A 72,089-nucleotide genomic window follows, 5' to 3' on the forward strand; every position below is an offset into this window, starting at 1 on the left:
CTCACTCCGGCTCGAGCGTGTCGGACTTGATATCTCAAGTCGTCCCTTAGCTGTCTGTAATGTCTATCTCGTCCAAGCACCTGAAACACAAGCGAAGAGGTGTGAACTACAAAGGGGAAACAGAGGGGTTGCCTCTGTTTACCTCTCCGACGCTCAACATTAGTAGGATTGAGGTGGTTGATAGAGGGTTTAGTGTTTAGGGGTCGAGAGTTGAGAGAAACGAGCGAGTTATGAGTTCGGCAGCGTTTCAGTACTCAAATTTCGGATTACCTGGGTCGAGGGAGAGACCCTCATATTTATAGGCGGCCAAGAGGTGTTTTGAGGAACCCCTTGGCCGAGGGCCGGCCTTGGAAGGCTGGCCTTGGAGCGCCGGCCGTGAAGGGCCGGTCCTGGAGCGCCGGCCGGGGAGGGCCGGTCCTGGAGCGCCGGCCGAGGAGGGCCGGCCTTGGAGCGCCGGCCGAGGAAGGCCGGCCTTGGAGCGCCGGCCGAGGAGGGCCGGCCTTGGAGCGCCGGCCGAGGAGGGCCGGCCTTGGAGCGCCGGCCGAGGAGGGCCGGCCTTGGAGCGCCGGCCGAGGGGGGCCGGTCTTGGAGCGCCGGCCGAGGAGGGCCGGCCTTGGAGCGCCGGCCACGGCGAGTGCCGGCCCCGGACAAGTGCCGGGCTCAGGACGGCCGCCAGCGTGGCCGTCGTCGATCTACCGGACCGAGACGGACCGGTAACACTTATTTAATGGAGAGAGAATATATCAACCATTATTATTCTCTCTCTTATTTAATTAGTTACCAGATTTCTTTTCCACAAATCTAGTAACTAATTAAGGAGAGAATATTGGGTAATTAATACCCATAGTAGACGCCCAACTTAGCTGCTATTAGGCCTAGGAATTTCGAATTTTATAGTGTGCACAGAGCCCAACTAAAAATTCAATTAATTATTTACTTGATCCAACAATAAATAATTAATTCGACAAATAGACATTTCCAAATGAATGCTGCTATACAATTTACAGCTGTGAGATTGTAATAATAATAAATAATCTTTATCTTTATTATTACTAGAGAGTTCTTGTCCGCCGTAGTCAGAGCCGAATCGGGGACTATGGACCTAGTAACAAAAGCTCCTACAAATTCTATTAAAAGATGATATAGTCATTTCTCTTTTCAATCAATTCGTTTGATCTTGTTCAGTACTCCATAAAGTAATTCAAGACTGCACGCTCATTATTAATATAATTATATTTACTCATCGTGACAAGTATCCACTGATCTAGTCAGTTCGTGATCAAGATCCTCCAAGTTACACACGTATCTAGTAAATTCAATTATTTCGTTATACGTTTCTCGATACATATATTTCCTAAGCACCGTTGCTTCCCCAACGAAAGATTCTTCCGTACGTTACTTACTACGCAAGTGCTAGCAATCTATCTATTTTGGAATCAACCCTTAAGTGATGAATTGACCTTCTTTCATGAAAGCTGGATTCCATATCTGTCAACCACTTTCTTCTCTGAACACTTTCCAGATTCCCAGCACATAAGTATCCCAGCATCTCAGTAAGCTTTAACGAATGAGTCAAAGAACCCGACGATATGACCTAGAAGTCCATGATCACTTCAGGATTTAGATCAAGTCTGACTGTGACCATCTTAGAGACCCTAGTTAATGTGTCGTAATGGTACTTCAATTACACATCAACAACCAAAGTCTGTCAAGGCCGTACACTAACCACAAGTGCCGAAGGCTCACAAAAAGTCATTAATCATCACTTGTGTTCCACATATATGATTTTAGATACAGCTATCCAGACATGTATCAATCATCGACCATGATTTAGCTCACCACCCGAACTTAGATGCCCAACATGTGATTCAATTTAATGCGGAGGATATGGATGATAGTTGTTATTGATACTGATTCAAAAAGCGATCTACTAATCATATGATGCTAATAAAGTAAACTTCTTATCCAATTTAGTAATTATTCATGTTTAATTATTATCTTCAGTGGGCAATATTCCTAACATCGTTGACTTGATTGAGCACTGCTGGTCTTCTTGGGCTCACTCTGGCAGCGGAGACTCACTTGTTGCGTGCTTGGCTAACTGTGGCAAGGCTCTCCGACGATGTAGAAACAAAAAATTCAACAATCTCCCGAGGAATGTCCGAAACACCCAAAACTTGCTCTCGGCTCTCTAGAACAACAACAGGTCTTCGGAAAATGTATCGTGTAATAGAGACACCAAAAGATCATTTTCCCAACTACCTTATTCTCTAGGAACAGCATTGGAAGCAACGAGCAAAAGTCGATTCACTTCGCGAGGGCGACACAAACACTAAGTTTATTTACTCCAAAGCCCGGACCAGAAACTAGAAAAATCTCATCCGAGGCCTCGAAGACACGAACGGTGTTTGGTACGAGGATTACGACAATATTGTGCGTATCACTGAGAATTATTTCTCCAATATTTTGTGCTCCTTCCATCTTCGATCGAGAGCCTTATGGCAATCGAAAATTTCCCGGTCGGTGTACTCGACATTAACAACAAGATAGCTCTCGAGTCTCCCTTCACTTCGAGAGATGTCAAGCAGGGTGTCTTCGACATGAGGTCGGAGAAATCACCCGGCCCCGATGGCTTTCATCCTACATTCTACCGTCTGTCGGCAATCATCTCTTGACAGTCTGCCTTGCTACCCTCAAGTTGATGCCCCGATCCTTACATTCGACCAACCACCATCACAGTTATTTTAAAAATCAAAAAATCAAAGAGGATAAGCGACGATTGGCCAATTAGCCTCTATAACATGATCTATAAGATTATCATGAAGTGTCTAGCTAATCGCCTCAAGCTCTTCCTCAACCCTATTATCTCACCCTCCCAGAGTGCTTTTGTCATGGGCTAGCTCATCACCGACAACGTCATTGTAGCCTTCGAGACCACACACTCCATCTCAAGACGGACAAAAGGTAATAGAGGATGGGCAAGCCTAAAATTTGACATGAGTAAAGCTTTCGATAGGGCCAAAAGGTCTTTCTTGGAGATCATGCTCTGTATAATGGGTTTCAGTGACCAATGGTGCCGCATCATCTATGATTGCGTCTCATCTCAAAATTATGCTTTCAACATCAACGACAATACAATCGGCAATTGTTTAAAATTCTTGCCCACGAGAGATAGTGAATAAATCATAAATGATTACTAAATGAATAATGGTTTACTTTATTAGCATCATATGATTAGTGGGTTGAGCTCTGAATATCAGAATCAATAGCAACTATCATCCGTAGCCTTCATATTAAACTGAATCACGTGCTAGACATCAGAGTTCCGACGGTGAGCTAAAACATGATCGACGACTGATACATGCATGGATAGATGTATCTAAAGTCATATATGTGGAACACTAGTGAAGGATTATCACGACATGCGAGCATTCTGCACTTGTGGTAAGTGCACAACCCAGACAGAATTTGGGTGTAGATATGTCGTTTAAGTACCGTTACGACACACTAACCGGGGTCGCTATGATGGTCTCAGTGAGACTTGATCTAAATCCTGAAGTGATCATGGACATTGGATCTTGTTACCGCGCTCTTTGACTCAGTCGCGGCTACTATCATATTAATCACAGCTTATGTCTTGGGAGTTTCGGAGCATGACTCGAGTAGGAAATGGTTGACAGATACGTAATCCAGCCTTCTTGAAAGAAGGTCAATGTTCACTCACCTGAAGGTTGATTCCACAACCGATAGATTGCCGGCACTTCCGAAGTATGTACGTTCGGAAGAATATTTCGCTGGGGAAGCAATAGTGCTTAGGATTTATATGTATCAAGAAAGGTATAACAGATTGATTGACCTTTCTCGAAACGGGTTGAACTTGGAGGATCTTGATCAACTAGTGACTAGATTAGTGGACACACGTAACGATGAGTAAATATAATTCTAGCATAAAAGAGAGTTCAGTCTTGACATATCTAGGTGGAGTCTGACTAGGATTAGACAAATCGATGTGGAAAAGAGAAAGGACATTTTCGTCTTTTAATGAGATTTATTAAGCTTCTATTACTAAGTCCATAGTCCCCGATTCAGCTTCGATAAGACGAATAAAGAACCTCTAATAATAATGTGTTTCATTATTATAGATCTCACAAGCTGTAATAGTGATTGACAGCATTAAATTCAGAAAATGGGTATTTGCAGAATTAATAAAGTATTTATAGTTAAATTGTTTATTTATTGTTTGATCAAGTAAATAATCAATTGATCCATTAATTATTTATTTTTTTGATCAACTAAATAATCAATCAATTACTTATTAGTTTATTGTTGGACCAAGTAAATAAATAACTAATTGGGCTTTAAACAAATGGGCCTTGCAGTAAATGAGGTGGACGAATTTTTTAGAGTATTGGGCACATGGATTGCATCACTCCCTCCCCCTTGGCCGTTAGTCAATTTCTTTCATGCTATATTCGTAGTTACCAATATTTTCTCTTTAGTTGTTTAAATAAAATGAGAGAGACAAAATATTTAAAAGGAAATAAGATATTATCCTTTATTCTCTCTCATGAATATTTAGAGAGAATAATATTTAAAAGAAAATAAGTTATTGTCATTCATTATCTCTCATGAATATTATGAGAGAATAATATTTAAAAGGAAATAAGATATTGTTCTTTATTCTCTCTCATGAATATTATGATAGAATAGTCACTACTACAAATGTTGGATTATACAACCCACTTTCTACAACGCTTAACATAAGCGTTGTAGAAACTAGGGATTCTACAACGCTTAAGATAAGCGTTGTAGAAACTTAGTGTTTCTACAATAAGCGTTGTAGAATCCAGGTGTTTCTACAACGCTTTTGGATAAGCGTTGTAGAATCTGGGTGATTCTACAACGCTTTTGTAAAGCGTTGTAGAAGAACTTAAATTTCAGATTTCCCACAACGGTAACACTGTCCGTTGTAGAACCGTCGCCGCGGCACCATGTGATTTTCGCCGCGGCGAAAACTTTCTACAACGCAAGTTAAAAGCGTTGTAGAAGGATGGACCTCGCCGCGGCGAAGCATTCTACAACGCTTTTTATAAGCGTTGTAGAATACAGTCGCCGCGGCGATGGTCATCTCTCGCCGCGGCAAGATTATGTCGCCGCGGCTTGAAATATACTCCGCCGCGGCGAGAAGGATACCGTGGCCTAGCAGTTTTTTATGAAACTGCCTCGCCGCGGCGATGAAGGACTCCCGCCGCGGCGAGAGGATCCTACAACGGTTATAAAATCCGTTGTAGGACCTTCTCGCCGCGGCGAAGACATATTCCCGCCGCGGCGAGGTTTTTAGGTTTTCACTATATAAACCCATTTTCAGTTTTTTTTCTCATTCTCCTCAAAATACAAACGCGAGACAAACTATTTCAGCCGAGTCTGTCTTCATTTTCTCTTCCAAATTCCCTCGCCACGTCCTCGCCGCCCCGATTTCTCGCCGTCGCCTTGTCCTCGCCGCCATTCTCGCTTGCCACATCCTCGCCATCATTCTCGCTCGCTAAGTCCTCGCCGCCCAATTTTCTCGCGCCTCTCTCTCTCTCGCCACCTCTCACTCTCTCTTTAAAGGTATGATTTTCTAAGTTTTTAAGGTGGTTATTGATTTAATTTTGTGTTGTTGATATGGATTTCGTGTTTTTGAATATGGATTTCATGTTATTTCCCCGAGTTGCATGTTGTTGTTATTGATTTAACAAAATTAGGGTTATTGATTTAAGGTTGTTATTGATTTAACAAAATTAGGGTTTTTTATTTTATTATGAATGAATTTGAGTTAGAATTTGTGTTAGAATGAATTTGAGTTAAATTTTGTGTTAGAATGAATTTGTGTTAGAATGAATTTGAGTTAAAATTTGTGTTAGAATGAATTTGAGTTAGAATTTGTGTTAGAATGAATTTGAGTTCGAATTTGTGTTAGAATGAATTTTAGTTAGAATTTGTGTTAGAATGGAATTGTTTATGAATTTGATATTGTTATGTTTAAATGAAGTTGGAATTGGTATAGAATTTGTGATTGTTGTGACATTGTTAGTATTTAAAATGGTTATGTTGATTGTAGATGTCGAGATTGAATTTTTTATGATTATGCTTTGTGAAGGTGCAAAATGGTTCGAACAACAAATCCGGCGGGCGCCACGGCTCCGGGCCCTTCCAAAGGTCCCAGTAAAAGTAAAGGTAAGCGAGCTCGTCAATCATCCCCTGAAGCAGATTATAACACAAGTATCTTCACTAGCAAGGCCGCGGAGGATCGTTACGACAAAATCTTGTCGCACAGTGTGATCCCTGAGCGGGGATTCAATGTGAGCTCTAACACCGATATAGGAGTGTCAATCCGCAACAGTATTCAAGGTCATGACTGGGTGAAGTATTGTGCCATTCCCGAGCTCGAGGCGAACTTAAACTTCGTGTACGAATTCTACGCAAACTTACCAGATCACAATGGAGATGTTGTGACGGTCCGAGGTAGACCGGTCGATGTAAGCGTCGAAGCGATCAACGATTTGCTTGGGACCCCAGATGTGCCTTTTGAGAATGAAGGCTATCGGGAATGGTTGAGAACTTGCAGCCACGAGGAGATCGCGAGGTTGCTGTGCATTCCAGGAGAGGATTGGGTCCTTGAAAAAGGGAAAAGGGTACTCAAGCGTGATCAACTCACCAGGATTGCTAAAGCTTGGATTTACTTTGTTTGCGCTCGCCTCTATCCGATCAAGCACTTCACCACTCTTGACGAGGGTCGTATCCAGGTGTTGTTCTGCATCATAAAAGGTCATTCTATCAACGTCGGTCGATTCATCTACAATTGGATGAAGAGTCTAGACTATACTAATGAACGACACGGTTTGCCATATCCGTCGATCATTACCGGCCTTTGTACAAATCCGGGGGTAGGACGCTCGAAAAGGGATACGATCAAGGGTCCTATGGGGCCTATTACGAATAACATCATCGATCGCTACAAGATTAGGGAGGAGCCACAAGCGGATGAAGTGGATGAACATGAGGAGGAAGGGGAAGAGGGACCACCAGTCAACGAGCCTCGATTGTTCTTACCAGCACCTCCGGTAGTCGACCCCGCCACCATCGACTACATAGCTCAATGCTCCAACTATCTCGTCGGCGGGTTCCAACACACGCAACAGTACATGCACCAACAAGCAGAGTATGGCGCCTCTCCCATCAACCAACTGAACGATCTCTACTCTCGGTGGGACATCAACCAAGAGAACCAGGTGTTATTTCCTCTATATCCTCAATACTCCGATTATCCGTACCCACCACCACAGTGGCCACCGCATATGGAACCTCCTCAATATCCGGCGCACTCACCACCACCGTATGACGACTAAACCAACAACACCAACTTTAAATTTTAAATTTAAGAGTCACTTGGTTTGTTTAAGCTTCATTTTAAATTTAAATTAAGACTCGCATGGTTTGTTTATGTTTATGGTTATGTTTAAGACTTGTGTTTTAGTTAATGTGTGTTTCAGACTTGATTAATATTTAAAGATTATGAAATCTGAATGTGTGATGGTTTTTTAATTTGAATGATAATTTTTCTGTTGAAAACCAGGTTTAAAATGGGAAAGAAAGTGAAAATATGTAGGCTGAGGTGATTATATTCTAATCTCGCCGCGGCGACTTAGAACTTTCGCCGCGGCGTATAACGTTCGCCGCGGCGTGTTTTCTACCTCGCCGCGGCGAGGCATTCTACAACACTTTTCAAAGCGTTGTAGAAACTCTTCGCCGCGGTGAAAAGTACACATCGCCGCGGCGAGAAACATACCGAGAGCATGCATATTTGAAAACATAACCTCGCCGCGGCGACATGATTTTCTCGCCGTGGCATGTTTTTCTCGCCGCGGCGAAAAGTAAACATCGCCGCGGCGAGAAACTTACCGAGAGCATGCATTTTTTAAAACATAACCTCGCCGTGGCGGCATATTTTTCTCGCTGCGGCGACAGCATGTCGCCGCGGTGCAAATACAACATCGCCGCGGCGAGAAACTTACCGAGAGCCTTCATATTTGAGAACATATCCTCGCCGCGGCGACATAATTTCTCGCCGTGGCAAGTTTCTCTCGCCGCGGCGAAATTACATAATCGCCGCGGCGAAATGTCCTACAACGCTTATTAAGCGTTGTAGAAACCTTTCGCCGCGGCGGACAACATACATAGCCGCGGCGGACAACATACATAGCCGTGGCGAGAGTCTAGAAATGATATTGTAAATTTAAACACTATAGAAATGTTGTCCATAAGAGAATAACATAAAATCCAAAATGAAAATACATTGTTAATTGTTCTAAATCAAACAAAAATAGGATCTATATCCTTACGAAGTAGATGAGAAACATCGTCATCATCAAAATCATCCATCTCTTGATCAATAGGAGGTAATCCCGATGTGAACGGTGGAATGCTAGACATGTCTTCATCTTCTTCATCATTACCATTTCTCGCTTTCATATGAACTACTAACGATAACTCTGGATTGGCTGGATCCGAAACATAAAACACTTGAATTGCTTGCGAAGCCAAAATAAATGAATAATTCTCGTAGCCAATCCGTCTAAAGTCGACAACTGTTACTCCGTCATTATCAACTTTAACATGATTATTATCTGCCCATTTGCACTTGAATAAAGCGACTCGCAACCCGCAATAATCAAGTTCCCAAATGTCTTCAATGTATCCATAATAGTTCATAAAAGCATGTTTTGGATTCTTATCTTTGGCCGACGAAACATGTAATGCTTCGGCAAACAATGTAACACCACTATTTTGAACGGGATGCTTGTTGTCTCTCTGTCTTGTGTAAAATGTAAAACCATTAACAGACCAAGCAGTGTACCTTGTAACCATTGAGGAAGGCCCGCCAGATAGTTTACTCAATGTAGAAGAATGTCCTGCCTCTTTAAATAATCGTTTTCCAAGCCAGTTCTGAAACAAACGGTTGTGCTCTTCTTGTAACCATTTTTTCATTTCTGCCTTTCTTTGGATTATTAACTCTCAACTCATTCAAATGAATATCCACAAATGGCGTGACCTCAGAAACGTTGTGTAGCACATGGAGACCGGCTTGCTGCCATTTTTTTCGGTTGACACTCGAATGGGTACCTATAAATAAAAACATACTTAAACAAGAACGCATCATAATTTAAAGTAACAAATAAAGTGTCAAAAACATACCTGTAGATAGAGCTTTTGAATCAAAATTGGTGTTTTTGGGTACCCCAATTTCATCTGCTTTAGCTAGATACTCAGAAAAAAACTCAACCAACTCTTCTGCTATGTAATTTTCAACTATGCTTCCTTCGGGCCTATTGTAGTTCTTCACGTAGCTTTTCAACACTTTCATGTAACGTTCGATTGGATACAACCACCGTAAAAATACGGGCCCGCATAATTTCACTTCACGTACCAAGTGGACGGTTAAATGAACCATGATGTCAAAAAACGAAGGTGGAAAGAACTTTTCGAGCAAGCAGAGAGTTTTCACCAATTCTGACTACATTAAATCTAGGCGAGTAGGATCGATGACCTTCGAGCAAATTGAGTTAAAGAATACACATATCTTTGATATTACGAATCTCACATCTTTTGGCACGATTCCTCGCAAAGCAAGAGGCAACATTTATTGTCGCAGTACATGACAATCGTGAGTCTTCATTCCAATAAGTCTCAAATCTTTCAAAGACACGAACCTCTTATAGTTTGATGAATGACCATCGGGGACTTTAATAGAAGCAAACCAGGTACACAACTTCTTCTTCTCCTTTCGATCTAGAGTGTACTTTGCCGGTGGCAATTTTATTTTTTTTCCACCCCCCTCTTGGGGATGCAAAATGCTTCTTATATTCATCTCTTTGAGATCCATTCGAGATTTTAATCCGTCTTTCGATTTATTTGGATCATCAAGAAGCGTACCGATAAACGATTCACACACATTTTTCTCGATGTGCATAACATCCAGACAATGCCGAACGTAGTGTGACTTCCAATAAGGAAGGTCGTAGAAAATCGATTTCTTCTTCCAAGGATTCTCTTTGAAGGATTCTTTAGTACTAGCACTCCGCTTTCTTTTCCCAAGCACTTCATTGACGTTTTTAACCATCTCATAGACATCTTCACCAGACAAAATTCTAGGAGGCGGTCGTTCTTCTGTATTTCCATCAAATGCCTGTTTCAACCTTCTATATGAGTTATCTCTTGGTAAAAATCTTCTATGACCAAGAAAAACGGTCTTCTTACCATGCTTCAACCTGATGGAAGATGTGTCTTTCATGCAAATCCGACAACCAATCGAGCATTTCACAGAGTATCCTGACAAGTTTCCATAGGCAGGAAAGTCGTTAATAGTCCACATTAACATTGCCCTTAAGTTGAACGAATCTCCACGGTAAGCATCTTTGACTTCTATCCCTTTCTCCCACAACATCTTCAACTCATTGACCAACGGTGCCAAATAAACATCGATATCATTTCCTGGTTGATTCGGTCCTGAAATCAGAAGCGTTAACATCAAGAACTTTCTCTTCATACATAGCTTTGGAGGGAGATTGTAGTTCACGAGTATAACCGGCCAAACACTATATTTACTGCTCATCATGCTGAACGGGTTCATACCATCAGACGCTAGACCAAGGCACAAATTTCGAGTATTAACACTGAAATTCGTATACTCTAAATCGAAGGATTTCCATTGTGAAGAATCAGCAGGATGTCTCAACATACCATCATCGATACGCTTTTCGGAGTGCCAAACCATGTTCTTCGCGTGTTTGACACTATTAAACATTCGACGGAAGCGCGGCATTGGAGGAATGTACCATAATGACTGAAATATATTTAAAGAAAATCAATAATTAATAATGAATATGAGCTACATGTATTTATTAATCAACTAATGAAAATGTACGTACCTTGACTGGAACTCCTTTAACCCCATTACATGGAATTTTACCCTTCTTCCACCTTGACTCTTTGCACGTCGGACATTCATTCAGATCTTCATACTCATGTCTATATAAAACACAATCATTTGGGCACGCATGAAATTTCTCGTACTTCATGCCTAATGTGCCCAAAGTCTTCTTCGCTTCATACATACTTAAAGGAACTTTATTATCTTCCGGAAATGCTTATTTTAGTGTTTCCAACAATAGAGTAAAACTAGTGTTTGTCCAACCGCCCGACACCGTTAAATGAAATAATGTAACTAGAAACGACAACTTCGAAAAGCTTGTACACCCTTCATATAATGGTGTCTCCGCATCATTCATCATCGACTCAAACAATTCCGGTCGCTCAACAAAATCATCCTCCAAATCGTTCATCATTCCGCACATATCATCAATATCATCTTCAACATCATTGTTATCATCGTTTACCGTAGAACGAAAAACCTCACCATGGTAGTACCATCTTTGATACGAGGTCATTATTCCATATACAAATAAATGGGTCCGAACGACATCAATCGAAAAATGTCTATGATTTCCACATTGAATACAAGGGCAACGCATAGATTTCCCATCTACCATGTTCTCTCTAGCAAAATCACAAAACTCATCTACACCTTTACGATATATCTCGTTTAATCTATTCTCCCACATCCACTTTCTCATCTTCATAGAAAACCCTAATTGTATAAAAAAAATAACTCATTCTAATTAGTAAACTATCAAGAGAACAACATTTGGAGCAAATTAAAGAAGAACTTACTAGATTTGGAAGTGTAGATGAGACTTGTAAATGAGAACGCAGTAGAATGAGTCGAAATGGTGCTGGAAATATTTTTCGAGAGGTTATGAGAGTTCTAAGTGAAAAAAAAGAGAAATGAGAATATATATCATTAGCCTCGTGTTTCTCGCCGCGGCGAACATATGACTTCCCCGCGGCTACGAGTTTCTACAACGGTTAACATAACTGTTGTAGAAACCACTCGCCGCGGCGGACATTACACGTCGCCGCGGCGACAACCAACCAATAAATTCCCGCCGCGGCGATGTACAAACGTTGCCACGGCGATGTTTATTCGCCGCGGCGCAAAACTTACCGAGAGGATGCTTATTTGAAATTCTGTTTTATATATCTCGCCGCGGCGAAATTTTCTGGGCTTGTCTCGCCGCGGCGAAACTTCTACAACGCTTATTATAAGCGTTGTAGAAACAACTTGCCGCGGCGAGGAAATTTAGGGTTAGAAGTCTCAACTCGCCGCAGCTAGGAATATTTCTCGCTGCGGCGTTACTTTTCTGGGTTTGTCTCGCTGCGGCGGACTTTACACGTCGTCGCGGCGAGAGTTCTACAACGCTTATTATAAGCGTTGTAGAAACAACTCGCCGCGGCGGGAATTACACTTCGCCGCAGCGAGGGTTCTACAACGCTTATAATAAGCGTTGTAGAAGCCTTTTAAGACCAAAAATTTTCATTTTTTTTAAACTTCCTGCCTATTTTTCAGACTTAAGCGTTTTTTTCCCATATTTGTCATTCATATTTCATTCTCTTCTACTCCTCCATTCTTCTTCTTCTCTCCCCGCCCCTCTCTCTCACCTTCTCTTTCTCGCCGTCCTTCTCTCTCCGCCCCTCTCTCTCTCTTCTCGCCGTCCTTCTCTCTCCGCCCCCTCTCTCTTTTCTCGCCGTCCCTCTCTCTCCGGCCCTCACCCTCTCTTCTCGCCGCCCCTCTCTCTCCGGCCCTCACCCTCTCTTTTCCCCGCCCATCTCTCTCCGGTCCTCACTCTCACTCCTCATTGCCTCCGCCTCACCTTGACTCCGCCTCGCCTCCACCTCGCCCTTGCCCCACCTCCACCTCGCCCTTGCCCCGCCTCCACCTCACCTTGACCCCTCCTCGCCTCCACCTCGCCCATGCCCCGCCTCCACCTCGCCCTTGCCCCGCCTCCACCTCGCCCCTGCCCCGCCTCCACATCGCCCAGCCCCGCCTCCACCTCGCCTCTCGGTCGACACGTCCTCGCCTCGACCGGGTATGTTATTTCCCAACTTGTTTTGAATTTAATTTGATTTATGTTATTATTTAGTTAGAATTTGGTATTTATTTGAAGTTAGGAAGAATTTGTATTGGATTTTAGTATATTGGATTTGAATTCGTTTTATTTGAGTTTGATATTGATTTGAAGTTGTATTTGAGTTGGAATCGGATTGGATTTGAGTTAGAAATTGAGATTATGTTTTGAATTTTGTATATTAGATTCCATGTCGTCCACTACTACTACTTCTAGCGGTAGTGGTAAAAGAAAAATTAGAAGACAACTAGCGCTTAACTCCGATGAACAAGGAAAACGAAGAAACACTCTTATGGGTCGGGTTAATAAGGCTAAAACACTTGGTAAAAAAATCTCGGTACAATTTGATGATAAAGGGCAACCAATGGGTAAAGAGGGTGATGAGTTGTCGAGTTACTTTGGCGTGCTAGCAAGAGAACACGTTCCACTTTCGATGCGTGATTGGAGAAGTAAAGACAACGCCCAAATTAAAGAACGGATTTGGAACGAAATGCAAGAAGGATTTACGATTCCTATCGAACAAAAACACGATTGCCTTATGAGAGTCGGAGAAGCGGCAAGGTTATTTCGTCATGAGATATACAACGATCTACTCAAAGACATAATCAACGAACCAATCGCCTTAAAGAGACCGGCTTGTATTTTGAAATTCTATACAAGTATCACCGAAGAAGATTGGATAGCATTTGTTGAGTATAGACGAACCGAAATGTTCAAACAAACATCGGAACATGGAAAATCAAATATCGGAAAAAGTGTGTACAAATCTCGAACGGGCCGAAATGGATATCGAAAGCTTGATCAAGAAAAGGTTAGATTCTTTTTTTTCTTTTAGTTATTCCAAATGTTGCAATTATTTTTTAATTTATTATAAAATTACTTCTTACTAGCATGACGAAACGGGAGAATGGCCTACGAAAGCGGAACTTTGGATTGACTCGCGAATGAAAGACGTAGATAACTACAAGGATGAGAAAGACAAATTGATGGGAGAAAAAATCGTAAGTTTTTTACCTTTGTTATAACAATTAACCTTGTAATTTTATTTTCAAATAATTTTATGTGTAGAAAACGTTATCACAACAAGCATCGCAAGGGACATGGTTGCCGGAATCGGGAAAGAGCGTTTTGCAAGAAGCTTTGGGAACGTCGCGAGTTTGCGGTCAATCCAAACACACGTCGCGTTTTAAGTACTTTGTTCCTCCAACGCCCAACGAAGAAGTAATGAAGATGCGTCGGGAAATGAGCGAGTTAAAGTCTTTGGTGATGAAGGCCTTCGGTGGAAATGGTAGCATTAATGTCAGAGATGCTAAAGTCGAGTCGCCTAGTGTCGAGCGTGTGGAAGATAATCTCAACGCGAAGGTTGTTGATGATAAAGAGATGACAAATGTTGAAGAACACGTCAATGAAGCGGTCTCTTTAGGTATGTTTAATTTTTTTTTTATCTATTTATTAATAAAGATAAATGTTTTGGTATTAAGTTATTGATAATATTCTTGATTCGCTTAGAACACGACGATGTTGATGATCGTCCAAAGATCGATCCTATCATTGTTGATGATCGTCCGAAGATCGATCCTATTGTTGTGGAAAAACCCAATAGTGTTCGTGCTAGTTGCTCATTGAATCCAACCACCCCGGTGACACCGACTTCGGATGAAAGCCTCGAGTGTCTTCTTTTCATAGATGATGTTGTGAAAGGAGGCACGATTCATGTTGCAAATGGGCGAGCATACGTAAATGGGAGCGTCGTTCACTCTTCACCTTTGGAGGAAGGAAATGTACGTGTGACCGTTTTGGGGGTTTTGATTAAAAAAGCAAAATTGCCAATTCCCACCGAAGAAGCTCAAACCATTGAAGATGCAATAGGAGGATTTGTCTCGTGGCCAAAGAGATTGATCGAAGTGGACATGGGAATAGAGAGTCGCGGTCCGGTTGTCAAACAACTCTCAAAGCTCGGTTTAGAGAGTGAACCTCGCATCGATGATACTAAGAAGATTCCGTACAAGGTGATTAATCCAAAGTTTCGATTGCTCGCTCAACATGCCAACAAAGTAAAGTTACCGGAAGGGGATGTGATTATGGTCAATGTTAGTCCAAGTCTCGCGGCTATCCCGATTCCGGTGTCATTTGAAGATATTTTCGACTTTTTGCAATACTTGGAAATTGGCGGGGGGAGCATAACGGTCTATATGGAGTAAGTGTTTTCTTTGTATGCGTTTTTAATATAAATATTCAATATTTAGTGTTTTGATCAATCAAATACTTGTTTGTCATAGCTATCTACGCTCGAGGCTAGAAAAGGCGAATAAGAGTCGAGACTATTGTTTTATAAATCCGGGCTTAAGTTCGTACATCGAAAACAACGACGAGGACGCTTATTTGTCAAAAAGAGTCAAGGACGTTGGAAACATGGTACGAAAATGAAAATTTGGTGAACTAGCTTTGATGCCGTACAATAAAGGTGCGCATTGGATGCTCGTTGTCCTCGACCCTTGGAGAGATAGTGCTATGTTCTTCGACACGTTAAGAAATAAAATTCCAATCGATTTAACTCGATTGATAAAAAGGTAATATTTTGATTTTTTTAAACTATTTTTATTATAAATCATTGTAGAGGTTTTTTCTCTTATGATTTCCGTGTTATAGGGTTTTTATGGATTTCAAGCTTGAACACCAAAACGCCCATAATAACGGACAGTCAACGTACATCAAGGCTTGGAACGCTCCGAGACAAACCGGAAACACGGAATGCGGGTATTTTGTTATTTCTTATATGCGCGATATAGTCGTAGGAGGTGTAGGAAAATTAAAAACTAAGAAAAACTATACAAAAGAGGATTTAGAGAGAGTTAGGGAATAGAATGGGTAACTTATGTACAAACATTTATTAATTGTGATGATTAGTTAGTTTTTATATTCAATTTTGGATTGGTTTTAGATGTAAATATTTCTTTTGAATGTTTTGAAGATGTATATATTATTTTTTGGATTGAAGGTTATTTTTAGGTGCCATATTTTTTAAACCGGGTTTAGTACGTGTAAAAAATGATTTCAAGTTCAAAATAAAGCCTTCGCCGTGGCGACTTAAAAATTTCGCCGCGGCGTATAACGTTCGCCGTAGCGAAAAATAAGAGTCGCCGCGGCAAAAAAGATACCGAGAGCACATTATTCATGCATCAAAAACTCGCCGCAGCGATGTTTTAGTTTCGCCGCGGCGATATACACCTCGCCGCGGCGAAACTTAAACGTCGCCACGGCGGGTTTTTAAAAAAATATTCAGAAAACTTCTACAACGGATAAAAATTCGTTGTAGAATACCCTCGCCGCGGCGCAGAACCTACGTCACCGCGGCGAAGTATAATTTTAGCCGCGGGGAAAACATTCTATAACGGATCTTCAATCCGTTGTAGAATCATGTCGCCGCGGCGCGGAACGTACTTCGCCGCGGCACACAACTCGCCGCGGCGACGTATGATTTCCGCCGCGGCGACATGATTCTACAACGGATTGAAGATCCGTTGTAGAATGTTTTCGCCGCGGCTAAAATTATACTTCGCCGCGGCGAGTTGTTTGAAAACATTTAAAAATTACACAATGGATTCAAACCGTTGTAGAAGCTTCTACAACGCTTAAATATCCGTTGTAGAAGCTTAGTTTCTACAACGGATCATTAAGCGTTGTAGAAAGCTGTTGGATTCTACAACGGATTTTTAGGCGTTGTAGAAGCTTCTACAACGCAGGATTCTACAACGCTTAATAAGCGTTGTAAAAACATTCTACAACTGTTTTTAAGCGTTGTAGAATCCTAGTTTTGTAGTAGTGAATGGTCCCGTTTGGCATAGTTTTTGTTTTTAAAAAAGTGCTTTTAGATTTAGTTTTTGAAAAAAACTGTTTTTTACAAAAACTGACAAGGTGTTTGGTAAATTGTTTATAAAACAGTTGTTGCTGGTAACAAAAACTGATTTAGCGTTTGGTAAAATTAATATATTATAGTAAAAAGACTAAAATAGACATGTGCTTAATAATTAAATAATAATTATTAATATGTTTATTTATATACATATATATGAATAATATTTTGTATGATCGAGGATATTACATTAATTTATATAACAAAGTTAAAAACACTTTTTCTAAAAGGTAAGAATCCTAGCTTTTTCTATCTCATGTACAAAATCTAAAATCGCTTTTGAAGTTTTTTGTAAAAACAGTTTTGCCAAACACCGGATAAACATTTTAGTTTTTTCTAAAACCAAAAACAGGGTATTTTAATCCCAACCAAACGCATGCAATATTTAAAAGGAAATAAGATACTTCCTTTACTGTCTCGTAATTAAATATTCTCTATTTAAACATAAAATAAAATTTTATAGATATTGATCTGATGGCTAAGAGAGAAAGTAGAATTCATGAGATGAGATCCAAGGGCTAACCTTTGATTCACTAGTGTGAACACAATAAAAGGAGATAATATATTTTGGAAACTACCAAGAATATATCATTTGCACTACTATAAATAGGGGTTTATGAGAAGAAAAAAATAAGTTTTTGGAATTCCAAAAACTTTCGTCCAACTCTCTAGTGTGGCCGATTCTCTCCATATCTCTCTCTCTACCCCTTGGAATTCCTCTATTCCATTCTTAGAAAATAAGAGTGAGATCTTGAAACAACATTGTTTCTTGATCGTGTGAGATTAAAGAGTGTGGTCCAACGCCGTGTTTCTTTATTCGTCCAGAGATTACATTTCAGAATACTACGGTGACATCAAGACGAGTACAAGGATCTGAAAGCTAAAATAAGGAGATCGAGGTGTTCAAAGACGGATTGAGAAAGCATGCAGTTTCTGTTCGTGAGCCTAATCCGTAAGTTCTCTATGAACCTTGTTCTTTGTTCTTATTGGTTGCTTGACATGTTTGAATGCTTTCATTATTTAATTAGTAAGTGAATCTAGATCTTGTTAGATAGCCATACATTTAATTAGCTCTTGTTAGTGTAATTAATTTATCCCGCAACTTATATGGTTATTAAGGTAAGCATTTCACCAGCAAGTGGGATAAGAGCGATTGTTCGTATCTAATACATACTTACCTTTTTTTTCCAACAAGTTGTATTAGAGCTAGATGAATTACTTATTAATCGATTCGTTCAAGTGATTAATTGAAATCGTTTGAATAAAACAATAAATAATTTGACATTGATTTATTTTTGGGACATAGATATGGGCTCATAACTTATTCTTGAACCAATTTGATATTGGGTTCATCTCTTTTTTATTTATAAAGAGTCGAATAGGATACGATCAAACCGAATCAAACTATGCTTACTTGTTTTGCTTCATTATTTAATTGCTTTGCCATGCTTGATATAACTTGGATCTTGTGTCGATGTTTATCATGGGCTTTCATTTAGTAATTTAAAATTATATAATGGAGTTATGATAGTGAATTAATGAATGAGTTGAATTGATCAGAAAGCTTTGTCACCAAGCCGAAAGAGGATAACCTAGGGGGTTAATAAAAGACAATGTCTTCCCTCCCAACTGGAAACTTTTCCGTGAAGGAATACTATTACGATAATCACGACTAGATGTCACGAAATTCCTAATAACTAAGCTATATCGAAACTTATGTTTTTAAGGGTAGCTTAGAAACACTCGAGTTTTTAGTACGATTTAGTTAACTCGAGTGGATCACCTGGATTAATGTTAATGCTAGTGTTGTCGGTCGTTTTTGGGATACCGGAAATCTAAATACATTTTGAGACCGGCCGGGCATCGCCGGCCGGATATCCCAACGGGCTCCGGCCGCCTAGGCACATGCGTGCCCCGCGCCCTGCAAAACATGTGCGCCACGCGCCCTGCCGGCCACGCGTGTCCCGCGCCCTGTCGGCCATGCGCGCCCCACGCCCTGCCGGCCACGCGTGTCCCGCGCCCTGCCGGCCATGCACGCCCCGCGCCCTGCCGGCCATGCGCGCCCCACGCCCTGCCGGCCATGCGTGCCCGTGCCCTGCCGGCCATACGCGCCCTGCGCCTTGCCCTTCCGTGGGCTTCCAAGTGGGTCGGCCCATGGCCTTCTCCACTCCTATAAATACCCCCCCTCACTTGAGGGGGAGAAAACACAACTTTCTCTCAAGAGAACTTCCTAGAGGACATTCTCTCTACGTTCTCTCCTCCGGCCTGCGCATGCCCGACGCCGCCGGCCCATGTGCGCCCTGCGCCGCCGGCCGTGCGCGTCTCACGCCCCTGGATGTGCGCCCCGGGCCACACGCGCCCTGCACCCCGCGCAGTCGGCCGCGCGCGCCCTCACGCCTCCGGCCCGCGTGCGCTCCTCGCGCCCCGGCCCTCCGGCCCGCGTGCGCTCCTCGCTCCTCGCGCCTCGGTCCTCCGGCCCGCATGCGCTCCTCGCGCCCCGGCCCTCCGGCCCGCGTGCGCTCCTCGTGCCCCGGCCCTCCGGCCCGCGTGCGCTCCTCCCGCCCGGGCCACGCGCGCCCTCACCCCTCCAGCCCGCGTGCGCTCCTCACGCCCCGGCCCTCGGCCCTCCAGCCCGCGTGCGCTCCTCGCGCCCCGGTCCTCCTGCCCGCGTGCGCTCCTGCTGCCCCGGTCGAGCGCCCCTGCTGCCTTGGCCGGTTGTCCTTGCCACCTCGGCCACCTCGGCCGAGCGCCCTCGCCACCTCAGCCACCTCGGTCGAGCGTCCTTGCCAACTCGGCCTCCTTGCCCGAGCGTCCTTGCCAGCTCGACCATCTCGGCCGCGTGCGCCCGCTGCCAAGCACGCCGCGCCCGGCCAAGTCCTGCGCCCGGCATGTCCCGCCCCCATCAGGCGACATGCCCCGCGCGCCCTGCGCCCTCCTGGGCGTGGAGCCTCGCGCGCCCCGCTCCCGGCCACCCGGTGGGCCTCAAGGGGCCGGCCCAAGGCCTCCCCTCAAATACTATAAATACCCCTCCCCTTGGGGAAGGAAAGAGGATCCGGTTTTTGGACAACTTACAACCTTTGGTTCCAACAACACTTTTCTACTCTCGAGAATTCTCTCTCGTGCTCTTGTGATATTCCAAGAGCACGCACTCCTCCTCCCTCGACTCAGAAGCACGAGGACCCCCCTCCACGAGAGGGAGCGCGCTCCTCTTCTGTGACCCGAGCCTCTGCGGTACACACCGCTCTCCTGCTTCTTGGCCCTTGAGCTAGAACTCTGAGCTACGAGCAAGCGACCCCTCTAAAGTCTTCACTAGAAGCTACGAGCCGGGTCATACACTAAAGCCTTGGATTCCCAAAGCCTCTGAGCCCAAGATAGCCCCCAATACACAAATTGAACTACGTTTTGACCTGATCCCGACTAAAGGGTACGTAGGCAGCCAACCCTTGGCACGGTCACACCCCCCAAAACACACCTCAGGGTCTGGAGGGTGCAGCTCGGTCTACGAGCTCCCATTTTTGGCCCGGGCGCGATCACTTGGTCCGGCCTTGGATCGAACTGCCCAAGGTATTTAATCGTTCTTCATTTTCGTGCGACAACATTTTGGCGCTAGAAGGAGGGGGGTCCCGAGAACAACCACGGGCTCTCCACCGGCAACTCTTTTCCTCCGCGGAAAACCTTCAATACGACGAAGATCGACTCCAAAAGCTTTCTCTACGGAAGCTTTCCACCACGACCTCGACCGAGCGCCCGACTCGTCAGGGGAAATGAAAAGTCTCAAGGGGCCGATGGTTAGGCCGGATGTCCCAAAGAGAGACTTCACGCCCCTCCTCGAGTCGAGTTCGCTCCTCGAGTCGAGCTCCGAGTCCGCGAGTCGATTGATGCTCCTCGTGCGGACTCTTCACGCAATTCCTCGAGTCGAGCACGCTCCTCGAGTCGAGTTCGCTCCTCGAGTCAAGTTTGCTCCTCGAGTCGAGCTCCGAGTCCGCGAGTCGATTGATACTCCTCGTGCCGACTCTTCACGCACCTCCTCGAGTCGAGCTCGCTCCTCGAGTCGAGTTCGCTCCTCGAGTCGAGCTCCGAGTCCGTGAGTCGATTGATACTCCTCGTGCCGACTCTTCACGCACCTCCTCGAGTCGAGCTCGCTCCTCGAGTCGAGTTCGCTCCTCGAGTCGAGCTCCGAGTCCGCGAGTCGATTGATACTCCTCGTGCCGACTCTTCACGCACCTCCTCGAGTCGAGCTCGCTCCTCGAGTCGAGTTCGCTCCTCGAGTCGAGCTCCGAGTCCGCGAGACGATTGATACTCCTCGTGCCGACTCTTCACGCACCTCCTCGAGTCGAGCTCGCTCCTCGAGTCGAGTTCTCTCCTCGAGTCGAGTTCGCTCCTCGAGTCGAGCTCCGAGTCTGCGAGTCGATTGATACTCCTCGTGCCGACTCTTCACGCACCTCCTCGAGTCGAGCTCGCTCCTCGAGTCGAGTTCGCTCCTCGAGTCGAGCTCCGAGTCCGCGAGTCGAGCTCCGAGTCCGCGAGTCGATTGATACTCCTCTTGCCGACTCTTCACGCACCTCCTCGAGTCAAGCTCGCTCCTCGAGTAGAATTCGCTCCTCGAGTCGAGTTCGCTCCTCGAGTCGAGCTCCGAGTCCGTGAGTCGACTGATGCTCCTCGTGCGGACTCTTTACGCAATTCCTCGAGTCGAGCTCGCTCCTCGAGTTCATTTCCCTTCTCGAATCGAGTTCACTCCTCGAGTCGAGCTCCGAGTCCGCGAGTCGATTGATACTCCTTGTGCCGACTCTTCACGCACCTCCTCGAGTCGAGCTCGCTCCTCGAGTCGAACTCCGAGTCCGCGAGTCGATTGATACTCCTCGTGCCGACTCTTCACGCACCTCCTTGAGTCGAGCTCGCTCCTCGAGTCGAGTTCGCTCCTCGAGTCGAGTTCGCTCCTTGAGTCGAGCTCCGAGTCCGCGAGTCGACTGATGCTCCTCATGCGGACTCTTCACGCAATTCCTCGAGTCGAGCTCGCTCCTCGAGTCCAGTTCGCTCCTCGAGTCGAGCTCGCTCCTCGAGTCCAGTTCGCTCCTCGAGTTGAGCTCGCTCCTCGAGTCGAGTTCGCTCCTCGAGTTGGGACACCACCGTTCCTCTCCAAGACGAAAGAAGGTGAGATGCTCTACGTTTACCTCGCCGTCTCCAAGCGAGCTGTGAGCGCTGTGCTGATCTGTGAAGAAGATAGGGCTCAATGGCCCAACTTCTACTTAAGCAAAGCCCTACTTGACGCCGAAACGCGTTATACAGAGATAGAAAAACTCTCTCTCGCTCTCCTCATAGACGCCAAAAAGCTACGCTCCTACTTCCAGGCTCACCCAATCGTTGTCCGAACAGGACACCCAATCGGTAAAGCTCTTCAAAAGGGAACATCGACTCACATGGCGATCTGGTCCTAATAATTGAGCGAGTACGGGATTGAGTTCCACCCGAGACCAGAAATAAAGGCTCATGCCTTAGCTGATTTCGTAGCAGAGTTCTCCTACACTCCCGACATGGGAAGAGCAGAAGACGACTCGACCGACGACTTGTCGGCTCGAAAGAGAAAGGTCGACCCTACGGGTCCCATCTGGGAACTACACGTAGGCGGAGCATCTAATGCCCAGGGAGCGGGCACCGGCGTGATTCTAGCGAATCCCGACCGGGAAAAGTTACCCTACGCCCTCCACTACGGATTCCAGGCCTCCAACAATGAGGCCGAGTACGAAGCCCTCATAGTAGGGCTAGAGCTCACTCAAAAGCTCAACTTACAGAATTTACGAATACACTGTGACCCGCAGCTGATCGTAAATCAGGTGAAAGGCGACTACGTTGCCAAAGAGCCTAACATGATCGCCTACTTGGGAAAGACAAATGCCAAGCTAGATGCCTTCTCTTGGTTCGAGGTCATCCAGATCCCACGAGAAGAGAACTCCGAGGCTGACGCCTTAGCCCGCCTCGGATCCGGTATCACCAAAGACGGGTTGGGAACTATCCCAATCGAGTCTCTCTCGCGACCATCCGTCTCACGTGACGAGGTGGGAACGATTGAGAGCGCCGTTCATCCAATTTGGATGACTCCGTTTACGGACTTCTTGCGAAGAGGGGTACTTCCCGAAGACCGCAAAGAAGCCGAAAGGCTAAAAGCCCTCACATCTAAATACGTGTTGAGAGGCGAAGCCTTATACAAGCGCGGATATTCAACCCCGCTGCTCCGATGTCTCAACAGCATCGAGTCAACTAAAGTCCTCCGCGAGATCCACAAAGGCCTCTGAGCCCAAGATAGCCCCCAATACACAAATTGAACTACGTTCTGACCTGATCCCGAGTAAAGGGTGCGTAGGCAGCCAACCCTTGGCACGGTCACACCCCCAAAAACACACCTCAGGGTCTGGAGGGTGCAGCTCGGTCTACGAGCTCCCATTTTTGGCTCGGGCGCGATCACTTGGTCCGGCCTTGGATCGAACCGCCCGAGGTATTTAATCGTTGTTCATTTTCGTGCGACAACAGCTAGGAAAATTAAAATACTAAAACTATATTGAGTCTGTAAGGCCTCCAACACTAACGCAACATTGTGAGGGTGGTCTTGCTCGCCTCGTGACCGGCGGTCTTTTAGACATGGTGGTCCATTCCTTTCGGAAGGTGTAAGCGCATTCCAATACCTAGGTTGTGTTTTTGACAATAGGTGGAGAAGTGGATCTCGTGCTTGACCTAGGCTTCCCTAGCACGCACGGGCTAAGCTTTGTTTGCTGAAATGTTGGGTCGACTCAAGTAAATGATCGGTGGTTGTCTCATATGGCCTACGATTCCTATTAAACAAGTAGTTAGTAAGCATTGTTATGAATGTACATGAACCACAATTGCTTGAGATGGTCCTCATTTTCGCTAGATACACTACGTTACGTCACCTTAGTGAAACGGACTGTGGCTATTGGTGAATTAACATGGAATATAAAAACTGGATCTTTTTAGAGATTAGTATTTTTTTCCTGTGCTTATGAATTATGTTTTTATTTTCCTAAATATTATTGATAGTTGTTTCTTTTCATATTGTTAATAATTTTCATGATAAATTGTAGTAATCATGTCAAACCCTATTATGGCCTTATTGTCGAAAGACGTTCTCACTGGTGATAACTTCTCGAAGTGGAAGTCGAACCTTAACATCGTGCTGGTGAGTTAAGCATACTCTTTATCCTCACTTAAGAGAGACCTGACTTTCATGCTCCTAATGTTGTTGGAATTGATCTAGGGTAAAGAACAGATTTAATGCTTCGAGCAAGCGGCGGAATTTAAAAATTTTCTTTTAAACAAGTAAAACGATTTTACTAACCTAGACAAAGAGCAAGCACATGTTCATATTTGAATTAAAACTATTAAAAGGCTATACTCATTTACTAACCTTTGTGAAACTTGAACATTGAGAAGCCTTAGGAAGGTTGAAACGTTCGTCTCCCCACGCCTGCCGTCTTTCTTCGTTCTTCGGGAACTCGAGTAACCATGAAAGTTTCTATCACATGAATCACTCAAGATTAGAAGGAATTAGTGTGTGGGCACTTTTAAACACGACGACTCAAGAACAAGTCTAAGAGTTGAAGATCTAAAACACTAGGTCAAAGGTGGACCTAGGTGCCAAAACAAAAATGAAAAGAACTTAGAGAGAGAGAGAGAGAGAGGGAGATGGGGCGGCCAAGTCTAGAGAGAGAAGCTCTCAATCTCTAAAACTTTTTGAATGAATAAAATGAGAGGAATGAGGGCTCTTTTTATAGGAGAGGAATTACCTTCAACAGGGTAGTTTCATCTTCTATAGAATACCACATATTCATGAGCAAATATTTCCCTCCTTCCCTTTATTTCACTCGGCCAAGATGAGTCTTTAGAAGCCTCGGATTTGTTTCCTCTTTTATCTTGCTTCTCCCTTGACTCTTTGTTGGCCGATCCCCTCTTTTGTCATGGAGGAAATTTGTTTCCTCTTTTTCTTTAGGCAAGTATCTTGATAAATTAATGAACAAAATTTGTCTCTCTTTCTCTTTGGGTTGGAAGGCCACACCATCTAGAAGGAGCTTCTAGATGCTTCTTCATTTGTTCATAACAACATAAGAAAAGGCACATTAAGAATTTTCAAGTAAAATTCCATGAAATGAAATTAATCCAAAAGGCCAAAATTATTTAACTTGGCCGAGTGTTTATATGTCATCATATGACAATGTCAAAAAAAATTTTGACATTCATTTCATCCTATGTCCAAAAAGACAAAAATACCCTTTAGACAATTTTCATAAAACTTGTCTCGTTCTTCTTTTGACTTAGCTTATAGTTTAACTATGTTTACCCTTCATGAATATCATCAGCGAGTCGGGATTTACAAAATTACCATTTTACCCTTCTAGCTGTTATTTCCTAACTCTTTTGTCGCTTGTGAATAAGTTAGAAACAATGTATTGGCGAGGAGCTAACAAGTCACATTTATTCATCGAAAGGAGTCATGACTCAATTTGGACAATGGCCAGTTCATTTATTCACATTCCAAGGAACAAAGCATGAGGTGATATACATTGCATTTCAATAATCTTGTACATGATTTCCATATCTATGAGATCTTCAAAAAGTTACACATGGCATCTTCATAACTTAGTACTTCACCAATAGGTCCTGTTCGGAATCACATAGTGAATCTGAACTCTAACTTTTTCAAATGAGAATACGTAAGCTATGAAATGACTTGTCTCATTTCAGGACTGAGGTAAGCATGATGCAATTCATACGTAGTGACTTCGAGACATGAGAGATTAAATGGTTTGTTCTTATTCTGTCTCTAGAAGTGCACTGGTCAATACACTACCTTCAAAAGATACCTAGAAGAACTATAGAGTCTCCAACTTTCAATATCCCATAACCAGTCATCATAGATTCTCTCAACAATCGTACTGAGATCATTAGTCCTTTGATCCTTAGATTGCGAATATATTGTTTTAAGCAAATCATAAAGAGTTTGTTCATGCAAATCTAAATTTCTCTCTTCATATGTTGTTAGGTTTGTTTATGGACTAAAGACTAAGGTTTTATCATAAAGCTTTAGACGAGGAAGAATGAATGAATGTCTCAACTTTTATTAATAATTCAGCAGTTACAAGCAAGTGTCTTTGTGAGACTTTATTACATCAATTGTACATCAGTAAAGACTACAACTCTTCTTGTGGGCACCATTGACAACAAACTCCAACTTCACTCAAAGAAGATGTGAGTAGTCCTTCTTGCCCAATCCCTCCCGATGTTGATCGAAGACCTTGTTCGCTAGGGCCTTGGTGAATGGATCTACTAGGTTGTCCACCGTTGAGATCTTCTTCATCTCCGCATCTCCGCGATGCACGATCTCTGAATCAAATGGTATTTCCTCTTAATATGTTTATAGCGCTTATGGATTCGAGGTTCCTTTGAGTTAGCGACAGCCCCACTATTATCACAATAAAGGGTCATGGGCTCGTCGACGTTTGGAACAACTTCCAAATACTTAAGGAATTTTCTAAGTCATACACCTTCTTTGGATGCTTCACAAGCAGCCACATATTCTGCTTCCATTGTGGAGTCAACGATGCAAGATTGCTTAATACTCCTCCACACAACAGCTCCACCATTAAGGATAAGCACAGATCTCGAAGTGGATTTCCTGGAATCCTTATGTGCTTGAAAATCGGAGTCAGTATATCTCGTCATTGTAAGGGGAGTACCTGAATATGTAAGCATCAAGTTCCTAGTTCTTCGAAGATACTTAAGAACATCTTAACAACAATCTTGTGCTCGGGTCCAGGTTTGGATTGAAAATGGCTAACTACGCCAACTGCGAAGTAGATATCAGATCTAGTGCAAAGCATAGCATACATGAAACTTTGTACGGCTGAGGCGTAAGGTATTTTCCTCATGTCTTCAATTTCTCGTGCAGTCTTGGGAGACTGGTTCTTAGAGATTGAGACTCCATGCCCAAATGGTGTTTGGCCCTTCTTGGAGTCTTGCATCGAGAAGCGACCTATCACGTTATCAATATAAGATGCTTGAGAGAGCGACAAAGTCTGGTTTTTCCCTTCTCGAAAGATTTGGATCTCCAGAATGTACGCGGCTTCTCCTAGATCCTTCATATTGAATTGCTTTGCTAGCCAGACCTTGACCTCAAATAACTTACCCACATCATTACTTATGAGTAATATATCATCGACATATAGTACCAGAAATACAACTTTACCTTCAAGTATTAACTTGTAAACACACGGCTCATCTATTGACTGCTCAAAGCCGAAGCTCTTCACAATTTTATCGAATCTAATATTCCATGACCTAGATGCTTGCTTTAATCTGTAAATGGACTTAAGAAACTCACAAACCTTGGTCTCTTAACCTTATTCCATGAAACCGTCTGGTTGAGCCATATAAATGCGCTCGTTAAGATTGCCATTCAAGAAGGCAGTCTTGACATCCATTTGTCAGATCTCATAGTCCAGAGTTGCAGCTATGGATAAAAGTATACGGATAGATTCAAGCATCGCGAATGGCGAGAAGGTTTTTCATAGTCAATCCCTTTTTTCTGGGTATAACCCTAAGCCACAAGCCGTGCTTTGAACGTCTCGACGTTCCCATTCGGACCCTTTTTCTTCTTGTATATCCACTTACACCCTACGGATTTAATCCCTTCAGGAAGGTCTACAAGTTTCCAGACTTTGTTGACATACATCGAGTGCATTTCAACTTTCATGGCGTCAAGCCAAAGGTTTGATTCAGAACAAGTCATCGCTTGGCTATAGGAAACATGATCATCCATGTCAGAGGCGGCTACGAGAGTGTCTCCATAAGACATGTACCTCTCAGGCTTTTGAGAAGCCCTCCCACTACGTCGAAGTACTACTTGACGTGGTTCTGATGAGTTAGGTTGTGTTTCAGTTGGGGTAACAACAGTTCTTACAGATGAGGTAGAAGCTTCCTCACCCAACTTTTCTTCAAGCATAATTTTGCTTCTAGGTTTTACACCTTTAATAAATTCCTCCTAAAGAAAACGAGAGTTCGCTCTAACAAAAGTCTTATCATCCTCGGGACTATAGAATGTGAAACCTTTGGTTTCCTTTGGATATCCAATGAACAAACACAATTCTGACCTACTAACAAACTTGCTAGTCTTTTGCCTCAGCACATGTGCAGGGCAATCCCAAATATTGATGCGGCCAAGATTTACTTTATGGCCTGTTATCGGCTCGACCCCGATCGCCGTCGAACGAAGGCGAAGAGACGTCAAACGCATCTCGGTAGCTTGCCCCGGCCATTGGCCGGCCCTAGGGCCAGCCTCGGCCAATGGCCGGTGTTGTTGGCCCGTCTAGGGCCAACGGCAACAAGGGCATCTCTTCGACCCACATGGCTAGTACGAGGTCTTGGGCGACGAAACCCTGACTCAACCAGGAGCCGGCCCAAACCAATTGCCAAGTCAAAGCCCAGCCATGGGCCGAGTCAATGGCTCACTCGGCAATTGGCTGGGTCAAATGGCTCACTCGGCCATTGGACAGTTCACTCGGCCAACGGCCGAGTGAACCCTTCAGCCACCAAGGCAGTTCACTCGGCCATTGGCCGAGTGAACCTTCCAGCAGTTCACTCGGCCAATGGCCGAGTGAACCCTCCAGCCGCCAAGGCAGTTCACTCGGCCATTGGCCGAGTGAACCTTCTAGCAGTTCACTCGGCCAATGGCCGAGTGAACCATCCAGCTGCCCCTGCAGTTCACTCGGCCATTGGCCGAGTGAACCTTCCAGCAGTTCACTCGGCCAATGGCCGAGTGAACCTTCCAGCCGCCCCTGCAGTTCACTCGGCCATTGGCCGAGTGAACCTTCCAGCAGTTGACTCGGCCAATGGCCGAGTGAACCTCAGCCGGCCCAAGCTTTTCACTCGGCCAATGGCCGAGTGAACCTCACCACCATGTTCACTCGGCCATTGGCCGACCCAGCCACTCAATGGCCGAACCAAGCAAGTTCACTCGGCCAAGGGGTCTTCAAACCACCCCTTGGCTGCCTATAAATAGAGGGGCCGCTCCCCTACTCCAGGTAATCCATTCTTGAGTACTGAAACGCTGCCGAACTCGTACCTCGCTCGTTTCTCTCAAGCTTTGGCCTCTAAACACCCCTAAAACCTCTATACTCCACCTCAATCTCACTAGTGTTGAGCGTCGGAGAGGTAAACAGGGGCACCCCCCCTGTTTCCCCTTTGTAGTTCACAATCTCTTGTTTGCTTTTCAGGTATCAAGACGAGGTGAGCTTCACCCACAGCTAAGGGAGGACTTGGGATACCAAGTCCGACACGCTCGAGTCGAGACAAGACCACTTGGTCTGGCCTTGGGTCTAACCGTCTTTGGCTCCTAAATAGTTGTCCGAAAAACAGCGACAACATTTTGGCGCTAGAAGGAGGGGATCTCTCGACCTTGGCAACACATCCCCTCTACCAGTCTTCTTCTCACTTCTACGACTCTCGAGAGATGAGTCGTAGCCCCGCCACCTCCATGGGTGCCCGAGCGACTAGCTCGAGGCGCGACCTCCAAGGCTCTGCGCACCGTCTTGAAGGGCAACCTCGTGATAACGAGAGCCAGCCCCGAGACCCGGCGAATGACCCCGAGGCCGCAGTCCGAGAGGACACAGCTCGAAGGCTCGCCGAGCTCCTGGACCGCCCCATCGTCACCGGCGCGCTCATCGCCGACCTCCTCGACTCCAACAATGTCGATGACATCAACCACGAGACCAACATCGACCACGCTATTCACGAAAGTGGACACGCGCGCACGCCTCCAAGGGGACACCCTCGGGCGGCCGCGTCAAAACGTCAACTTTCTGGTGAGCACGCACACGCGCCCTCGAGGGGACACCCTCCGGCGACCACGTCAAGGCATCAAAGCTCGCACAATGCCCGAGGACGCTCGACGTCGAGGTCCCGAAAGGGACGCTCCAAGCTCACCATCCGCGTCCAAAAGCCTTGTGAAGGTGACAACGTCGATGGTCTCGGCCTCCGCCAAAGGCGTCGCCTGAATGATGCGCCCTTAACAAGGGTGATAGGGACGGCCTCCGGAGACTTGAGAGACCGCCTCAACTCTCAAGGAGAGGATCCCGAGTTCGACTTGAGAGAAAAGCTCAACGCCCGACGCGAGACCGCGATCATCTTGGGGCAGCAACCACCCAACATTGATCGAGCACTCGACCAAGAGCGCGCAGCCACGCTTGTGATGCCGGCCGGTGGTCCCGAGTCACGAAGGAAAAGGCGCCGGAAGGGTCAAGTCCCTAACGACCACCCTTCTCCAGCTCCGAAGCGATCCTTCGTCCCGCTCAACACAACGCCCGACCGGATCCTGAGCTTACGCCGCGATAAGCTGGGAAGCCCCGCTCCACTCACAAAGGTCCCCGCAAAGCGAGATCGAAGCAGATTCTGCGAATACCACAAAGATCACGGGCACGTGACGATCGAATGCATGCAGCTTAAGAAGCGAATTGATTCCCAAATTCGAGTTGGGAATCTCAGGGAATTAGTCGCGTCTACTAGCAAGCCATGATGGTCGCGACTTCGACATTCACGCCCGAACTCGATCGGCTTCGTGGTCACTTTCATTTAAAAAATGTAATTTCCTTTTTTCAAAGAAGGCCAAGTGCCATGACAAACTGTAATGACCCCCTTATTGCAATAAAGAGTTATTTCACACATGAAAAAATGTAACGCATACTATTGTATACCTCTAACGCGAGAGTTTCTCAACCAAAAAACAATTCAACAACAACTCAAAAAATAAAAATAAGAGAGACTCTTCACATGTCTCCTCGAGATGAATTCGTTCCTCGAGCCGAGCTACGAGTCCGCGAGTCGACTGATACTCCTCGCGCCGACTCTTCACAAAACTCCTCGTGCAAGCTCTACGTGAGTCCTCGAGTCGAGTTCGAGTCCACGAGTCGACCGATACTCCTCGTGCCAACTCTTCACATGTCTCCTTGAGATGAATTCGTTCCTCGAGCCGAGCTACGAGTCCGCGAGTCGACCGATACTCCTCGCGCCGACTCTTCACAAAACTCCTCGTGCAAGCTCTACGTGAGTCCTCGAGTCGAGTTCGAGTCCACGAGTCGACCGATACTCCTCGTGCCAACTCTTCACATGTCTCCTCGAGATGAATTCATTCCTCGAGTCGAGCTACGAGTCCGCGAGTCGACCGATACTCCTCGTGCCGACTCTTCACAAAACTCCTCGTGCAAGCTCTACGTGAGTACTCGAGTCGAGTTCGAGTCCACGAGTCGACCGATACTCCTCGTGCCAACTCTTCACATGTCTCCTCGAGATGAATTCATTCCTCGAGTCGAGCTACGAGTCCGCGAGTCGACCGATACTCCTCGCGCCGACTCTTCACAAAACTCCTCGTGCAAGCTCTACGTGAGTCCTCGAGTCGCGTTCGAGTCCACGAGTCGACCGATACTCCTCGTGCCAACTCTTCACATGTCTCCTCAAGATGAATTTGTTCCTCGAGCCGAGCTACGAGTCCGCGAGTCGACCGATACTCCTCGCGCCGACTCTTCACAAAACTCCTCGTGCAAGCTCTACGTGAGTCCTCGAGTCGAGTTCGAGTCCACGAGTCGACCGATACTCCTCGTGCCAACTCTTCACATGTCTCCTCGAGATGAATTCATTCCTTGAGTCGAGCTATGAGTCCGCGAGTCGACCGATACTCCTCGCGCCGACTCTTCACAAAACTCCTCGTGCAAGCTCTACGTGAGTCCTCGAGTCGAGTTCGAGTCCACGAGTCGACCGATACTCCTCGTGCCAACTCTTCACATGTCTCCTCGAGATGAATTCATTCCTCGAGTCGAGCTACGAGTCCGCGAGTCGACCGATACTCCTCGCGCCGACTCTTCACAAAACTCCTCGTGCAAGATCTACGTGAGTCCTCGAGTCGAGTTCCAGTCCACGAGTCGACCGATACTCCTCGTGCCAACTCTTCACATGTCTCCTCGAGATGAATTCATTCCTCGAGTCGAGCTACGAGTCCGCGAGCCGACCGATACTCCTCGCGCCGACTCTTCACAAAACTCCTCGTGCAAGCTCTACGTGAGTCCTCGAGTTGAGTCCCAAGTCCACAAGCCAACTAACCACTCCTCTTGCAGGCTTTACATGAGTCCTCGAGTTGAGTCCCAAGTCCACAAGTCAACTAAATATTCCTCGTGCAGGCTCTACATGAGCCCTCGAGTTGAGTCTTGAGTCCGCGCTCGCCGCCCAGCTCGTGGGCCGAAAGGCAACGAGTTACAAATGGGTTCAAGGTCTGCGTCCGCAGGGTGTATCTGGTCTAGCCAGCGTCCACGGGAAACCTCGCCACACAAATGTGGCATCGCGCTCGCCGCCCAGCTCGTCGGCCGAAAGGCAACGAGTTACAAATGGGTTCAAGGTCTGCGTCCGCAGGGCGTATCTGGTCTAGCCAGCGTCCACGGTAAACCTCGCCACACAAATGTGGCATCGCGCTCGCCACCCAGCTCGTCGGCCGATAGGCAACGAGTTACAAATGGGTTCAAGGTCTGCGTCCGCAGGGCGTATCTGGTCTAGCCAGCGTCCACGGGAAACCTAGCCACACAAATGTGGCATCGCACTCGCCGCCCAGCTCATCGGTCGAAAGGCAACGAGTTACAAATGGGTTCAAGGTCTGCGTCTGCGGGGCGTATCTGGTCTAGCCAGCGTCCACGGGAAACCTCGCCACAAAAATGTGGCATCGCGCTCGCCGCCCAGCTCGTTGGCCGATAGGCAACGAGTTACGAATGGGTTCAAGGTCTGCGTCCGCAGGGCGTATCTGGTCTAGCCAGCGTCCACGGGAAACCTCGCCACACAAATGTGGCATCGCGCTCGCCGCCCAGGTCGTCGGCCGACAGGCAACGAGTTACAAATGGGTTCAAGGTCTGCGTCCAAACAAAGACGCGCAAATCGATTATGCCTTCGGTGGCAAATCGAGAAAACAGGACGCGCACAACACAACAAAGACGCGCAAATCGATTATGCCTTCGGTGGCAAATCGAGAACATAAGACGCGCACAATACAACAAAGACGTGCAAATCGATTATGCCTTCGTTGGCAAATCGAGAAAACAAGACGCGCACAATACCAAAAAAGACGTGCAAATCGATTATGCCTTCGGTGGCAAATCGAGAAAACAAGATGCGCACAAAACAACAAAGACGCGCAAATCGATTATGCCTTTGTGGGCAAATCGAGAAAACAAGACGCGCACAAGACAACAAAGACGTGCAAATCGGTTATGCCTTCGTTGGCAAGTCGAGAAAATAAGACGCGCACAACACAATAAAGCCGTGCTAATCGATCACGCCCTCATTGGTAGATCGAGAAAATGAGCCACGCACGATCAACCCGAAACAAAAAGTCGTCCCTCGCGACGCGCGAAGGCCATTCCTCATGATGCAAACCCGAGAGCATTCATCCCGCGTCCGCATAAAAGCGTAGATTTTGAGTTTCCACTCGACCTACGCTCGACCGGGAACTCGGGGGGTTAATGTTGTTGGCCCGTCTAGGGACAACGGGAACAAGGGCATCTCTTCGACCCACATGGCTAGTACGAGGTCTTGGGCGGCGAAACCCTGACTCAACCAGGAGCTGGCCCAAACCAATGGCCAAGTCAAAGCCCAGCCATGGGCCGAGTGAATGGGTCACTTGGCCATTGGCTGGGTCAAATGGCTCACTCGGCCATTGAACAGTTCACTCGGCCAATGGCCGAGTGAACCCTTCAGCCACCAAGGCAGTTCACTCGGCCATTGGCCGAGTGAACCTTCCAGCAGTTCACTCGGCCAATGGCCGAGTGAACCCTCCAGCCGCCAAGGCAGTTCACTCGGCCATTGGCCGAGTGAACCTTCCAGCAGTTCACTCAGCCAATGGCCGAGTGAACCATCCAGCTGCCCCTGCAGTTCACTCGGCCATTGGCCGAGTGAACCTTCCAGCCGCCCCTGCAGTTCACTCGGCCATTGGCCGAGTGAACCTTCCAGCAGTTGACTCGGCCAATGGCCGAGTGAACCTCAGCCGGCCCAAGCTTTTCACTCGGCCAATGGCCGAGTGAACCTCACCACCATGTTCACTCGGCCATTGGCCGACCCAGCCACTCAATGGCCGAACCAAGCAAGTTCACTCGGCCAAGGGGTCTTCAAACCACCCCTTGGCTGCCTATAAATAGAGGGGCCGCTCCCCTACTCCAGGTAATCCATTCTTGAGTACTGAAACGCTGCCGAACTCGTACCTCGCTCGTTTCTCTCAAGCTTTGGCCTCTAAACACCTCTAAAACCTCTATACTCCACCTCAATCTCACTAATGTTGAGCGTCGGAGAGGTAAACAGGGGCACCCCCCCTGTTTCCCCTTTGTAGTTCACAATCTCTTGTTTGCTTTTCAGGTATCAAGACGAGGTGAGCTTCACCCACAGCTAAGGGACGACTTGGGATACCAAGTCCGACATGCTCGAGTCGAGACGAGACCACTTGGTCTGGCCTTGGGTCTAACCGTCTTTGGCTCCTAAATAGTTGTCCAAAAAACAGCGACAACAGCCGGCCCAAATAGCTTCGGCCATTAGCAGGCCCAAAGGCCAGCCTCGGCCAATGGCCGAGCCAAGCTATCCCCGGCCATTAGCCGGCCCTAGGGCCAGCCTCGACCAATCGCCGACCCAAATAGCTTCGGCCATTGGCCGGCCCAAGGGCCAGCCTCGGCCAATGGCCGAGCCAAGCTATCCCCGGCCATTGGCCGGGCCTAGGGCCAGCCTCGGCCAATGGCCGACCCAAATAGCTTCGGCCATTGGCCGGCCCAAGGGCCAGCCTCGGCCAATGGCCGAGCCAAGCTATCCCCGGCCATTGGCCAGCCCTAGGGCCAGCCTCGGCCAATGGCCGGCCCAAATAGCTTCGGCCATTGGCCGGCCCAAGGGCCAGCCTCAGCCAATGGCCGAACCAAGCTATCCTCGGCCACTGGCCGGCCCTAGGGCCAGCCTCAGCCAATGGTCGGCCGAAATAGCTTCGGCCATTGGCCGGCCCAAGGGCCAGCCTCGGCCAATGGCCGAGCCAAGGCTATCCTCGGCCAAGGGGTTGCCCAAAACGCCCCTTGGTCGCCTATAAATATCGAGGTCCCTCCCTTGGTCCAGGTAATCCGAATTTGAGTACTGAAAAGCTGTCGAACTCGTACCTCGCTTATTTCTCTTAAGTCTCGGCCTCTAAACACCTAAAGTCTCTACAATCTACCTCAACCCTACTAATGTTGAGCATCGGAGAGGTAAACAGAGGCAACCCCTCTGTTTCCCCTTTGTAGTTAACGCACTCTCTGCTGCTTTTCAGGTACCGAGACGAGGTGAGCTTTATCTACAGCTAAGGGACGACTTGGGATACCAAGTCCGAAACGCTTGAGCCGAAGTGAGACCACTTGGTCTGGCCTTGGGTCTAACCACTTTGGGCTCCTAAATAGTTGTCCGAAAAACAGCGACAACATTTTGGCGCTAGAAGGAGGGCACCACCGACCTTAGCACGCTCTCCCTTCCATTCCTAACCTTCACTACATCTATGACTCTCAAAAAATGAGTCACATTCCCACGACCTCCATTGGCACTCGAGCGACGAGCTCGAGGTACGGTCTCCGAAGCCTCGCTCACCATCTTGAAGGGAAACCTCATGATAACGAGAGCCAGCCCCAAGACCCGGCGAACGACCCTGAGGCCGCGCTCTGAGAGGACACGGCCCGGCGGCTCGCACAGCTTCTAGACCGTCCCAGCGTCGACGGCTCGCTCATCACCAATCTCCTCGGCTACGATGTCGAGGATAGGTCCGCCCGAGATGACTCCGACCCCGACTATGTGGGGGAGTCAAGGACCGATGAGGCAACGCCAAGCCTCGCCCCGTCGCGTTCCGAGAGGGCGAGCGGCGACTAGGCCGGACCGGCGCGGCAGCATGCACGCTCATATTTGTTGTCAATGGTGCCCACAAGAAGAGTTGTAGTCTTTATTTTGTACATTTGATGTAATAAAGTCTCATGAAGACTCTTGCTTGTAATTGCCTATCTATTCATTAATAAAGTTGAAACGTTCATTCATTCTTTCTTTGTTTGAAGCTTTATGATAAAACCTTAGTCTTTTAGTCCATAAACAAACTTAACAACTTACGAAGAGACAAATGTAGATTTGCATGAACAAACTCTTCGTAGTTTGCTTAAAACGATATATTCGCAATCTTAGGGTCAAAGGACTATTGACCTCAGTATGATTGTTAGAAGAATCTATGATGTCTGGTTATGAGGCATTGAGAGTTGGGGACTCTATAGTTCTTCTAGGTATCTTCCGAAGGTACTGAATTGACCAGTGCACTTCTAGAGACAATATAAGAACAAACCATTTAACCTCTTATGTCTCGAAGTCACTATGTATGAATTGCATCATGCTTACCTTAATCCTGAAATGAGACATGCCATTTCCCACCTTAGTATTCTCATTTGAGAAAGTCAAAGTTCGGACTCACTATGTGATTCCGAACAAGGCCTATTGGTGAAGTACTAAGTTGTGAGTCTGTCATGAGTAACTTTGTGAAGTTCTCATAGATATGGAATTCATGTACAAGATTGCTGAAATGCAATGTATGTCACCTCATGCTTTGTTCCTTGGAGTGTGAATAAATGAACTGGCCAGTGTCCAAATTGAGTCCTGACTCTTTTGGATGAAACAATGTGACTTGTTAGCTCCTCGTCAATACATTGTTTCTAACTTATCACAAGCGACAAAGGAGTTGAGGAAATAACAGCTAGAAGGGTAAAATGGTAATTTAGTAAATCCCGACTAGCTGATGACATTCATGAAGGGTAAACATAGATAATATTCAGTGGATCCGCTCATCATAATTAGGTGAATTCTTGAGTAGAAAATAAATTCATTTGAACCGAGAGATTTTCAGTGTCAACTCTTTAGTGGAGTCAGTTGGCATTAAGCTAACCTTGGAAAAGGTTTGTGAACTTTTGAGTCCAAGAGTTTAGCTAAAGCTTTGTTCATTTGGGTCCATGAGGTCACTGTCACGAATCACATCGATAGGAATAGTTAAACTGGAAGCTAAGTCAAAACAAGAACGAAAATAGTGAAAAGGGTATTTTTGTCTTTTGAGACAAATGATGAAATGAATGTCAATAAATTTTTGACAAGGTCATTTTATGACATGCTTCACTCGGCCATGACTTGATCATTGGGCCTTGTGAATTAATTTCATTTCATAAGAATTTTATTGAAAATTCTTATTGGGCCTTTTTCATGTTGTCATGAACAAATGGAAAAGCTTCTAGAAGCCCATTCTAGAAGGACATAGGCGCCCAACATACCCAACCAAGAGAGAATATTTTGTGCATAAATGTATCAAGATACTTGCCAAAAGAAAAAGAGGAAACAAATTTGCATGAGGATGCTTTAGGGTAATCGGCCAAGTGAGAGACAAGGCAAGGCCTTGAACAAAATTGGAAACAAATCAAGGCTTCTAGAAGCCTTGAGTTGGCCGAGTGTCTCAAAGGGAAAAAAGAGGAAATTGCTCATGAATATGTGATATTCTATAGAAGAGGAAACTACCTTATTGAATGTGAGACCTCTCCTATAAATAGGAGCCTCATTTCCTCACATTTCAATTCATCCAAAGTTTTAGAGATTGAGAGCTTCTCTCTCTAGACTTGGCCGCCCCTTCCTCTCTCTCTCTCTAGTTTATATTTTCGATTTTTCTTGTCTTGGCACCTAGGTCCTCACTCGACCTAGTGTTTAGCTCTACGACTTCGAGACTTGTTCTTAAGTCGTAGTGTTTAAAAGTGCCCACTCACTGATTCCTTCTTTTCGAGTGATTTAGTGATAGAAACTTTCGTGGTTGCTCGAGGTGCCGAGGAAAGAAAGAGAGACGTGCTGCGAGGGGAGACGAGCGTTGCAACTTTCCAAAAGCTTCTACAAGGTTCAAGCTTCAAGAAAGGTTAGTAACTTTAATAACTCATATTAGTTTTTATTTACATGTACATGCTCTTCTCTAGGTTAGTAAAAACTAGTTTTACTTAAAAAGAAAATTTTTAAAGTTCCGCCGCGTAACGAAGCGTTAAACTTTTTCTTAAACCCTACATCGATTCCAACAAATGGTATCAGAGCTATGGTCAAAGGAATGCATGTGCATGTTTTTAAATTATGAGCTTGAAAATCGTTTTCGAAAGTTTACTAATTTTGTGACAAGTTAGAATTGTAATCTTAGTTTTTTTTTTTAATTTATTGCTCTTGTCTCTAAATTAAAAACCATGTTGATTTTCTATGAGTTTGGGATGATATTAAAACACATTAGAATCAGTTCTAAAAGTTTTTAATTTTTTATATTGAAAAACGTGTTTTAAAGGTTTGAGAAATTTCGGTAAATTTTGTGACTAGTTACTTTGTCTTTCTGGTTTCTTTTATTTACCGTATTCGTTTTATGCTTGTTGTTGTTTCTTTTATTCTATGTTATTACCCTGCTAATAAAACACAAATAAAAGCTTTAAACAACATCTTAAAACGTTCCGTTACACTTGATTCTTTTTCGCACCTAAAAAGGACCAAAGTTTTAATTTATTTCTTTTTCTTCGAGCTGGAGTAAACCCGCATTAAAAGTGGCATAACTCTCTGCTCAGAAATCGAAATTTAACGATTCTTGAATCAAATTAAAGCTCTGTCTGTCCTCTGTCTAATGCCACCGGTTTCGGCTCAAAAGGACATCGGAGCCGCCAGTTATGGGGATTTTACTCCGAGGTGCGCGGCTGTCTGAAACTCCAGTTTTTTAGAAATCCGGATTTTCAAACCCCACTACCATGAGTTATAGAACTCTAATGAGAAAACTTTCTTGAGCAAAAATGTTTTTCATATGATTATAAACATGATGTGTAAGATTAAAATGTTTTGATTTTTGAAAGTTTAATTGAAATTGAATTTTTACAAAACTAGTTTGAATTTTGAAAAACCGTTTTCACTTTCAAACTTGAAAATATTTTGTCATCCAAATCAAATAAATTTTCAAAATGTTTTCAAAACTATATCTATATCACATATGTTCAAAATCTATATGCTCTTGAAAATTTGAGTGGGAGGTCTCCTTGTAGACAAGCCGAAAAATAAAAAGATGTGTAATCTCAAACTTTCAAGTGTTCGAGTGAGTTGAAGTTCACACTTCCCTCATGCACTTTCCGGAAATAGAAAATAGGAAAAGATCGAGTATGTACCTTGTGCCTTTATGCACTAATACTGCTCTGAACATGTCAATCTAGGATTCTCTTCTAGTTGTCCGCTCTGTCGCTCTCTAACTAGGAAATTCGTTTCCAAACTTATAAGAGTCGATGAACCAACTCCAAAAACTAAGTGGGAGGGTTATATTCGTTGTTTGTAACCTGCGATCCCCAACACTAGTGAAAGATGCAATAACGTGGGACTAAGAGCCGCTCTTGCGACCCTCACTTAAATGTGAGTACTCCAAGGCGTTATTGCTTCGATCATTGCTCAATGAGCTACGTCCGAGAGTGATGCAATGATGGCAAGGCCTCCCCTTGGGGGATTGTTTTTCAAAGCTGATCTTTTGGACTAAGTGGTTGGTTGCACGCTTAGGCTCAATCCCTAGTATCCTCCCTTGAGGCTCTGCGAAAGGATGTGAGTGATCAAACCAATTTAAAAGGTGGCTAGTCAAAATAGATGTATTGACATCTTGGCTTAGCATTAATGATGTGTCATTTACTTATAAAAGGAGATTTTTTGCGGCCTTCTCTTGAGGGAGTAAATTATCGTTTGGTTTATAACACCTTTGGATTTTACAAAAGTCTTAATGAAACTTAAATCCTAAACCAAAGACTAATCATAAACTTGTTTCAACTTTTATAGGCAATATGTCTCTCAACCCTCTCTCTACAATTCTTTCCTCGAATAAACTCGAAGGCAACAATTACGTCGACTGGAAACGTAACCTCGACATAGTCCTTACTGTCGACAAGCACAAATGGGTTCTCACCACCCCCTGTCCTCAAACGAATGATGATTCGACGCAAGAGGAGAAAGACGTCCTGGCGGCCTGGCTTCGATCCGATGAGATTGCGAGATGCTATATTTTGGCATCGATGAACAATGTGTTGCAACAACAACATCGTGATTATGAAACTGCCACCGATATGCTCTACAATCTCCATGAGATGTTTGGAGGGCAAGGAAGACAAGCTAGGCAACAAGCGGTCCGACAATTCATGAACTGTCGTATGAAGGCTGGAACTCCCGTTAGAGATCATATGATGCTGATCATTAGCTATCTCAACGAGATGGAGATTCTTGGATCTGAGATTGATGGGGAGACTAAAATAGATATGATCTTGGAAACTCTCCCCGAAACCTTTGATACCTTCAAGTTGAATTATTCCATGAACAAGCTAGAGTACACTGTTACCGAGCTCATGAAGGAACTTCAAACCGCTGAGGCACTCACTAAGAAAAAGAGGGCTCAAGGAGAAGTACATGCTACTGCCTCCACCTCTGGATCTAAGAAGAGACCTCGCAACGCCGAGAAGAAGAACCAACCTAAGGTTCAAACGAAGAAGAAGGCGCCAAAGGCTCCGAAGGTGGACAAGTCTAAAGACAAGTGCCACCACTGCAACGAGCCTGGTCACTGGCGTAGGAACTGTCCTGCCTACCTCAAAACCAAAGCAAAAGGTATTGTACTTGTTACTGAAGCCTGTTTAGTAGCTGATAATGTATCATCGTGGATTATTGACTCCGCTGCTACTAACCATATTTGCTGCTCCTTGACTGGTTTTAGGAAAAGCAAAAGCTTAGAGGATGGCGACTTCTGCTTCCAGTGGGGTGATGAGAGCGTGGTGTCTGCGAAGGCTGTGGGATCCGTGACGCTATCTTTTGAAGATCGAACTTTAAATTTGAATAATGTGTATTATGTTCCTTCCTTTGGGAAAAACCTAGTATCTGTTGCTCAACTTTTCGAGCAAGATTATTATTTAAAGTTTATAAAGAATGGAATTCGTATTTCTTTTTCTAATTCTTTTGTCACTGATGCATGTATGAAGAATGGTCTTTTTTACATCTATCCCACTCAACCTTCTATTTTAGACACCGAAATAGATAACGATCTATGTAGGGAGCCAAAGAGGATCAAACTTTCTGAATCCTCCGATCTAACAAAATCAACATACCTCTGGCACTTAAGACTTGGTCATATCAGTCTAGATAGGATTAAGAGACTTGTGAGGGATGGTCCACTCCAAGCCTCTGCAATAGGCTCACTACCTACTTGTGAATCCTGCATAGAAGGAAAAATGACTAAGCGACCTTTCTCCGATAAGGGTCGAAGAGCCACTGAGTTGCTGGAACTAATACATTCTGATGTATGTGGTCCGCTCAACCAACAGGCACGTGGAGGATACGAATACTTCGTTACCTTCACTGATGATTACTCAAGATATGGGTTTGTCTATTTGCTTAAACACAAATCCGAGACCTTTAACGTATTTAAGGTCTTTAGGGCTTTAGTGGAAAAGCAAACTGGCAAAGTGATCAAAACCCTTCGATCCGATCGAGGTGGTGAGTATATGTCTGGAGAGTTCGATGACTTTCTTAAAGAAGAAGGTATCGCTTCTCAGCTTACCGCACCTGGCACACCTCAACAAAACGGAGTGTCAGAGAGAAGAAACCGAACTCTTATGGAGATGGTTAGATCGATGATGAGTTACTCATCACTCCCGCTTTCCTTTTGGGGATATGCCCTCGAAACAGCCGCCTACATTCTGAACCAAGTTCCGTCCAAAACGGTTCCTGGTACTCCTTATGAACGATGGACTGGCCGTAAAGTGAATCTTGGCCGCATCCGAATTTGGGGTTGCCCTGCACACGTGCTGAAGCAAAAGACTAGCAAGTTGGCTAGTAGGTCAGAATTGTGCCTGTTTGTAGGATATCCGAAGGAAACCAAAGGTTTTACTTTCTATAGTCCCGAGGACGATAAGACTTTCGTTAGCACGAATGCTCGTTTCCTTGAGGAGGACTTTATGAAGGATGCGAAACCTAGAAGCAAAATTGTGCTTGAAGAAAAGTTGGGTGAGGAAGCTTCTACCTCATCTGTAAGAACTGTTCTTACCCCAACTGAAACGCAACCTAACTCATCAGAATCTCGTCAAGTAGTACTTAGACATAGTGGGAGGGCTACTCAAAAGCCTGACAGGTACATGTCTTATGGAGACTCTCTTGTAGCCGTCTCTGACATGGATGACCCTGTTTCCTATAGCCAAGCGATGGCTTGTTCTGAATCAAACCTTTGGCTTGACGCCATGAAAGTTGAAATGCACTCGATGTATGTCAACAAAGTCTGGAAACTTGTAGACCTTCCTGAAGGGATTAAACCCGTAGGGTGTAAGTGGATATACAAGAAGAAAAGGGGTCCTGATGGGAACGTCGAGACGTTCAAAGCACGACTTGTGGTGAAGGGTTATACCCAACAAGAAGGGATTGACTATGAAGAAACCTTCTCGCCAGTCGCGATGCTTAAATCCATCCGCATACTCCTATCCATAGCTGTAGCTCTCGACTATGAGATCTGGCAAATGGATGTCAAGACAGCCTTTCTGAATGGCAATCTTGACGAGCGCATTTACATGGCTCAACCAGACGGTTTCGTGGATAAAGGTCAAGAGACCAAGGTTTGTGAGTTGCTTAAATCCATTTATGGACTAAAGCAAGCATCTAGGTCATGGAATATTATATTCGATGAAACTGTAAAGAGCTTCGGCTTTGAACAATCAATAGATGAGCCGTGTGTTTACAAGTTAATACACGAAGGCAAAGTTGTGTTTCTGGTACTATATGTCGATGATATACTACTCATTGGTAATGACGTGGGTAAGTTATCTGAGGTTAAGGTCTGGCTGGCAAAGCAATTCGATATGAAGGATCTAGGAGAAGCCGCATACATTCTGGGAATCCAAATCTTTCGAGATAGGAAAAACCGGACCCTGTCGCTCTCTCAAGCATCTTATATTGATAAGGTGATGGATCGCTTCTCGATGCAAGACTGCAAGAGGGGTCAAACACCCTTTAGGCATGGAGTTTCACTCTCTAAGGACCAGTCTCCCAAGACTGCACAAGAGATTGAAGACATGAGGAAGATTCCTTACGCCTCTGCCGTAGGAAGCCTCATGTATGCTATGCTTTGCACTAGACCTGACATTTGTTTCGCCGTAGGCATAGTTAGTCATTTCCAATCCAACCCTGGACCCGAGCACTGGATTGCTGTTAAGCATGTTCTTAAGTATCTTCGAAGAACTAGGAACTTGATGCTTACATACTCAGGTACTGACCTGACTATGACGGGATATACCGACTCCGATTTTCAAGCGGATAAGGATTCTAGGAAATCCACTTCGGGATCTGTGTTCATCCTTAATGGTGGAGCTGTTGTGTGGAGAAGTATTAAGCAATCTTGCATTGCTGACTCCACAATGGAAGCAGAATATGTGGCTGCTTGTGAAGTTTCCAAAGAGGCTGTATGGCTTAGAAAGTTCCTTAAGTATTTGGAAGTTGTTCCAAACGTCGACGAGCCCATGACCCTTTATTGTGATAATAGTGGGGCTGTCGCTAACTCAAAGGAACCTAGAAGCCATAAGCGCTCTAAGCATATTGAGAGGAAATACCATTTGATTCGAGAGATCGTGCAGCGCGGAGACGTGGAAGTGAAGAAGATCTCAACGGTGGACAACCTCGCAGATCCATTCACCAAGGTCCTAGCGAACAAGGTCTTCGACCAACATCGTGAGGGATTAGGCATGAAGGACTACACACACCTTCTTTGAGTCAAGTGGGAGTTTGTTGTCAATGGTGCCCACAAGAAGAGTTGTAGTCTTTATTTTGTACATTTGATGTAATAAAGTCTCATGAAGACTCTTGCTTGTAATTGCCTATCTATTCATTAATAAAGTTGAAACGTTCATTCATTCTTTCTTTGTTTGAAGCTTTATGATAAAACCTTAGTCTTTTAGTCCATAAACAAACTTAACAACTTACGAAGAGACAAACGTAGATTTGCATGAACAAACTCTTTGTAGTTTGCTTAAAACGATATATTCGCAATCTTAGGGTCAAAGGACTATTGACCTCAGTATGATTGTTAGAAGAATCTATGATGTCTGGTTATGAGGCATTGAGAGTTGGGGACTCTATAGTTCTTCTAGGTATCTTCCGAAGGTACTGAATTGACCAGTGCACTTCTAGAGACAATATAAGAACAAACCATTTAACCTCTTATGTCTCGAAGTCACTATGTATGAATTGCATCATGCTTACCTTAATCCTGAAATGAGACATGCCATTTCACACCTTAGTATTCTCATTTGAGAAAGTCAAAGTTCGGACTCACTATGTGATTCCGAACTAGGCCTATTGGTGAAGTACTAAGTTGTGAGTCTGTCATGTGTAACTTTGTGAAGTTCTCATAGATATGGAATTCATGTACAAGATTGCTGAAATGCAATGTATGTCACCTCATGCTTTGTTCCTTGGAGTGTGAATAAATGAACTGGCCAGTGTCCAAATTGAGTCCTGACTCTTTTGGATGAAACAATGTGACTTGTTAGCTCCTCGTCAATACATTGTTTCTAACTTATCACAAGCGACAAAGGAGTTGAGGAAATAACAGCTAGAAGGGTAAAATGGTAATTTAGTAAATCCCGACTAGCTGATGACATTCATGAAGGGTAAACATAGATAATATTCAGTGGATCCGCTCATCATAATTAGGTGAATTCTTGAGTAGAAAATAAATTCATTTGAACCGAGAGATTTTCAGTGTCAACTCTTTAGTGGAGTCAGTTGGCATTAAGCTAAACTTGGAAAAGGTTTGTGAACTTTTGAGTCCAAGAGTTTAGCTAAAGCTTTGTTCATTTGGGTCCATGAGGTCACTGTCACGAATCACATCGATAGGAATAGTTAAACTGGAAGCTAAGTCAAAACAAGAACGAAAATAGTGAAAAGGGTATTTTTGTCTTTTGAGACAAATGATGAAATGAATGTCAATAAATTTTTGACAAGGTCATTTTATCACATGCTTCACTCGGCCATGACTTGATCATTGGGCCTTGTGAATTAATTTCATTTCATAAGAATTTTATTGAAAATTCTTATTGGGCCTTTTTCATGTTGTCATGAACAAATGGAAAAGCTTCTAGAAGCCCATTCTAGAAGGACATAGGCGCCCAACATACCCAACCAAGAGAGAATATTTTGTGCATAAATGTATCAAGATACTTGCCAAAAGAAAAAGAGGAAACAAATTTGCATGAGGATGCTTTAGGGTAATCGGCCAAGTGAGAGATAAGGCAAGGCCTTGAACAAAATTGGAAACAAATCAAGGCTTCTAGAAGCCTTGAGTTGGCCGAGTGTCTCAAAGGGAAAAAAGAGGAAATTGCTCATGAATATGTGATATTCTATAGAAGAGGAAACTACCTTATTGAATGTGAGACCTCTCCTATAAATAGGAGCCTCATTTCCTCACATTTCAATTCATCCAAAGTTTTAGAGATTGAGAGCTTCTCTCTCTAGACTTGGCCGCCCCTTCCTCTCTCTCTCTCTAGTTTATATTTTCGATTTTTCTTGTCTTGGCACCTAGGTCCTCACTCGACCTAGTGTTTAGCTCTACGACTTCAAGACTTGTTCTTAAGTCGTAGTGTTTAAAAGTGCCCACTCACTGATTCCTTCTTTTCGAGTGATTTAGTGATAGAAACTTTCGTGGTTGCTCGAGGTGCCGAGGAATGAAAGAGAGACGTGCTGCGAGGGGAGACGAGCGTTGCAACTTTCCAAAAGCTTCTACAAGGTTCAAGCTTCAAGAAAGGTTAGTAACTTTAATAGCTCATATTAGTTTTTATTTACATGTACATGCTCTTCTCTAGGTTAGTAAAAACTAGTTTTACTTAAAAAGAAAATTTTTAAAATTCCGCCGCTTAACGAAGCGTTAAACTTTTTCTTAAACCCTAGATCGATTCCAACAATATTCCCGGGGACTCGCCCCTTCGGTTCCAAGAAACGGCCGGACACGGCCCCTCGCCGAGGAGAGAGCGACTCTTGTGGACGATGGGGCCGATAGCCGAAGCGCCCACCGGACGGTCCGACCAAGGGCGACCTCGCCCTGCCACGCCTCGAGTGTGGACCTTAGAGAGCGCCTGACGGCGTAGAGAAACTCCCGAGGGGAGGATCTGCGCCAAAGGCTCAATTCTCGGAGGGACGCTGTCCCCGCCGCGACTCTCGGTCGACCTCAGGCCAACGCCGGAGACCAAGCGTCAAACGAGCGCCGACAGGCGACTCACGCGATCCCGGCGGCCAGCCCAACTAACAGGCTTGACATGGTCACGATGATTCAAAGCCTCCAAAACCAAATCATCGAGATGAGGGAATCAGGGAGGCAAAGGCCTTACAGAGCGATCGAGGAGTCATACTCTCCCTTCGTCGCTCAAATCCTCGTGCAGCCTTGCGTGGGGAACTTCAAACTACCGTCCATCCTTCCCTACGACGGATGGATGGACCTAAACTTCCACATCCAACACTACGAGACGTGGATGACGATGCAAGGACAGACGGACGCCACCCTCTGTCAAGCCTTCAGCCTAACCCTTACGGGGTCGGGCTTCGAGTGGTTCCGAAGTCTGAGACCGGGAAGTATCTCATCCTTCCAGGCCTTGCGGGAGGCTTTCCTTGTGCAATTCGCCACTCTCGCGGCACAAAATAAATCAAAGACCCATCTTATCTCCATCCGGCCAGGGAGAGACGAGACGTTGAGACAATAACTCGCTCGCTTCACCGAGGAATCTCACAAGGTCAAAGGGTTCGATGACAAGGATGCCATCACGGCAATCACCGAGGGAGTTCGCACGAGCGACTTCCTCAAGTCTATTGTCGGAAAAGTCCCGCGGGACATGGCGGAGCTAATGTCGAGAGCCCGCACGTATATGGGAATCGAAGAATATCTCGATGGTCGAGACGGCTGGAAGGTAGGGGGGCAGGGTAGTCGCCGCCGCGATGACCAAGATGGAGATCGCCCCGACCCTCGAAAGAGGAGGAACAAGGGAGGTCAGGCCCCTAACGGTCGCTCCCTCCCCGGGACGAGACCATCAGATGTCGATAGCTTCCGAAAGTTCTCGACATTCACCCCCCTGAATACTCCGCAAGAGCGGATCATGGCTCTGCACCGTGAGAAGCTAGGAAGTCCAACTCCTCTCACGAAAGATCCCGCGAAGAGGTATCGAAGCAAGTTCTGTGAATACCACCAAGATCACGGGCATCTGACGTCCGAATGTTACCAACTCAAGCGTCAGATCGAGGCCTTGATACAAGATGGGAAATTGAAAGAATATGTCCTGAGAACGATCGGGACGGCCGCAGCGCACGGAGAACGCCCGCGGCAAGACAGGAAAGGTCCGGCGACGGTAACCATCACGGATCGAGCAGCAATCAAAGAGCCGGAGAGCTCGCAACTGCACGTGGTGGGCTAGATCATGGGCGGCCCGGAGTTCGGAGACTCGGCCATGCAAAGGAATAAGTATGTGAGTGAAGTTTCCCAAGGGAAAATAGCACACTACATCAACCATACGTAAGAGGCTCCTCCTCCAACCCCATTCGAGTCTATGTTCTTCACTGGCCAAGAGGCGGCACGAGTCCTACACCCGCACAACTACGCGATAGTCATCTCGGCCCCTGTCGCCAACAACCTCGTCTGGAGAATCCTAATCGACAACGGAAGCTCTGCCGATATAATCTTCAAGTCGGCGCTGGACAGGATGAAGCTATCCGGGATGAGACCGACACTGACGGAGGGAACCATCGACCTCCCGGTAACCTTCGGGACACCGGGGGGGCTCGAGGTCACCCACATCGTTTCGTTCTTGGTCGTGGACCAACCCTCTGCTTACAACATCATAATCGGCCGCCCGACCCGCAATCGATTGAAGGCCATCACGTCCACTTACCACCTGATGATGAAATTCCCGACTGACAAGGGAATAGCCATGATGTTGGGAGACCAATCGATGGTAAGAATGTGCTACATCCAAGGCGTGGATGAGAAAGAAAAGGGAAAGATGGTGAGCACTATCTTCTAGCTCGGGGATAAGCTCCCATGCAAGATAGAGGAAGGAGACACCTTCGGAGAACTAGACCAAAGGGACGATGTCGAGCGTCAAAAGGTGGAGACACCGGATGACCTCGTTCCCGTCGTGTTGGATGACGCCAAGCCTGACTAGGTAGTCAAGGTAAGCGCCCAACTCCCGTCCGAGGTCCGAACCCAACTCGTCGCCTTCCTCCGCGAGTTCACATATGTCTTTGCGTGGACACATGCCAACATGCCGGGGATCGACCGCGAGATAATGGTTCACCATCTTAACGACGACAAGAGAGTGACTGAGCACGTTCAACCGCGATGGGCGTTCAGCGGAGTTAGGTACCAGGCCATTAGTGAAGAGGTTGACAAACTTCTCGCCGCCGACTTCATCAAGGAGGCGGAGCACCCCAAGTGGGTGTCCAACGTGGTGATGGTCAAGAAGCCAAACGGCAAGTGGCGGATCCGTATCGACTACAAATATCTCAACAAAGCTTGCCCGAAAGACAGCTTCCCTCTCCCGAGGATCGAACAACTTGTGGACGCCACGGCGGGCCACGAGTTGTTGAGCTTCATGGACGCCTACTCAGGCTATAATCAGATTCGTATGCACGAGCCGGATCAAATCAATACCACCTTTGTTACAAACCGCGGACTCTACTGCTACAAGGTCATGCCCTTTGGCCTCAAAAACGCGGGAGCAATGGATCAAAGGTTGGTGAACCAAATGTTCGCCAATCAAATTGGCAAAACTATGGAAGTCTACGTGGACGATATGCTTGTCAAAAGCCTTAAGGCCCACGACCACGTTCGAGACCTTAGAGAGATGTTCACGATCCTACGACGCTATAAGATGAAGCTCAACCCCAACAAATGCGCCTTTAGGGTTGAGTCCGGAAAATTCTTGGTCTACATGGTGAGCCGTCGCGGGATTGAGTCCAATCCAGATAAGATTAGGGAGATCTTAGAGATAAGGTCGCCACAAAAGGTGAAAGAAGTACAAAGTTTGACGGGGAGAATCGCCGCCCTGACGCGATTCGTCTCCAAGGCAACCGATAGGTGCCAACCGTTTTTCAAGGCATTGAAGAAGACCGACGGGTTTGTATGGACGGAGGAGTGCGAGGAAGCGTTCCGTGAAATGAAAGCCTATTTCACCTCTCCCCCGTTCCTCGCGAAGCCGAAGGATGGCGAAACCTTGTACATTTACCTCACGGTTTCCGATAGGGCCGTGAGCGCGGTTCTCATATGCAAAGAAGACAACGTGCAATGGCCGGTTTACTACGTCAGCAAAGCGCTACTCGATCCCGAGACCCGATACCCGGAAATCGAGAGATTGTCCCTTGCCCTTGTCATGAGCGCGAGAAAGCTCCGGCCCTACTTCCAAGCGCACCCCATCGTGGTACGCATGGGACGTCCCATCGAGAAGGCTCTGCAAAAAGGGACCTCCTCTCGAATGGCCGTATGGTCCCAGGAGTTGGGCGAGTACGGGGTCGAGTTCCAACCGAGAACCGCCATCAAGGGCCAAGCCTTCGTCGACTTCATAGCCGAATTCACAAGTTCACCCTCAACTGACGAGGGAGACAGAGGTAACGAGAACAAGGAATACAAGGAGAACGACCACAACGAGTCGTCGAAGAAGAGGACCAACAGCCCAATAGGGCCGGTCTGGGACTTGCACGTAGATGGCTCGTCAAACGCCTGGGGGGCTGGCGCCGGCGTTGTGCTCACAAATCCCGATAGGGAAAAATTGAGATACGCCCTGCGGTTTGAGTTCAAGGCTTCCAACAACGAGGCGGAGTACGAGGCTCTTATCGTTGGCTTGGAGCTGGCGAACAAGCTAGGCGTCCAAAACCTGCGCATCCATTGTGACTCGCAGTTGATCGTGAACCAGGTTCAGGGCGACTACGCCGCTAAAGAGCCGAACATGATCGCGTACCTGTCAAAGACCCAAAAGAATCTAGAGGCCCTGTCATGGTTCGAGATTGTCCAAGTTCCCCGAGAGGCGAACATCGACGCTGACGCCCTGGCACGCCTTGCGTCCGGAATAGACAAGGAGGGAGAGGGCAGCATCTCGATAGAAGTGTTGACTCGACCCTACGTCTCGAGAAGCGACGTAGGGGTAGTTGACGGGACTCCGCCCCCCTAGTCGATGACGCCGCTCGTGGAATTCCTTAAGCGAGGAGTCGTCCCCGAAGACAAAGAAGAGGGAAGAAAGCTGAGAAGCTTGGCGCCGAAATACACGATGAGGGAAGACAACTTGTTCAAGAGAGGCTACTCCATGCCCCTCCTCCGTTGCTTGACCGAAGTCGAGGCGAAGAAAGGGCTCCGCGAAGTTCACGAAGGGGTGTGCGGAAACCATGCCGCCGGATAATTGTTGGCATTTAAGCTCATTAGGCTCGGATATTTTTGGCCTACCTTGAAAAAGGACTCCCACGAGTGGGCCAAAAAGTGCGACAAATGTCAAAGGTTCGCCCACATCCCGCGCCAAGCGCCGGCCCCGTTATGCTCGATCGTTGTGCCGCGACCCTTCGCGAAATGGGGAATCGACCTCATCGGTGAGCTACCCATGGCCCCAAGGCAATACAAGCATGCGATCGTGGCGATCGACTATTTCACGAAGTGGGTAGAGGCCGAACCATTGGCAAAGATCACCGAGTCGAACACGATGAGCTTTATCTGGAAGAACATTGTCTGCCGCTTCAGGATCCCCGTGTCGATTGTGACCGACAACGGAAAGCAATTTGACAACGCGCGCCTCTGAGACATGTGCGAACAATTGGGCATTAGCAATACTTTCTGTTCTCCCCGCCATCCTCAGGCCAACGGTCAAGTCGAGGCGGTCAACAAGACGATCAAAGAGAAGCTGAAGAAGAAGCTGGAAGAAAGAAAGGGGGCTTGGGCCGACGATCTTCCCATGGTCTTGTGAGCATACCGAACCACCGCGCGAAATGCGACCGGTGAAACTCCTTTCGCTATCGCGTTCGGCGTCGAGGCCGTGGTACCTGTTGAGACCAAGCTGCCAACCTTGCGCATCGAGGAGTATGAAGAAGCCGCGAACGACGACGCGATCAGGCTGGAGTTGGACCTCATAGACGAGAAGAGGGCGGACGCACTCTCCCGCCTCGCCGCACAAAAGAGAAAGGTCGAGAAGTACTACAACTCCAAGATAAAGCTGTGAAAGTTTGCCGTCGGAAGCCTCGTCCTTAGAAGGGTGTTTCAAAACACCAAGGTGCAAGGCGCGGGAGTTCTGGGCCCCACCTGGGAAGGCCCGTACTGTGTGCGCTGAGCCATCCACAACGGCACGTACGAGCTCGAGAACAAAGAGGGACTCGTGTTCATGCATCCGTGGAACGCGGAGCACCTACGGCAATACTACCAATAGAAGCCCGTCCCCGTTTGCCCTATGTTTCGTTATTTTTTATCTTATTTTCGAGTTTGGCAAAAGGCAATTTAAAATTTCAAGTACGGCCAACGGCCTGGGAATGTAATCTTTAACTATTTTAACATGACAATTGAATTACATTTCACTTCAAAACCTTTATCCTATTGTGTTATAATTTCTAGTCTCCTCTACGAGTACACAAGAAACTCGGGGGGCTAATGAGGATAACAGGCACATATTTTTCGCGCGACGCACTCGCGCAACTCCACGTTTTACGCGCTGAGAGGTAGCGAAACGTCAACAAATCGGATCCGCGCACCGGACCTCCGACCCTCGCGCGACGCTCTTGCACGATTCGATGCCCCACGTACCGATAGGTAACTGGGCGTCGGCCGATCACGTCCGCGCACCGGACCGTCGATCCCAGTAGTCAAAACCCAAAACGTGACGCGCGTACTGATTGGTACGACGCTCACTGGGAACTACGTTTACAACAAACCCATCCCGGTGCATGATGTGCACGCCGATAGGTAGCGTTCCCACCGGAGGATGGGCGCGGCGGCCGTCCAGCTTGCATACGCCGATAGGCAGCGAGTCACGAATGGATGGCAGAGAGTCGCACCCACCGGATGAAACTGGTCAAGTCAGCGTCCGCGGGAAACTTCGCCGCCGGATGTGGCAGTAAGCCGTGAAAACCGGTTACGCTAGATATAGTAAGCCGGATTCGTAAGACACGCACTAATCGGATTGCGCAAATCGATTACGCTAAACGTAGTAAATCGAGAAAATAAGACGCATAATACGAAAGCAAATGATATTGCATAAAACAGCTTAAAGAATGCAAAAGTACGGCAAATATCCAACCAGGAAACACAACAAGTATCCGAAAGGGAACATAATGCAAGCGCTAAACAAGTGCGCGAAAAACCAAAGAAAAATCGGCTACTCCGAGCCGAAATCGATCTGTTCCTCATCGTCCTCGAGGCGAGGGGCGCCCGACCCATCAGTAGCCTCTCTATCAAACGGACGGTTCGTCGATTGGGCAGCCTCCGCGGGGACTTGGGGGCGCAGGTCGTCCGCCTATGGCTCGTCGTCTAAAGGAAGGAACATAGCGTTAAAAAAAGAGAAGGTGGTCCCTCGGGGCGCGTTCTCCCTCGCAGTCGCGTCTAGAACTCGTATGGACGCTTCGTAACGAGCGACCTCCAACACTAAGTCCCAATCGTCCTCCAGGTCCGTCTTGGATCGCACGGCATCGTCTTTCTCCTCGGTGAAAGTCTGAACTTCCGCCAGTAGAGAATCTCTCTCCCTCTCGACGTTAACCCGAGAGATCTCGCTCGCCGATAGTCAAGCATGGACGATGTTCAACTCCTCATCTCGGCTCAAGAGTGCCACCTGGAGTTTCTTCGTCTCCCATTGCACGTAAAAAGAACAACGATTAGATACCTCGGGCGGCTCGATCCAAGGCCGGACCAAGTGACCGCGGCCGGGCCAAAAATGGGAGCTCGTAGACCGAGCTACACCCTCCAGACCCTGAGGTCTGTTTTAGGAGGTGTGACCGTGCCAAAGGTTGGCTGCCTACGTACCCTTTAGTCGGGATCAGGTCAGAACGTAGTTCAATTTGCGTATTGAGGGCTATCTTGGGCTCGGAGGCTTGAGAATCCAAGGCTTTAGAGTAGGACCCGACTCGTAGCTTCTAGTGAAGAGTTTAGAGGGGTCACTTGCCTCGTAGCTCGGAGTTCTAGCTCAACGGCCAAGAAGCTGGAGAGCAGTGTGGACTGCTGAAGCTCGGGTCACAGAAAAGGAGCGCGCTCCCTCTCGTGGAGGGGGGTCCTTGTGTTTCTGAGCCGAGGGAGGAGGAGTGCGCGCTCTTGGAATGTCACAAGAGCACGAGAGAGAGTTCTTAAGAGACGAGAAGTAGAGATGTGTTGGTATGTCGTGGAATGAATTTTCCTTCCCCAAGGGGGGGTATATATAGTTGTGGAGAGAGGCCTTGGGCCGGCCCCTTAAGGCCCACCGGGTGGCCAGGAGCGGGGCGCACGAGGCATCACGCCCAGGAGGGCGCAGGGTGCGCGAGATGTGTCGCCAGGATGGGCGCGGTGCGCGCCGGGCGCGGGACTTGGCCGGGCGCGGCGTGCCCAGAAGCAAGCGTGCCCGTCCGAGGCGTTGGGATTGCTCGGCCGTGGCAGCAAGGACGCTCGGCCGGGGCTGCAGGGGCACCCGGCCGAGGCAGCAGGGGCACTCGGCCGGGGCAGCAGGAATGCTAGGCCGGGGCAGAAGGGGCACCCGGCCGAGGCGACAGGGACACCCGGCCGAGGCAGCAGGGGCGCTCGGCCGGGGCAGCAGGAGCACCCGGCCGAGGCAAAAGGGGCGCTCGGCCAGGGCGCGGGAGCGCGCGCGGGCCGGGAGGCCGGGGCGCGGGAGCGCGCGCGGGCCGTGACGGCAGGGGCGCAGGGTGCGCGCGAGCCATGCGTGCTAGGGCGCGCTGAGGCCCATCGGGCCGGGGGCGCAGGTGCGCGCGCGCCGGCCGTGCCGGGCCGTGGGTGCGTCGGGGCACTCGGGCCTGGTGGGCCGGGGCCCGTTGGGCTTCCGGCCGGTCTTGAATCATTTTTGAATTTTTGGTGTCCCGAAAAGGACCGGTAACATTAGCCCCCCAAGTTTACGGCTTACGGGACGTAATTCGTGAACTTTAGAAAAGAAAACGGCGTTGAGGTAATTTCACCTTCGATCACGCATGACCGTACGCACGCATATCTTTTTTTCTTCTTTATTTTTTTTTTTGTTGGCCGGACGCCTGGGGGTCAGACCGGGCCGGCTGGGCAGCAGGTCCTGCACGCGGCATGGCGCGCGCGAGGCCGACACGCGGGCCAGGCATTGTGTCGCGCGCGCACGGGGGGGGGGGGGGTGGGGAAGGTGCATGGTTTGCTCCTTCCTCTCCTATAAATAGGAGACCCCCCTCTCTTTCTGTTCACACTGGCAGCCTGTGGGTAATTGAAAAATTCCTTTGAGTTTGAAATTTCCCCTGGGCAGTCGACTTTTTTCCATTTTTAATGGGGAGTGAGCTTGTTTCCCACGTCGATGATCCCGAGGTTGACTCTTCCTGCCCTCCCCCCAATTTTGGGGGGGCGGCCAAGGGTCCCTTTGAGGAAATCGACTGGATTCCCATCGTTGTCGATGAAGACTCTGGTGCGGCCGACAAATGGCTCGTAGAGTTGGAGACTGACGCCGCGGCGATTGCCGAGCTAGCGGGGCCCAGGAGCGGCCTACCTACAAGGTGCGGCCCTGAAGGGGAGGACGAAGGGTCCAAGGACCCGCGTTCATCACGGTTGGTGATCAACCTGGTTTCCCGCGAGGCGTCCTTCGACGCCCCCTTGCTCAAGTAGCGGGGTGAAGCGGCGGTGAGTGCTGAGCTTTCCCGGGCATCTAACTTAGATGCCTCGGGTGCTGAGCTCGCGATAGTCCCGTCCGAATCTTTCTTGGACGAGATTTACTCCGACGATCCCCTAGGGTCGGGCTCAGAGGGCCCTGAAGAGGACTTGGAGGCTCCTCCCGCGAGGGGGAAGGAGAAACGCAACGGGAAAGTATTGGCGATGGCCTGGTCGGCTTTCGAGTCCGCTGAGGCTTCGGCCTACACTTATGCCAGGTCACTGGAGAGGACTCGTATGTACGGAGTAGGCGACTCTGTCGCCCCCGTCGGCTTAGGCTGCAGGGGACTCGATGCCGCGAGCACGCTCAATTCCCGAGTCTTCAGCACGCTTTGGGAGACGTATAACATCCCTCCCTCGGTGGGATTGCTTTGACCTGCCCCCGAGGACAGGCCCTCTCGTCCTAGGGACGGGTACGCGGCCGTGACGGTCGGGAGTCTTGTCTGCGTGTTGCGTCTCCCGTTCCCAACGATCGTCCAGCAGATCCTGACCCGACTAGGGGTCCACATATGTCAGATGAGCCCGGCATTCTACCGCCTGTTAAGTACATGCTTAATGGAGTGGCACTGCCAGACGCAGCGTGCCATGACCGTGGACGACTTCCGTAACCTGGTCGCCGTCTTCCCGGCGCCGGGGCAGCCGGGATTTCATATGGCCCATGCTCGTGGCAACGTGAGGCTGGTCGAGGATTGTGACCCGCCTAGCTGCAGGGCGTGGGTGTGGGTCATCTAGGACGCCTTTGGCGAGGCGCCCCTTCGCTTCGGTCGTTTGGCTGACTTTCCAGCGGATGAGGGGGCAGCGGAGCTCCCCTTTGTGAGAGAAATATCGGGGATGTCAGAAGCCCGCAAGGCTGGCGAGCGGTTCCGTTCCCCCGAGCTGATGGTGCTCACCGGGTGGTTCCCGCCTTTTGCTCCGGGCACCGAGGAGGTGCGCCGGGCGAGCAGGCCCCCGAGTCCCGTGGCTCAACCAGTCGCTCCTGCTTCTCGAGGTAACTTTACGGTTTTGTAACCAATTTTTGTTTTGACAGGAACCTGACCTTCGTTGCTTTGTTTTGTATAGCTGCAAAGAGGCGAGCTAGGAGGCTAGCTTCCGCGTCTCGGGACCCTGCATCGATCGCGGAGATCCGTTCTAGGGTCGCTAACCGCAAGGCGAGGGGGGAGCGTGTTGAGACCGCTGCTGTAGCTGAACCAGAGCCCCGTGCTTCTTTGAAGAGGGCTTCGACATCGGCGCCTCCTGAAGAGCGTTCCGATCCCAAGAGGGCGAACTCGGCGGTGGAGCTGGAGGCGATAGAGGCTCGAGGGGATTGCTTCCGCCACCTCGAGGGATCCCCACTGTCCTGGTGGAAGGGCGTGGTATCGAAGAACGATATTGCCTTCTTCTAGGCGGGGGTTACCGATGCTCAGAGGGTCAGTATTTCTGTTTAATTCTGTCGTAAGCGTAGGTCTTAGTTTTAACCCTTGCTTCTTTGTCGTCGCAGGCGTACGCGAGGGCCGTGCGGAGCGACAGGATTTTGTACGACTTCATCCGGCGCTTGGGGTCATCCGAGGAGGAGCTTGCTCGGACGAAGGCTAGGCTGGCTCAGGTCGAGCGCGGTTCGCACCCGGGGGAGGAGACCGAGACGCTTCGAGATCAGCTTCGTGAGGTCAGGGTGGAACTCCAAATCGCTCGGGATCAGCGCGACGGAGCCCAAATGTCGGTGGCCAAGATGGCGGGGGAGCTCACCGAAGAACGGCGAGCTTGCGAGGTGGCGACCTGATCAACGGAGATTTTTCGCACTGAGGTTACCGACCTTCGGAGGCAACTGGATGCTTGATCCGATGCTTTGGAGACGTCGCACCGCCAGCTTACTTCGAGCGAAGCGGCGGGTGTTCGGGCGGAGCGCGAGCGCGACTCTCTGGCGGAGGAGAATGCCCGCCTCTCATCCCAGCTTGCTGAAGCGGAGCGAAGGGCGTCCGACTTGCAGGATGACTACGACATAGGGACCGAGGAGGCCCGTCGCGCCGGAGCGGTGGAATGTCGAGATGCGACCGCGACCGAGAACGAGGCCCGGGGGGTAACTTTTGACTTCTTCGACACCTTGTTTCCCATGCTAGATGCCCTGTTTGAGCAGTGTAGCTTCTTTTTTAGCGCGTATGTTTAGCGATTTGCTTTCCTTTTCTAGGTTTTTATTTACTTTTCACGCACTTTTTGTTCAGGACGTGTTTGCTGGATTCAGAGATATTTTTGTCGCTTTTGTGTTGAATGCTTATCTCAATTTTCGAGCAATTTTACTCGTATGCGCCTTTTTCGCGGGCTAACGTGGCCCGAAGGGTTTGTATCCTTACCAATAATTTTGGCAGGTTTTGCGTCCTTAACTAGGGTTCGTCCTTGCTCATTACGTCGTTACGTCTCGTCGTCGTTTAAACGTTCGATGTGAGGGGGCGTTTGTGCCCAGTTAGGCGATTGGCCGACCCTTGTTTGAACGGTGGTATCGGCCTGTTGGGTTAGGCCGACGATTCAGCGTGCCTAATGCGGCTGTGGCCCAGTGACTTCGCTCCGCGCCTTTATGCGATCGAAGAGGTCGTACCGGGTAGTTCCCGGGGGCTCTGTGTCCGTGCCATTAGCGACCGGACGTGTATGTCGCGCCGGGTTGGGCCGGCGTCTTTTGAGTTCGCGCCCTGCAGGAAGCGAACGAAAATCGCGCCGGAGTTAGGCCAGCGTCTTAGGAGCTCGTGCTTTTGAGTGACGAGCGTAGGTTGCGTCGGGTTAGGCCGGCGTCTTTATGGGTTCGCTTACCCCGGAGCAAGCAAACGCGGGTGCGTCAGGTTAGGCCGACGTCTATTTTGGGTTCGCTCACCCTGGAGCAAGCGAACGCGGGCGCGTCGGGTTAGGCCAACGTCTTTTGGGCTCGCTTGCCCTGGAGCAAGCGAACGCGGGTGCGTCCGGTTAGGCCGACGTCTTTTGGGCTCGCTTGCCCTGGAGCAAGCGAACGCGGGTGCGTCGGGTTAGGCCGACGTCTTTTGGGCTCGCTTGCCCTGGAGCAAGCGAACGCGGGTGTGTCGGGTTAGGCCGACGTCTTTTTGGGCTCGCTTGCCCTGGAGCAAGCGAACGCGGGTGCGTCGGGTTAGGCCGACGTCTTTTTGGGCTCGCTTGCCCTGGAGCAAGCGAACGCGGGCGCGTCAGGTTAGGCCGACGTCTTTTGGGCTCGCTTGCCCTGGAGTAAGCGAACACGGGTGCGTCGGGTTAGGCCGACGTCTTTTTGGGCTCGCTTGCCCTGGAGCAAGCGAACGTGGGTTGTGTCGGGTTATGCCGGCGTCTCGTGGGCTCGCTTGCCCTGGAGCAAGCGAACGCGGGTGCGTCGGGTTAGGCCGACGTCTTTTACTCAATCCCTATTGCATCGGGTTAGGCCGGCGTCTTAGGTTATCCTGCCCTGAGGCTAGCGAACCTTTGTTTGACTCAAATTTGGCCTTTTTAGGGTTTGAGGCAGCGCCTTTACGCGACTTACATGCGTCCCGGAAGACATCTTTCACCTGCGCCTTTACGCGTCTTACGGCACGCCGAGAAGGCCGACGTTTTACTCGAACCCGTATGCACGAAGGGCCGTCGGGGTCCGAGCTTCCTAAGTCTGTATCCCCGTGGAGGACTTAGGCCTGGGAGAAGTGTTCGTGCTGTTTGAGCGACCGAACTTTTGCGTCGGGTTAGGCCGACGTCTTTGAGCTCGTGGGTTGAGCGACCAAACTTTTTCGTCCGGTTAGGCCGACGTCTTTGAGCTCGTGGGTTGAGCGACCGAAATTTTGCGTCGAGTTAGGCCGACGTCTTTTCCCGGACCCGTATGCCTGATGAGCCGTCGAGGTCCGAGCTTCTTAAGCCTTTGTATCCTGTGAGTGGGGGGCTAAAGGTTTCTCTTTTTTTTTATATGCCGTAACTTTTCGAGTGTACGTCTCAGGACCCATAGCCCCCCGAGTTTTTGGTTTACAGGTCGTGCCATGATGACTAAAAACTGTGATAAAGTGGGTAAAAAGACCACAAACTTTATTTCTTATTAACTTTTGCTAACAGGGAACATCCTTGAACAGTGGCCCGTAGGCCTTATTGAATAAGGGAAATCAGAGCAATAACTGAGGGGGACTTGGTCACTGGTGGTACTGCCTCAAGTGCTCGGCGCTCCACGGGTGCCGGATTGGAGTTTCGTCCGGGTGTTCGATGTAGTAGGTTCCGTCGTGTATGACTTGTCGAACTCTATATGGTCCTTCCCAATTTGGGCCTAGGACCCCGACGCCTTGCACTTGGGTGTTTTGGAACACGCGTATGAGTACAAGGCTGCTGACGGCGAAGATCCGCCTTTTGACTTTGGCGTTGTAGTATCTCTCAACCTTTCGCTTTTGCGCAGCGAGTCCGGTGAGGGCCTCGGATCTTTTCTGATCGATTAGATCCAGTTCGAGGCGCATGGCCTCGTCATTTTCTTTTTCGTCGAAAGTGTCGACCCGGTAGGTGGGGACTTCCGTTTCAACGGGGACCACTGCTTCAATCCCAAAGGCTATGGAGAAGGGGGTCTCTCCGGTGGCATTTCGAACGGTCGTTCGATAGGCCCATAGGATGAAAGGCAATTCCTCAGCCCAGGCGCCCTTTTTGGCTTCGATAGGCCCATAGGATGAAAGGCAATTCCTCAGCCACGGCGCCATTAGCCTGTGGATGTCGCGGGGACGAGAATGTCTCGCTTATCCCTAGTTGGGCGCAGATCTCTCTAACCCTTCCGTTGTCGAACTGCGCGCCGTTATCGGTCACGATCAACGCGGGGATGCCGTGGCGGCATATTATGGACTTCCAGATGAAGTTTGTGGTGTTGGCCTCGGTGATCCTAGCCAGAGGCTCGGCTTCGACCCACTTAGTGAATTAGTCAATAGCGACGATGGCGTATTCGTATTGCCTCGGGGCTTTGGGAAGCTTGCCGATAATGTCTACGCCCCATTTTGCGAAGGGGTGTGGAACAACGATGCTACTCAGGGGAGATGGCGGCTGTCGTGGAACGTTGGAGAAACGTTGACACTTGTTGCACTTTCTTGCCCAATCGTAGGCGTCTTTTTTCACCGTTGGCCAGAAATAGCCTTGCCGAAGCGCTTTGAGCGCGAGGGACCTCCTAGCGGCGTGATTCCCGCAGAGGCCATCGTGGATCTCGCGGAGGACCTTAGTCGAATCGACGCTGTTGAGACATCGGAGCAGCGGGGTTGAATACCCGCATTTGTATAAGGCTTCGCCTCTCAACACGTATTTGGATGCGAGGGCTTTTAGCCTTTCGGCTTCTCTGCGGTCTTCGGGAAGTACCCCTCTTCGTAAGAAGTCTGTAAGCGGGGTCATCCAAGTTGGATGAGCGGCGCTCTCAATCGTTCCAACCTCATCACGTGAGACGGATGGTCGTGAGAGAGACTCGATTGGGATAGTTCCCAGCCCGTCTTCGGTGATACCGGATCCGAGACGAGCTAGGGTGTCAGCCTCTGAGTTCTCTTCTCGTGGGATCTGGATGATCTCGAACCAGGAGAAGGCATCTAGCTTGGCATTTGTCTTTGCCAAGTAGGCGATCATGTTAGGTTCTTTGGCAACGTAGTCACCTTTAACCTGATTTACGATCAACTGGGAGTCACAGTGTATTCGTAAAATCTGTACATTGAGCTTTTGAGCGAGCTCTAGCCCTATGATGAGGGCTTCGTACTCGGCCTCATTGTTGGAGGCCTGGAATCCGTAGTGGAGGGCGTAGCGTAACTTTTCCCGGTCGGGATTTGTTAGAATCACGCTGGCGCCTGCTCCCTGGGCATTAGATGCTCTGTCTACGTGTAGTTCCCAGATGGGACTCGTAGGGTCGACCTTTCTCTTTCGAGCCGACATGTCGTCGTTCGAGTCGTCTTCTGCTCTCCCCATGTCGGGAGTGTAGGAGAATTCTGCTACGAAATCAGCTAAGGCTTGAGCCTTTATTGCCGGTCTCGGGTGAAACTCAATCCTGTACTCGCTCAATTCTTGGGACCAGACCGCCATGCAAGTCGATGTTCCCTTTTGAAGAGCTTTACTGATTGGATGTCCGGTTCGGACAATGATTGGGTGAGACTGGAAGTAGGGGCGTAGCTTTTTGGCAGCTACGAGGAGAGTGAGAGAGAGCTTCTCTATCTCTGTATAACGTGTTTCGGCGTCAAGTAGGGCTTTGCTTATGTAGAAGATGGGCCATTGAGCCCTATCTTCTTCACGGATCAGCACAGCGCTCACAGCTCGTTTGGAGACGACAAGGTAGACGTAGAGCGTCTCGCCTTCTCTTGTCTTAGAGAGGAACGGAGGTGTCCCGAAGTAGGCCTTCATTTCTTGAATGGCCTTCTCGCACTCGTCTGTCCATTCAAAGCCATCCGTCTTCTTTATTGCTTTGAAGAACGGTTGACACTTGTCGGTTGCTTTGGCCACAAAACGCGAGAGGGCGGCAATCCAACCGGTCAGACTTTGGACTTCCTTGACACGTCGCGGAGACTTCATGTCAAGGAGTGCCTTGATTTTCTCGGGGTTCGCTTCGATACCTCGACGGCTAACTATGTAGCCTAGGAACTTCCCGGATTCGACCCGAACACGCGTTTGTTGGGGTTGAGCTTCATTTTGTACCGGCGGAGGATTAAGAACATCTCCCTCAGGTTGTCCACGTGATTGGTAGCCAGTAGGCTTTTAACGAGCATGTCGTCCACGTAAACTTCCATAGTCTTGCCGATTAGGTCGGCGAAGATCCGGTTTACCAATCGTTGGTAAGTAGCTCCTCCATTTTTAAGGCCGAAAGGCATGACCTTATAGCAGTAGAGGCCGCGATCAGTGACGAAGGTCGTCTTGACCTGATCGGGCTCGTGCATTCGTATCTAGTTATAGCCTGAGTAGGCGTCCATGAAACTTAGCAGTTCATGTCCTGCCGTGGCGTCGACTTGTTGTTCGATGCGTGGGAGTGGAAAGCAATTTTTTGGGCAGGCTTTGTTAAGATCTTTGTAATCTATACAAATGCGCCACTTCCCATTAGGCTTTTTGACCATGACTACATTGGCCACCCACTTGGGGTACTTGGCTTCTCGGATGAAACCAGCGGAGAGAAGCTTTTCGACTTCCTCGTTTATCGCTAGGTATCGCTCGGGGTTGAACGCACGTCTAGCTTGTACCTTTTCAGCGATAGTTTTATCGTCATTCAACCGGTGCACAATCACATCGGGGTCTATACCGGGCATGTCTGCATGTGTCCACGCGAAGACATCCTTAAACTCCCGAAGGAAGGACGCGAGTTGAGTTTTGATGGCGAGAGGGAGTTGTGCACCGATCTTCACTACCTGGTCAGGTTTAGCTTCGTCGAGAACGATCGAAGTGAGATCATCGGGGGTGTTAACTTTCAACCTCTCGATATTGTCACGAGGGTCTGATTCCCCAAGATGCCATGCGTCTTTCTGATCGCACGGGTAGTCGTCTTCTAGTTGGTAGATCGTGTTAACCCTCTTTTCAGCGGGCTTGCCGCCCACGCCTTGGACATAGCATATCCTCGCTTGGGTTTGATCACCAGCCATGACGCCGATTCCCTCTTCGGTGGGGAATTTCACCACTAGGTGATATGTGGACGTAATAGCCGTTAGTCTGTTCAATGTGGGTCGCCCAATGATAACATTGTAGGGCGACTCCTGGTCGACCACAAGAAAGGGGACCATGTGAACGACTTCGATACCTCCGGTAGTTCCGAAGGTGACTGGTAAATCAATGACTCCTTCAGTCATGACCTTTTCCCCGTGAACCCAAACAGAGGGGTTTGAGTCGGGATAGGGCGGAGCCCCCTGAGCTTCATGCGCTCTAGGGTGGTCTTAAAGATTATATCGGCTGCGCTACCGTTGTCAATACGAACTCTTTTTACCAAGTTGTTGGCCACTTGGGCCTTAAGGACTATAGCGTCATTGCGCGAGTGCACAATTCGCCTGGCCTCTTCATTGGTGAATTGTATCATCTTGTGAGGTACGGACGGAGGTTCCTCATAGGTGAGGTTAACCAGCCCGGCAAGGCCTTCTTGAGAGGCAGCTCTGAGGAGCTTTTTCCTTTGCCGGGCCGAGTCCCCGTCTTGCAAGCCACCTAGGATGGTGGTGACGACGTGGAGTTGCGCATCGGCTGTAGCCGCGACCGCTGTGCGGTCGGTGATAGCGTTGGCCCCTCCACCTTTCTCAGGCTGTGGCCTGTTGTCGGCGGGGGCTGCTGCTCCTACCATGCGAAGGACAAACTCTTTGAGCTCTCCCTTTTGGATTAATGTCTCAATTTGTTTCCTAAGATGGAAGCATTGAGCGGTCGTGTGACCGTAATCCCGGTGGAACTCACAATAACGGGACCGGTCGCGAGATGCGAGGCTGCCCCTTATCGGAGCCGGAGCGACGAACTTGTCACGCGTCACAGTGTAGATTTGCTCTACTGGGGCGTTCAGGGGAGTGTAACTCGAGTAGTCTCTAAAATTGCTCGCAAGACGCAGCTTTTGAGACGTAGGGGGTCGTCTATCGGAAGCTTGACCTCCCTTGTTTATCCTCTTGCGGGGGTTACTCGGTTCGTTGCCGGACTCATCCCGACGGCGGGAGCTTCGGTTGCTGCACCAGCGGCTGTCGAGGTAATCTTCTACCCCCATGAAGGTTTTGGCTCGGTTCATTAACTCGGCCATCGTAGAAGGGACTCTGCCGACGACGGACTTTAAGAAGTCTCCGGTGCGCAAGCCCTCGATGATGGCCGTAATTGCGTCACTGTCGTCAAAGCGGTCGACCTAATTTGATTCTGTGGTGAATCGGGTGAGATACTCTCTCAAGGACTCGTTGTTCTCTTGCCTGATTGACCATAGGTACATCTTGGTCTTCTTTTGGATCATAGATGTAGCAAATCGTGCCAGGAACATGTCCTTCAGGTCTTTGAATGATTGGATGCTTCCTGGTCTTAAATTCTTAAACCACTCGAAACCGGGTCCGGTGAGGGTAAGACTAAAAGCTTGGCATAGAGCCCCAGGTGAAACGCCTTGCATCGTCATCCAAGTTTCGTAATGTTGGATGTGATACGTGGGGTCCGTTTTTCCATTGTACGGAGGGAGATTCGGGAGTTTGAAGTTTCCCGTGCACACCTCAGCAAGGATTTGGGCAGTGAAGGGCGAGGAATGTTTTTCTACGACTCCGTATGTATCATCGGCCAAGCCGCCTTCACGCAAGTCATGCACTTCGTTACGAAGATTGTGAATCATGGTGACGACATCGAGGCCAGTGTTAGGGGTCACTCCTTGTTCAGGAGGAGTCACCTGGCACCTTTCATTTGACCCCTGAGCCGTGCGAGGGTCCCCATTGATTGGGGCCGCAGGGTTGTGACCCTTGCGAGCACTTAGCCTCTCCCGGAGGTCTTCGCCACGGTCGTTCCGTTGGGCGGTAAGTCGATCTCTGAGATACGGCCCGGTTGTATGGGGGCGTGAGCTTTGAGCCACACGCCTCACTCGCCGAGTCGTTGGACCTTCCCTGACATTGCCTCTTTGACCGAGTCGGTCACGGGCTGAACGTCGTGAGGTCTCTTCTTGAGAGGAGATCGATATTGCCTTTGTTTTCGACGGACTGGCTTCGATCTCAACAGGGAGCTCCCCGTGTTTGGTGAGAGAAGTCTCGACGTCCGCAGAAATTTCCAAGCCTTCATAGTCGTGGTCATAGCCATGTCCCTCGTCCATGAGGTCCTCGGATTCCCCGTGGGGGGTGCCTTGCGCATGCGCCTTGCCCGCCAGTTGGCGGTGGTACCTTGCGTTAGCTATCTTTAGCCGACGAATTTTCTCCTCCACCTCAAGGATGCGGTCGTCCCGACTGTCCTGAGGTGGAGGGGGCGAGGGAGTGTGGCTCTCGTCGTTGAGAGACTCCTCGTCGCTTTGCACTCGGGAGCGCAGGAAGTATTTCTTCACCACGGTTGCGTTCTCGGGGTTATTCACGCCCTCAGAACGAATGGGTGGTTTACCCCCACTACAAGAAAACAGGGTATCAGAGACTAATTATTTAGTCTCTGATACTTGACAAACAGTCTGGGATGAGTATCCGAGACTGATTTTCAGTCTCCTAGGCTAGTCTCGGATACGTAGTGGCGGATGCTACTATCAAGGACTAAAAGTCAGTGTCGGATACGCCGTAATATTCATGACTAAGAACTAGTCTCAGATACCACATTTTTCAGTCCTTAATAAGGTCGGCCGAGAACTCGTATTTAGTCACAAATAAGTCTTTTTAAGATTGAGTGTTAGTCCCGGATAACATGATTATTAGTCTCGGATAACGTGACTGATTGTTAGTCTCGAATAATGTGACTGATTATTAGCCTTTTAAAACGGATTTAAGTCTCGGATAGACTAATTTACGGACTAATTTTTAGTCTCAAATAACGTAATTTAGTCACCGATGTTTAGTCACTGTTCCATTTCTTGCTTTGTCTGTGATGTAGAGCTTTTGATATTGATTTTCAATCTCCAATACAGTGGTATATGTGACTTTTTATTTAGTCTTGTCATGGTGCTTTGGAGACTAATTTTTAGCTCTAAATATAATGCTTCTAAGACAAGCATTTATGTATACAAGACTAATTTTACAGTTTCTAAAAAAATCAGAGTACAATTTTGTATTCACTCTTATAGCAGCGGAAATTGTATTTACGTCTCTGGCCTTACCAATCAAACAATTTTGTATAAACAATTTTTGCTAATGCATCTCTACTTATAGCAGCGGCATCTGGATCCAAACATTTTGTTATTGTCTCGTCCCGGGTCACAATCGCACGTTTGCATAAAGAATCTTCAAGAGACTTTTCATTGCACCTAAAATAATGTTGCAGAGTCATGGGTTAGCCCTTTGCTGCTCAAGACACCAACATCTAGATAAACTTAGAAGACAACATAAATCAGTATCCCACATGAAAAGCTCAGCTGCTGTTTTAAGATGGAACCAAGATTTCTCATCATTGGGTTGAGATGAATCCGATTCTGTACCCTTTGAAAATTCGATGTTCCCTAAGTGGAGTATCGCAGCCACGACTCGAAATCATCAACACCATCCAGTTCATAGCAGTTTGATTGATTCAGATAATGAAACATTCTCTGGTTTCCCAACTTGTATCTCTCAACATCCAGTTCATAGAGGCTGTTGTTTGCCAGAGATAATTGCGCAAAGCCTTCCCACCTTCCTCCCCCCCTTCTTTAGCTTCCTCTCATTTTCAGTATAGTTGCGGAAAACACACCATTCCAGCATCTTGCCGCCTTGCAATTGTTGTTGTCCTGCTTATTTTGTTCAGATTTCAATAGACATTGCAATAAACTTATATTTTATAATATATGTTTTTAATAGAAAATAGAGCTAACTGTAACTGTAAGCCATAAACACATATTACAATCTAACACACACACACACACACACCCAAACACACATCACACACAAACAAATATTGCAATCTCACATACACACATCACACAAATTATAATCTAAAACACACACACATACAGATTCAAACACACACACAAACACACATATTCAAATAGATACACACACTCAAACACCCATACTGATTACAATCTTACACAGAGACACACACACACATATACAAATACACACACATAACACCCACGCGCATAATACTCACACACACAACACTATCTCACGCACACACACATAACTTCACACTCCCTCTCATACACACAGAACACTCACACAAAACACAAATTAATTAACTACCAGAAAGTACAAAAAGGTAAGGATCAATATTCAACACACATGCACATTGAACACGCAAAAAAAACACACACACATCCACACACAGGCGCAAAAACACACACGCACAAATAATTTCACAGAAATGTAGAGGCAGAGAAAACGTACCATAGCGTGAGGAGAGTAGACGATGTCAGAGGCGACGGTGGCGACCTGGCTATGTCTTGGCGGTGTATCGAAACCCTAGAAACCTAGATCAATCGGAGAGAGAGAGACATTTAGCATAGACGAGAAAGAAAATGAGAGAGAAAGAAAGAAATTACCTTGTCTGAGCGGATGGTGAGCTTGCGGCGGAGGCGGTGTTGTCGCACGAAAATGAACAACGATTAAATACCTCGGGCGGTTCGATCCAAGGCCGGACCAAGTGATCGCGCCCTGGCAAAAAACGGGAGCTCGTAGACCGAGCTGCACCCTCCAAACCCTGAGGTGTGTTTTGGGGGGTGTGCCCGTGCCAAAGATTGGCTGCCTACGTACCCTTTAGTCGGGATCAGGTCAGAACGTAGTTCAATTTGTGTGGGGAGACTATCTTGGGCTCGGAGGCTTTGTGAATCCAAGGCTTTAGAGTAGGACCCGGCTCGTAGCTTCTAGTGAAGACTTTAGAGGGGTCGCGTGCTCGTAGCTCGGAGTTCTAGCTCAAGGGCCAAGAAGCAGGAGGGCAGTATGTATTGCAGAGGCTCGGGTCGCAGAAGAGGAGCGCGCTCCCTCTCGTGGAGGGGGGTTCTTGACTTTCTTAGCCGAGGGAGGAGGAGTGCGTGTTCTTGGAATGTCACAAGAGCACGAGAGAGGTACTGTTCTTGAAGAAGTATGTATTCTTCAAAAATGTATCACTTCTCAGGGCTGAATCAGCGTGTTGTTTTTCTCCCCTAGGGGGGGGTATTTATAGTGTTTGAGGGGAGGCCTTGGGCCGGCCCCTTGAGGCCCACCGGGTGGCCGGGAGAGAGGCGCGCGAGGCATTACGCCTAAGAGGGCGCAGGGTGCGTGGGACATGTCGCCTGGACGGGAGCGGGGCGTGCCAGGCGCGGGACTCGGCCGGGCGCGGCGTGCCCGGCCGAGGTGGCAAGAACGCTCGGCCGAGGTGGCAAAGATGCTCAGTCGAGGTGGCCGAGCTGACGAAGACGCTCGGCCAAGGTGGCCGAGCTGGCGAAGGCGCTCGACCGAGGTGGCCGAGCTGACGAAGGCGCTCGGCCGAGGTGGCCGAGCTGGCGAAGGTGCTCGACCGAGGTGGCCGAGCTGGCGAAGGCTCTCGACCGAGGTGGCCGAGCTGGCGAAGGCGCTCGACCGAGGTGGCCGAGGTGGCGGGGACACCCGACTGAGGCAGCAGGGGCGCTCGGCCGGGGTGCGCGGGAGCGCGCACGCGGGCCGGGAGGTCGGGGCGCAGGAGTGCGCGCGCGGACTGGGAGGCCGGGGCGCAGAGTGCGCGCGAGCCAGGCGCGATAGGGCGCGCTGAGGCCCATTGGGCCGGGGGCCTCAGGGCCGGGGCCGCAGGTGCGCGCGCACCGGCCGTGCCGGGCCGTGGGTGCGTCGGGGTGCTCGGGCCTGGTGGGCCGGAACCCGTTGGGCTTCCGGCCGTCAAAGCTCGGCCGGGCTTGAATCGTTTTTGAATTTCCGGTGTCCCGAAAACAACCAGCAACATTAGCCCCCCAAGTTTACAGCTTACGGGACGTAAGTCGTGAACTTTAGAAAAGAAAAGGGCGTTGAGGTATTTTCACCCTCGATCACGTGTGATCGTCCGCATGCATATCTCTTGTGGCCGGACCCCTGGGGGCCGGACCGGGCTGGTCGGGCCGCAAGACCCGCGCGCGGACTGGCGCAAGGGGACTGGCGCGCGCGCGAGGCCGGCCCGCGGGCCGGGCCTTGTGTCCCGCGCGCAGGGGGAAGGAGCAGTGTTTGCTCCTCCCTCTATATAAATAGGAGAGTTCCCGCTCTCTCTTGTTCACACTGGCGGCCTGCGGGTAATCGAAAAATTCTTTGACTTCGAAATTTCCCCCGGGCAGTTGACTTTTTTCCTTTTCTTTTTCTTGATGGGGAGTGAGCTTGTTTCCCATGTTGATGATCCCGAGGTTGACCCTACCTGCCCTCTCCCAAATTTGGGGGGGGGGGGGGCGGTCAAGGGTCCCTTTGAGGAACTCGACGGGATTCCCATCTTTGTCAAGGAAGACTCTGGCGCGGCCGACCAATGGCTCGCGGAGTTGGAGACCGATGCCGCGGCGATCGCCGAGCTTGCGGGGCCCGGGAGCGGCCCACCTACCAGGTGCAGCCCCGAAGGGGAGGACGAGGGGTCCGAGGGCCCGCGTTCCTCAAGGTTGGTGATCAACCTGGTTTCCCGCGAGGCGTCCTTTGACGCCCCCCTGCTCAAGCAGCGGGGTGAAGCGGTGGTGAGTGCCGAGCTCCCCCGGGCGTCTAACTTGGATGCCTCGGGTGTCGAGCTTGTGATTGTGCCGTCCGAATCTTTCTTGGATGAGATTTACTCCGATGATCCCCAAGGGTCGGGCTCGGAGGCTCCTGAGGAGGACTCGGAGGCTCCTCCCACGAGGGGGAAGAAGAAACATGATGGCGAGGTGTTGGCGACGGCATGGCCGGCCCTTGAGTCCGCGGAGGCTTCGGGCTACACTTACGCCCGATCGCTGGAGAGGACTCGTTTGAACGGAGTAGGCGACTCTGTCGCCCCCGTCGGCTTAGACTGCAAGGGAATCGATGATGCGAGCACGCTCACTTCCCGAGTCTTCAGCACGCTTCGGGAGGCATATAACATCCCTCCCTTGGTGGGGTTCCTTAGACCTGCTCCCGAGGACAGGCCCTCCCGCCCCAGGGACGGGTATGCGGCCGTGACGATCGGGAGTCTTGTCTACGGGTTGGGTCTCCCGTTCCCCGCGATCGTCCAGCAGATCCTGACCCGGCTAGGGGTCCATGCATGTCCGATGAGCCCGGCGTTCTATCGCCTGTTGGCTACATGTTTCATGGAGTGGCACTGCCAGACGCAGCGTGCCATGACCGTGGACGACTTCCGTAACCTGGTCGCCGTCTTCCCGGTGCCGCGGCAGCCGGGATTTCATATGGCCCATGCTCGGGGCAACGTGGGTCACCTCGGACACTTTCGGCGAGGCGCCCCTTCACTTTGGTCGCATGGCCAACTTTCGAGCGGACGAGGGGGCACCGGAGCTCCCCTTTGTGAGAGAAATATCGGGGATGTCGGAAGCCCGCAAGGCTGGCGAGTGGTTCCGTTCCCCCGAGCTGATGGCGCTCACCGGGTGGTTCCCGCCCTTTGCTCCGGGCACCGAGGAGGCGCTCCGGGCGAGCAGGCCCCCGAGTCCCGAGGCTCAATCAGTCGCTCCTGCTTCCCGAGGTATCTTTATGGTTTTATAAAACTTGTTGTTTTGATAGGAACCTGACCTTTGTCGCTTTGTTTTGTGTAGCTGCAAGGAGGCGAGCTAGGAGGCAGGCCCTCGCTTCTCGGGACCCCGAGTCAATGGCGGAGATTCGCTCTAGGGTCGCTGACTGCAAGGCGAAGGGAGAGCTCGTCGAGACTGCCGGTCTAGTCGAACCGAAGTCTCGGGCTTCTTTGAAGAGGGCTTCGATATCGGCACCTCCCGATGAGCGTTCCGAACCCAAGAGGGCGAACTCGGCGGTGGAGCTGGAGGCGATAGAGGCCCGAGGGGACTGTTTTCGCCACCTCGAGGGATCCCCACTATCATGGTGGAAGGGCGTGGTGTCGAAGGGCGACATCACCTTCTTCCAGGCGGGCGTTACCGACGCTCAGAGGATCAGTACTTCTGTTTTATTGTAAGCGTAGGTTTTTAGTTTTAACCTTTGCTTCTTTGTCGTCGCAGGCGTATGCAAGGGCCGTGCGAAGCGACATGATTTTGCATGATTTCATCCGGCGCTTACGGGCATCCCAGGAGGAACTCGCCTGGACGAAGGCTAGGTTGGCTCAGGTCGAGCGAGGTTCGCATTCGGGGGCGGAGATCGAGACGCTTCAAGACCAGCTCCGTGAGGCCAGGGTGGAACTCCAGATTGCACAAGGCCAACGCGACAGAGCCCAACTCTCAGTGGCCAAGATGGCGGGCGAGCTCAACGAAGAGCGGCGAGCTTGCGAGGTGGCGACCCGATCAGCGTAGATTTTTCGCACTGAGGTTACCGACCTTCAGAGGCAGCTGGACTCTCGATCCGATGCCTTGGAGACGTCGCACGGCCAGCTTACTTCGAGCGAGGCGGCGCGAGTTAGGGCGGAGCGCGAGCGCGACTCTCTGGCGGAGGAAAACGCTCCACTCTCGTCCCTGATTGCTGAAGAGGAGCGGAGAGCGTCCGACTTGCAGAATGACTACGACATAGGGACCGAGGAAGCCCGTCATGCCGGAGCAGTGGAATGTTGAGACGCGACCGCGGCCGAGAACGAGGCCCGGGGGGTCACTTTTGACTTCTTTGACACCTTGTTCCCTCTGTTGGACGAGGGTGCTCCTTGAGCCGAGATGGCTTTCTTTTTCAGCGCGTATGTTTAGCGCTTTGTTCTTTTCTTCCCATTTCTAGGATTTTATTTTTCACGCACTTTTGTTCAGCACGTGTTTATCAAAGCCGTGGCTCTTTTTATTTATGAGACACTTTTGTTGATTTCATGTTGAATGCATATCTCATTTTTCGAGCACTTTTTTACTCGCATGTGCCTTCTTTGTTGGCTTACCGTGGCCCAGTGACTTGGCTTCGTGCCTTTCGGCAATCGAAGAGGTCGTACCAGGTAGTCCCCAGGGGCTTTGCATCTGTGCCATTGGCGACTGGACGTGTAAGTCGCGCCGGGTTGGGCCGGCGTCTTTTGGAGCTCGTGCTTTTAAGCGACCGAGCTCGCCGGGTTAGGCCGGCGTTTTCGAGCTCGCGCTGTTTGAGCGACCGAGCTCGCCGGGTTTGGCCGGCGTCTTTGAGCTCGCGCTGTTTGAGCGACCGAGCTCGCCGGGTTAGGCCGGCGTCTTCGAGCTCGCGCTGTTTGAGCGACCGAGCTCGCCGAGTTAGGCCGGCGTCTTTGGGTTCGTGCCCTGAAGCAAGCGAACGCGCTTTGCGTAGGGTTTAGGCCGACGTCTTTTTAGTGTTCGCGCCCTGGAGCGTCGGAACATAGGTGCGCCGGGTTAGGCCGGCGTCTTTTTAGGTGCTCGCGCCCTTGAGCATCGGAACATAGGTGCGCCGGGTTAGGCCGGCGTCTTTTTAGGTGTTCGCGCCCTTGAGCATCGAAACATAGGTGCGCCGGGTTAGGCCGGCGTCTTTTTAGGTGTTCGCGCCCTTGAGCGTCGGAACATAGGTGCGCAGGGTTAGGCCGGCGTCTTTTTGGGCTCGCTCACCCTAGAGTGAGCGAACGCGGGTCCGTCGGGTTAGGCAGACGTCTTTTGGGCTCG

The sequence above is a fragment of the Urtica dioica genome, chromosome 1 (genome assembly GCF_054948205.1).
Source record: "Urtica dioica subsp. dioica isolate 48M chromosome 1, U.dioica_male_clone48M_v1_H2, whole genome shotgun sequence".
Classification (NCBI taxonomy): domain Eukaryota; kingdom Viridiplantae; phylum Streptophyta; class Magnoliopsida; order Rosales; family Urticaceae; genus Urtica; species Urtica dioica.